Below are 52,972 nucleotides of genomic sequence, written 5' to 3' on the forward strand. Positions count from 1 at the left end.
ATGTGTGAATGTCGATGCAAAATATTCATTTAGTTTGTTAGCTACCCGAGCAGGGTCATCAACAGTTGACCCATCGATCTCAAGTGGACCAATCTGATTCATCCCCTTCCTTCTAGAGTTTACATAAGTAAAGAACTCTTTGCTGTTTTTCTTCGCATCCCTTGCCAAGGATCTCTCGTAATCTGCCTTCGCCTGCCTAACCTCCTTTGTAACTTGGTTACAGATCAACTTGTATCAATCATAGGCGTCCGTGTCACGTGTTAATTTGTATGTATCCCATGCATTTTTCTTCTCTGCCATATGCCTCATTAGTTCATCTGACAACCATTTAGGCCTAAACCTTGAACAATATTTCTTAGTTGGTATGTAAAGCCTAGTAGCTTCCACGATAAGTTCTTTGAATGCTTCCCATTTTGAATTTGCTGTTGGCAATATCATCAGTTGATCCCACTGTATAGAATTTAAATACTGTCTCAGTCCATTGTAGTCGCCTTTACGAAAGCAATACCCCTTCCCTTTACCCCTAATGGTAGTTACCTCTTTGAGTAACTCCCACTTCAGCACACTGTGATCACTGCCACCAAGTGGTTCATTTATCTGCAGATTCTTAATGCATGAAGAATCACTACTGATAATCAAATCAAGAGTATTACTCCCTCTAGTTGCCTCCCGAACATGCTGATGTAGAAAACAATCATCCAATAAATCCACAAAAGCCTTGCTACTGTGTGAGTGACCAGCCCCCAAATTCCAGTCAATATCTGGGAAATTAAAATCCCCCATTATAAGACTCTCTGATTTACTGGCCCACTCTATTTCTCCGAACAGTTTCTTATTATACTCATCAGAGTCATTAGGCCTATAGCACACTCCTACTCTCAATTTTGATCTCCCAATGCTTATGTCACACCAAACTGACTCGACACTGCACTGTCCAGCGATGTCGACTGGCTTCACTTCCTTGGATTTTATGTGTTTTTTAACTAATAGCATAACCCCTCCTCCCTTCCTATCCTGTCTATCCTTTCTGTAGACATTGTACTCCCCAAATTCCAGTTCTGCATTTCTTATATCTGTGTGACACCACGTCTCTGAAATCCCCACAATATCTGCCTTTGATGTTTTGAGCAACACCTCAAATTCATCAAATTTATTTACTAAACTCCTAGCATTGGTGTACACACAAGTATACATGCACCTGTTCTTTTTCTTAGCTACCCTAACACAACCCATGTGTTTACTTGTACCCCAATGATTCCCAGCAGTCTCTGAAATATCCTGCATCTTATTTTCCAGGCTGCGGCTCATTCCAATAGAAGCAGTGCAAGAATCACTTTCACCTCTGCCAGTGGCTACTGTTAATCTATTAGTCCTTGTATCCCCCCAATCTAGCAGTTTTCCGACCCACCTAACATTGCCTCGATAGCATCAGCAAACATTCTTGCACCCTTTCTATTTAAGTGTATCCCATCCCTGTAGAAGCAGTCTCTCCTGTTAACAAGTACAGACCAGGCTGAAAAAAATTCTACCCCTTGAGCCCTGCACAATCTTTCCAGGGCCGAATTGATTGACAGGGCTCTCATCATATACTCCCTCCTATCGTGTCTGGGCAGAATTGCAGACACTTTCAATTTCAACCCTAATTCACGGCTTTTTTTCATCAGTGACCTGTACTTGTCAAGTAATTCCGCCGGTCTCCTACTCTTAATGTCATTAGTGCCAACGTGTACAACTATATCACCTTTTGTGCCCTTAAAGGATGATATCCGCTCTACAACGTCATCAACTTTTGCCCCTGGCAGACATACCCTGGTCCTATTCCACCTATCCTTTTTACAAAGCATGTTTCCCGTTTCCCTGACAATAGAGTCACCAACAACTACTAGTTCCTTTGGGACCAGCGCATTCTGCCTTGGGGGTTGCCGCTGTGTTCCGCGATGACCAAGTGCAAGCTCTGGCATTGGTGTGGGCAGCTGAGAGCTTGATGGGCCCCTCACTTGTAATCCTTCGAGGGCATCCACCCTATCCTTCAAGCTCTCATATAGGCCCATAACAATGCTGAGTTGTCGCCTTATCTCCTTACACTCCTTGCATCGCACACACACAAAGACATCCCCCATGGCAGTATCATGTCCCATACTTGACTGCTCCGCAAACATCAAGCAAATAGTGCATCTTACAAGGCTGTGATTCAGAGGACAACTGCCCCCCTCAGTTCTCCCCTGGGCCACAGCATTCCCATTAGCTTGAGCCCTTTGCTTTGCTGCTCTGGTTTGAGTCATGATTTAGATTTACTTTCAATAAAATTTCAATTTCTGTACAAAATTAAATCCTAAACTTGTATCCAAACACAGTTATAACGCTATATTTATGTTTCAGTAACGAGTGTTATCTACGAAATATTTACGTTTCAGTAACGAGTGTTATCTGCGAAATCCCTTTATATAACTTTCGTATCAAGTTATGTATTAATTATTTGTTTTTACTAATTATTTATGTTACGTAACCTAAGTGGTTATATGTATAATTAATTATGTTAAATATAATTAATTATATTACGTTTGTAATCTAAGTCGTTATATGTATTTATTTAAACGTACAATTTAACTGCTAACGAAGTTCAACTAACGCTATCTAGTACGGTATATCGTATCACAAAGGCGGGAAAATTACGAACGGTTAGCGGAGTTGAAACACGTGGAAACCTTTACCGATACTTTTATGCAATTACAAGGCCGAGTAAAGAATAAATACACCAAATTAATCAGAAAATCACAAAATAATGTTATACTACTAAATTTAAATCAAAAGTTTTAGAAAAACAATAATTTCAAATCAATAAATAAGAAAAATCCACTTAGCGGCTTTGAAAACGACCGTGAACTTTAATCGTGAACGACCGTGAACTTAAATGAACTTTACGTATGCAATATGTACTTTCTTTTAAAATAGTAATTCAAAATAGTAATTCATAATTCAAAATATACTCTGATTTGGACTTTTAAAACTTTCTCATTAGTATTTTTAACAGTACATTAGCATAATATTAAACTTAAATATTTAGTGTATATTTTCTAATCAATAAATAAAACAAGTTTTTCATTTTTCACAGAAGTGATAAAAATAATTTACAGGAATTTAACTAACTATCCATGAAGTGGCAACCCTGTCAGTTAGCGTGGTTTATAGCCATTCAGCTGAATTTAAGCTGAAATGGCTCAAGTTAAATTTGAAACTTTTTAAAAATATTTTTAAAGTGTATGAGAATTTCGGCTCTCAATGTTGTTCACTAGATGACCTTCAAAAGTTTGATAAAAAATATAATTTTCAAAGGTGTGAGGGTTTCATTTATAATATTTTATTTTTCTGTTAAATGAACTTTACGTATGCAATATGTACTTTCTTTTAAAATAGTAATTCAAAATCGGGATTAATAGCTTTCTTTGTGCATAGTACGAAGTGCTAATAAACACTCAAAGTTAGCATGGGATGATAGCAAGATTTGAATAGTGGACATTTTTAAACGGGAAAAGAAAGGTGCGATTGTGTGTTCAGTATCTTCTAGTCTACTTGTACGTACTTGAAGCTGAAGTAATTGTTTCTAGGAATCGTTTGTATTTTTCTAATAAGAAAAAAACAACAGTTTACCTTTGTATGAAATAGAAACTACGTGAATTTTTTGAAAGATGCCAATTGGATAATCACTACACAATGGTGAGTATTTTCTCCCCTTTCATTTTCTGTTGATACAAAGCATTAATTTGAATAATGAAATATTACAGCCCTTGTTTCTTCCGAGAGCAGCACAAAACACTTCAAATGGCACCACCATAATTTTGTTATGCATGATTTATTGTTTATGATATTTTGAGCATATATACTGTATTCATTTAACTGCTTGTTGGGATTTTTCTGTAGGCTGTTCAGGGCCGCCGCAAGTGGGTAGGCGAGGTAAGCGTCGCTGACGGGCGGCAGTTCAGGAGGGCGCCAAATTTTATTTTGACTTATACAAGTCGGACCTCTGTTTAACGAACTTCTCTATAGTGAAATTTTCTATTTGACGATATTTTTTAAATTCCCCTTGGTAATTATATTTAAAATAGTTTCCGTAGAACGAAGAAAATTTCCATATAACGAACGGATAAGAGAGACTTAACTGGGACCGCATTGTTTGAACCTTTGGTATTGAGGCAATTGGTTTGGCTCTTAATTTGTGCTAATAAGCAAGAATTGGAAGAAATGAAGAAAGAGAAACGGGAAACCACATTTTTTTTAAAAACAGCTGACAAAAACTAAAACCACATACAACCACTGATTCTTCTCGCCCGTACAGTACTAGACAATTCATGTGCATTAATAACCAGAATTGCTCATGCACGTCGACAGAAATGCTCCTTTTCTTTTATTTATTTATTTATCTTTTTTTTTTTTTGTTCGTTTTGGGGGCTGTTGCCCCCACACTCTGCTAATGTAAAGAGAACCTGATACTAACAACCCATACAATTACTGCAAAAAAAAAACATCAAATCGTTAAGAAACTACTTGAAAACAAACAAACAAAAAAAAAAAAAAAAAACCTCACCTCATCAGCCCTCGCATGCCGGCTGGTACACTTCATAAACATCCACCACTGAAAACACTTGTATTCCGAAGCTATCAGATTCACACTAATACACCATTCAATTACACCCTTACATCCATCATTTTTCAAAAGGAATAACACGCAATAACCGAAGTAGTGGGGCAGCACGACGACAACAAAACAACAGCACGATAATTTCGCATTTCGCGCTAAAATCAGAAGCGAATTTGAATCCAATCAAACAATCAGAAACACAAAATGAGGTAAATTAAGCATTCCCAGTAATCATCCAATCACAGAACTCGACCGAACAATCACTGTTCTTCGACCACACACACACATACACACAACGGAGACACCATGTTCTGTAGTTCAGCCAGAATAAGATATATGATGCTATTTTAGTATGGCGTTCATTTGATCTTCAAAAGATTTATATGAAAATGACAGTGGTAACTTTCTGAAATAATTGCTAAATTTGATTCAGTTATGGCAGAACATATTCGCCGTATTCAGAAAGCTGAATGGAAAAATATCGTGCATTATTTTGGTGATCAAATACAAAATGAAATTATTGAAATAATTTCACAAAATATTGAAGATAAAATACTAGGAATGACTAGTGAAGCTAAATATTTTGCTTTTATTTTACTATAATCACTGAAGAATAATAAAGATATGGATACAAGGAATCATGCTAAATCAATAGACTTAAAATTAACATCTTATAAGTTTCTTTGTTCAATTATAATTTGGCATGGTATTTTAAATAAAATTAATCCGATAAGTAAAATACTCCAAAAAAAAAAAAAAAAAAGAGAGATTCTAATACACATGAAGCTCTTATTATTATTATTAGCCATATTTATTATTATTTTTTGTTAATTGGCGCATCGGCTTCTGTAGCCATATTGCACCTCCCAAGGTTTTTGCATTTTCCACTCTGATCCAAGCCCGAGGCGGGATTCGAACGAACCCGCGACCTTTGGGTTGCTAGGCAGGCACTTGACCCACGCGGCTAGCCCGGTTTAGCCATATAGTGCAAGGAAGCCTGAGGCTTATGCTACACCAGGCAAAAAAATTCCGATTACCCTGAGAGAAAGAGAGATATAGGAATCACCAAGAAAGAGAAGAATGATGATATCCAGCTCAGGATATCATCATTCATGCCAAGCCCATACTCACCAAATGTATACAAAATATCACGGAATATTTTAAAGAAAATAGAACAGAGGAAGCAGTCCAAAAAATTCTCGATTCGGTTAATATGTCTACTATCATTGGCATTGAAGCTTCGTTTCCAGAAGTAAGGAAAAGAGTGAAAAAAAAAACGGCTTTCGATTTCATAATCGAAGTAGAGATGAAGCTATTCAGGATCTGCAACAAAATTTCAAAATTACTTTTTTCTTTCAAATTATGGACAACAATTTTCTCATTAACTGAAAGGTTTATAAATATGAAAGAACATGTAGAAATATTTAAAATGTTTCTGAATTAAAAAAATGGTCAGATGACGATTTATTTAATCATTGCAAAGGTTTACATATTAAGTTAAGTGACATTGATATAATGAGTCCGATATTGATCGTTTAGCGTTGTCTGAAGAACTTAGTACTTCAACAAATTTATATTAAAGACAATATTACTCCATTTGAAGTTTTGCAATATATTTTTAAAAAACGATTTTACAGATACTTTTCCAAATATAGCAGTTGCATTAAGAATTTTTCTAACTTTACCAGTTTCAGTTGCCTCAAGTGAATGGAGTTTTTCAAAATTAAAATTAATCAAAAATTATTTACGATCGACGATGTCTGCACAACGAATCTCTAATTTGGCAATAATTTCAATAGAAAATGATCTTTTGGAACAAATACACATAAATGAATTAATTAATAAATTCGCACATCTTAAAGCAAGGAAACAAATTTGTATAATTTTTTAGCATTATAATTTTCCTTTTATTTTATTAGTACGATTAACGAATAGAATTTAATGATTTTGTTTGTTGTTTCATTATATTACATATGAGATATGTTGTAATTCATTTCTTTTTTCAATAAATTAATAATTACGCCTTTTTTTTATTTTTTAATCCAAATATTTTCGGGCGGCAAATTTGATTTCGCTTACTGGCAGCACATAGGGTCGCAGCGGCCCTGAGGTTGTTGGCCTGATTCTTAAGAAAATAAGACAAAGATAAACATCGAAGTAAGAACTGCAGCCATTATCAATCCACTGCAAGATGGAAGCCTCCTCAACGATTCATGTTGAGGGAAATGGAGCATAATCTGCCACGCTTGGTTTGTTTATTTGCGGGATGAAAAAACCGGGGGAACATCCTCCTCCTAAGGCTAATGAATCCGTTTCCTTTTTTTTTTCTTTTTTTTCATAAGGAAATTCCACAGTTTATCCATGGAATTTGCTACTGCATCCCGCTCCTGACCACGCGGCTGCAGATGCCCTAACATCGAAGTACAGTGCAATATTTGTGGAATGAAATTCTCTAATATTCATAGCTGTTGGTCTCGACCTACTGTTAATATTAGTAGTGACAAATGACGCCGGTACTGAAGAAAATCAGCTTATACAGCATCAGCAAAAAAAAAAAAAAAAAAAATATATATATATATATAATAAAATAATAATAATAAACCCACATCACCTGCCCAACCCCTCAAATAATTTGTTTAGTTCTTACATCAGATGGAAGTTCGTTTCAACGGTCAACTACCTGCTGGCTGAGAGCAAATTCCACACATCTCTCCTGCAGCTATCCTACCTACCGCAATTTACATTTAAGCCCCTCGTGTGAGCAAGAGGATGGAGACGCCGTCAGCATTTAACTTAAAATCCATTAAACAAAGTCTTAAACACTTAAATCAGATTTGATTTCATTCTAGATACCTAGTTTCCTGACGCTCCAATATGTAGAACAGAATTCTTTCTTGGTAAGAGTACTTGTCTTCGCATATTAGCCTTTGCCATTTTTTTAAAACCAAAAATAAAAGAAAAGTAAAAATAAAAAAATAATAAATAGCTATGCCAGTGTCTGTATATTCTGAGATTGGTTTGTTTATTTGCGGGATGAAAAACCGGGGAAACATCCCCTCCTAAGACTAACGAATCCGTTTCCTTTTTTTTTTTTTTTTTTTTCATAAGGAAATTCCACAGATTTATCCATGGAATTTCAAGCTGTTTAAATTTTTTTTTTACACAATCACCCACGAACACACAGTTAAAAAAAAAACACGCCTTTTTTTTTCTAGGGTGGCATTTCCCAAAAGAAGGTTGAAGCACGGCTTACACCCTGAATCAATTTTTATTCTAGTTATACTATACAGCCGTTTTACAGTTATCTTAATGATCTGTAACGCCCCGACCCTGCAGTTTTTTAATGAACACTGCTAAGTTTTAGATGGTCCAATTTACAAAAATTGTAAATGGGCCATTGTTGCTAACTACAGGGTTACTTGAGTGTCCAGAATCCTGAGAAGTAGACAGGCGAGGTCACAGACCGCTGTAGACTTTCAGTACGTATTCCTGTTTTAAAACAATTCTATAATTGTTATACATTACTCTGTAAACTCTATTTTAATTGTAAGGTATCCCACATGACAGATAAAAACTGATTCTGTAATAATTTGAGCACAGATTATTAATAAGTGTATTATCATTCTAGAAAGCAAATCAAAAGGAAATTATCCTCATTACGCAGGTACTAGACAAGGCTTTAATATGAAGTAATACAAATAGCCCTATATTAACACTTCACTTTATTCTAAAAACAGGTCAACAAGTCTGGCAAAATAGCAAGAAACCAGCCTGAGCGAAGAATAGCTCGTTGGCGTAGTTGTGTGCAGTGGGGGAGGGGGGGGGAGGTAGAATTTAACAGTTATAAGAATAAATCTAACCCTGGGAAATTTCATTGTTGTCACCTTATCAGCTCCCACCCCATAAATTCCTGATTATATACCTGCGCAGTAACAGGTAGTATAATCAAATGAGAGCGTTCACCTCAATGTTTGTTCATCACATCCTTTTTGAATTTGGCCCAAAGCACACGTTTTTACTAACAATCAAAGATGAAGTTAATTTTTAATGCAAATTTGGTATTTTACATATACGTTGATCGTATTCTAAGTGACTCACTTTGGGATTTACACTGATCTAGAAAAACAATGTGGTGGGGGCAATATAACGATGATGTTATTATTATTATTAGCCATATGGTGCAAGGAAGCCTGAGGCTTATGCTGAACCAGCCAAAAAAAAAAAAAATTCTGAGTTACCCTCAGAGAGAGAGAGAGAGAGAGAGAAAGAGTGAAAGAAAGAAAGAGAGTGTCAGAAGTAAAAGGAAATCACCAAGAAAGAGAAGAATGACAATAGGACCCTGGGTGTGCCAAGCCCATACTCACCAGATGTATGTTTGACTTTAACTGAAAGTTAAGTGCGAATTTGGTTTGAATTTATCTCGAATTTTTAACCAGCCGTTAAGTACAACACGATTAATCATCACACTATAGCTTAATATGTATTTTAAATTATAAAACATACTACTTGTTTCATGTTATTCGGTGTTTGGAGGGGTGGAGATCGTCCATGCTGGTCTGACTTTTCAAAGTTAATTACCATTTTCTGTTTTCACAGGAAAGATTCCAACTTTTTTTTTTTTTTTTTTTTTTTTTTGGTCACGTATTAAAAAAAAAAGAAGAAGAAAAAGTACCATGCGCAGTTTGTGACAATCCCTAGAGTGGGGTAACCTTAGCAACATTCTGTCCCGCTGTGTGTCTAATTTCGGAAATGATATTTCGGGACTACTCTTGGCACAGGTTTAGGAGGAGAGAAATTTCTCTCTATTCATCCCAAGCCTCCTTCATTACAGTGTTTACAGAAACCTCCAAATTTACATTTGAAAAATGTATAGAAATTCACATATGCTGTGGTGTGGGATAATTTCCATTTTGTGTTTTGCTTCTGTAGGTAAGAACTTCTTTTTTTAAATAATAATTTAGCTGATTTTAAAACAAAATAGTTTTGCTTCCGCTACACTTCCAATTACAGTATCTTATAAATTTACTATATGTTAACTTATCAATTTTTATCAAGTTGTAAATGCATATTGAGGTACTGTATTTTGTTTTCAGCTAGGTTTGTAATTTAGTTTCCTTGTAGTTAATCCAAATCTATTATAGCGAATCTGTTATTTTATTTTTTATTGTGTGATTTAGCAAACCTGTTGATATAGACTTACTGTAATTGATTAGCAGCGCACCTCTGCCTATGTGTATTAGTGACCTTGCTGGTTTGCGTACGCCCTGGTACGGTTCCGTATTCGAAACCATATACGATGCATCAGCTAATATAAAACGATGAAGTAGCGAACTTTTTCTGCTTGCTGGTCTTCCCGAAGTATAAAAGGAAACAGTGTTTCCAATGATTTTGACGCTGTTTCAATCTCTTGTCTTGACTTATCTAATTCCAGTAGGAAGTTAAATGGATGTATGGCAATCAGGATTGTGGGAGACGCTCTCCATTCAGGAGCGGACCGGTTTAGAAGACAAACGGAAATGGCAAAAATTTAATCGATTAAATTCTTCTTTTCCCAATGAGCAAAATCATGGAAATTTTTTGCTGCTACATGATGATCGAAGCTTAATGATTCCTAATCGTAGCCGAGTGGTCATAGGCGAGGGTGCATAAGTACATGCTTCGAGTGACCATAGTTCAAGCCCGCATGAACACTGGTGGATTCAGGGTAGGGGCACGTGCCCCCTCTGTCGTTTTTCGGAGAATATTCACCAATCGTTTAAATTCCCATTAGCTACAAAAAAAAAAAAAAAAAAAAAAAAATTCCATTGTTAACATAGGATTTTATCTATTTTTGTTTTGTGGTTCAGCTATTTTCAACTCACTACAGTTGGCAACTCTGATGCTGATGTGATCGCCTTTCTAGTTCGAGGCGTCACGCAGTTTGGTCGTGCCTAATGTTTACTTCAAAGAAATTCAGATTTTAGCTGTGTGCATGTGTTCACCAGTCACATTATGTTTGGGAGTCGTATCTGTTTTGTTTGTGCACAAATAAGGCACAAAATGGTTCCCCCCCCCCCTGTCATTTTTTTCTGGATCCGCCACTGTTCATGAATATTAAATTCGGTGGTTTTGTGTCTAGCTTATGAACTCCTCTGACCGTGTGGTCGTCCGGAATATAAATAGAAAATATAATTAATTTATTTAATTAAACACTCACTAATAAAATCTCCTGTAAAAGGTTTTGATTTGTTTGCAATTAAAGGTGAAAACAAGTAACGAGCTTTTACAGCAGCTGTATTTTCCTCAGAAGGTTTGGTAAATAAGTTTTTCTGTTTTTTAAGAATTGATTTCAATTCTAACAACTTACTTTCACGATGTTTCTCAACTTGATAGTATGAACCAGAGCTGTAATGCTCAATATATCGTATCAACGTATTTGTCATAGATTTCTTTATGATGTGTATCATAATGCAGTGTTTCTCAATCTTTTTACTCTCGTGGCACATTTTCCAAAGAAAAATTTCGCGGCACACCTACGTACTCATAGAAGAAGAAATTTCTAAATTAAATAAATAGAACGAAAAATAATATTAACAATTTTTTTATTTATACTTCTATTATATCGGTGTTAGGCAAACAATTCTTACAACCAAAATAAAATATAAAAATAATTAAATAAATAATTACAAAAAGAAAATATTTATGCCTTCAACAAAGCTTTAAATTATTCAAATATTTGATAGAGATGACAGTGTGCTACTGCAACAGGATCTAGATAATTTGGGCAGATGGGCTAAGAAGTGGCAACTGAAGTTTAACCTTGACAAATCAAAGTGCTGCATATGGGTAAAAGTAACCCGAGAGAAAAGTACCAACTGTGTGGTACTACACTTAAGGTGGTAGAAAATGCAAAAGACCTGGGAGTAATTGTGCAGTCAGATATGAAGTTTTCTGAGCAATGCAGACAGGCTGCCAGGGTAGGTCATGGGGTTTTGTCAATGATATATAGGAATTTTGCTATCAGGGAAAAGGAGGTGATTGTCCCTCTGTATAAGGCAATGGTCAGGCCACGCCTTGAGTACAGCATACAGGTCTGGAGGGCTCATTTTAGGAAGGATGTCGATTTGCTTGAGCGTGTACAGAGAAGGGCAACAAGATTGGTGAGGGGAATGAAGGGATCCTCTTACCAAGAGAGGCTTAAGTTCTGCAAATTGCAGTGGCTGGAGACTAGGCACCTGCGCGGTGATCTGACTGAGGTGTATAAGGCCTTGAATGGGTTGAGCACGCTGAATTCTGATGGGATCCTTCCACGTTCAGATTACGAACCTAAGGGGCCATAAATTCAAATTAAGAAAAGACAGATGTAGAATAGATGTGCGGAAATTTGCCTTTAGCCAGCGGATGGTTAATTGCTGGAAAAAACTTCCATCTGTCGTTGTGGAAGTTGATAGGTTGAATAAATTTAAGGAGGAACTTTTTTTTGGCTGATGCTGCATAATGTTTGTTTGTTATTTGGTTTTTAGGAGCATTAGCAACTAAGGCCATGATATGCGGTGGTCATTCCCTGACCTTTCCGCATCCTCCGTATTTGGTAGTGAGGGGCTCGAACCCCGGTCTAATCAAGAAGTGTGTGTGTGTACTATGCACTGCTGTGTCCTTCCCACCTGGCTACGGAGGCGCCATGCTGCATAAGCTCATACACTTGCTTTCTTGCATCACATGCCACTACTACTAGATCAAATGAATTTTTATTTAAAAAAGTATAGTCAATGTGAAATATGTGATTGACGATGTTTTGTTATTTCTGCTATATCAGGTCTTATTTCAGACAGAGCAACTCGCAGGTCATCTTCGACATTTGCCAATCTTGATCGTTTTTTTATTTTTCATGTTAGTGAGAGTTGAAAATCCTAACTCACATAAATACGACGTAGAAAATTGGAGTAAAATATTTATTGCTCTTTTAGATAACTTTGGATATTCATCTCTGACTAAAATCCAAAAAGTATCCAAATGAAATTCCGAATGTTTGATTTTTAATGTTCGATCGGATGAAAGGGAAATCAGTTCTTCCTCTTCTTCAAGACAAAGATTCCAGTTTGATGTATCATTAATAAAAGGATTTCGAATCCATTCATATTTTTCCGATTTAATAGATGGAAAATATGTTTTCATTGCCTTTTGAAGCAAATCCAAATGGTTTTTCACCACTGCTGCAAGAAAATTTCTCATCTGTTCAGGAATCTTAGGAAACATAGCTAAATTATTTTCATCAAGTTTATTCATCCACAAGCATAATTTTTTATCAAAGGCAATTAACTTATCTGTTGATGTTGAGATATTTTCGTTTCGCCCTTGTAAACTGGTATTTAAAATATTAAGATGTGCAAATATATGTTCTATGTAAGCCAGTTTTGCACACCACAATTCATTGTTAAAACAGTCATAACATTTTTGTATTTTCATACGATTCTTTATTTCATTTTTAAAAAATGTACAAAGTTCTGCTCGCAATTCAAATACACGGGCTAAACTTTTCCTCTAGAAAGCCAACGAATATCATTATGTAGTAATAAACAATTGTAGTTAGATTCCATGCTGTCGCATAATTCTTTGAAAATTCGTGATTTTAAAGGTCTGCCTTTTAATATAGATAACAATTTTTATTACGTCATCTAGTACAATGCTTAATTCTGTGGGGAGAGATTTGCCTACTAAAGCTTCTCGATGAATAATGCAATGTGTAGAAATAAGATTTGAATTTTTTTGTTTTGCAAACGCCAAAAAACCTTTTTCAGGTCCGATCATTGATGCAGCACCATCTGTACAAATGCCTGTACAAAAATTCCAAGATAACTTTGTCTTTTCGAAAAAGTTATCTGCACAATTAAATATTTCCCTTCCTGGCAATTCTTGACAAAATAAAAATTGGTTCATAATTAAATCTCCGTTAATGAATCGAACAAATCCCATTAATTGTGCTTTCCCGCTGATATCTGTTGACTCATCTATTTGCAGAGCAAAAATTTGACCAAGTTTTTGTTGAACATTTTCTACTATATTTTCCGACATATCGATTATTCTTCGAATTATATCGTTGGAAAGAGGAATTTTATTTATTTCAGTTTCTGCATCTTTGCCGAGCATACATTTCACCATTATACAACAAGCAGGACCGATCAACGTTTCCCCAATCGAATGAGGTTTCCCTTTTTGTGCAATAAGTTGCGCTACTTCATAGGAGGCAATTGTGTTTTCCAATTTTTGTATTTGTTTGGCACTATATGTCATTAATCGTTCAAAATACCTTTTGTCTTTAGATCAAATTTTGATGAACTTTTTCCATATGGCGTTTTAGCTTGCTAGGAACCATTGCACTGTTTGCTTATTTATGTCCTCTGTCCACGTAAAACCAAAAATTTAAGTAATCTTCATTATATTTTCTTGTACCAATTTTCGATCTTTTTGGCTGAGATTCATCGGCGCTGGTATTGTTCATATTATCACTATTTTCAATGGATATATTTGTATCTGCTGCAGAACTACTGTAGCCGACATCAATAGTTTTGTTTTTATTTAAAAATTTTCGTATATCCATTTTCAGTTTTTTCTAATGAACAAAAAACGGTTTTGTAGAATTTAATTTTTATATACATTTAAATTACCTTAAGAAATCGCCTAACCCTAAATTATTTACTTTACAACACAAACACAGTTTAATATGACAATATAAACACGTAATACGCCGCATGCCTACGCGTAAACTCCCAGAGAACTTGAGAGACTAGAGACGGGATTCCGTATTTTGACTTTCTGGGGTAATTCAGGGGCGCTGCACACTTATACAGTATCGCGTCGGTCCGATTCATGTGTTCTGCGGGCGACAGATAATTGGTCTTTATTTAAACAGTGTTTGCGCCTGAATGCAGACGCCCCTGTATTCGGATATGTCAATTTCAATTCGTCATAAAAAGATCCTTCGTGTACCTTATTCTTATTAATGGTATTGTACGTATATTCGGACAATTATGTTAAAATAAAAACGACGCTAGTTTTTTTTTTTTTTAAGATTTCGCGGCACACCCTTTGAGAAACACTGCGCTATAGTATACCTGGTAGGTAGAGTAAGGCTGACGTGAATCTGTTGTGCTATTGTTCCGTCAAGTCATACTCTACCATGCATGGTAGAGTTCCCAGTAGAACTGTGATCACGAATATGGTAGGCATTCCCAAAAGAAAGTATGTTATCTCCTTAGACCAGTTCCTTTGGAGTTGGAGTAGTAATTTCGTCTGTCCCCATGTGTTCCATGCAAGGCACTCATATGATCCAAACTGATCATCTCGAATCGAAACAATGTCCAGAGATGTAGATGTTTCTTTTGTAGTCCACATTTCAGTGTGAGTGGTCAGTAGCCCGTTCTTCAGTGGGCCTCTCCAAGATACATTTCCTAGAGGTGGGATATGTCTAAACACACTTCAGTTGTACGAAATCTCCTAGGTGAGTCAGTGGCTCTGCAGCTTCCTTCCAGCGATCCCTTTACGAAGATTAATGTTTCGCTCTGTACGATTGGATAACCTGGGATCTCGCCTGGGAACATGTGCAGTGACCCGATGTTTTATGAGACATATTCATGACAGATAAGAGTAGGAAAAATGCTACTCTGGATAAGATAGTCCTCAAAATACCATTTTATTATTGGTAAAGGATTTCCCTTCACGTCACATTGAAGTCAGACAGGGTTCCTTTTGATTGTAGCGAGGTCAGTTAGTGTGGTTTGCAATGTAGGACTGTATGAAACATTCCTTACAAAAGAGGGCTGTGCCGAACTCAATTCGTTATGCCCTAAGCATGTATAGTTGCTATTATGATCTTCACACAAAACATTTTTGATTTCTAAGGTGGTATTTCCTTCCTTCGTTAATTGTTCTCCTCTCTTTGTACCATCTGTAAATAAATACGTCCGGGTTTGCTGTAGCTTCACAATTTAATTTAAACCGATTAAATTCATGTGCATCTTTGTCGGTTGCTCTCAAGGAGACTCTTGGTCTGAATTTTACTATAGTAGTTGTAGAGATCATCATGGGATGAGGATATGATACATGATTAGCGATGCATGTGATCGCTTTCTTATTGCACTCAGGAGTTAAAGTAAATGTCCACTTCAGGTATGTATTGATTCTTATTTGGTCTGACCATAAATCTTGACTATCCTCAGTCACTCCTACTACCGATCTTCCGTCGAAGTTGATCCATCTCATGCTTGCCACGGATGTGAGATTAAAAATCTCACGTCCGTGGCAAGCATGGATCACGAAAATTTTCGGCTTTCCCCTTAGTGTTTGGGGAATATTTTCGCAAAATATTGCATATAGGCGTTCCATGCAATACTTCCGATCTCTGGCATACAGGATTCCCTGTTCCCTTTGTGTTACGGCACAGCAGACAAAGCTGTCCGCTTCCATGTGATTGCTAATTGCAGAACTGACCAGAAATTCATAATGTATATGTTACGGGCAATATGATAAATCGGAAAGTATACATAATTACCAGCTATTATGTTGTGGGGGGGGTTATAACTTTGATTTTTTGTGAGATACTTTATTATATTCTTTGGTGATTAATCAATTAATAAATCACTTTAGCCTTTAGACCCACCTCTATTAACTTTGTATTACGCAATTATCTCCCCCAATTCACTCCCTTCCTCATTAGCACAGATTACAGATTCTGGGGGGGGGGGAATAGTAGTTCGTGTATGTCTCCTCTGGACTGGATTAGTATTCAGAATGACTCATACTACACTTGGTAAACATATACATGTGAATATGTTTACAATATTCACATATATTTAATATATGTGAATATTGTTTATTCACAGTACAAATATATACATTAGAAGAATATAGCATACATCATTAATTGGGTATAATGTTAACTACTAGCATTATATGTGTGTTTAAGATGTAAAGACAATCACAACTCATATATCATGTCTCTTCGTGTCCTTCTGCCTTTTCTCCTTCTGGTTCAGGTTTACATCTCACAACATTCTCTTGCCTTCTAACAATTAAACTTCCCAACTGGGATTACAGCAGTGAGCATAACACCTATATGTGTATTTTCCTAGGTTTATAAGTCCCCGCTAAATTCTTTTTTTAATTATCCCTTCCAAAAATTACATGTGCATAGAACACTCTTTAGTCTCAACATAAAACATACCAGTCACGAGTACATATATCTATATCTACCTTGCTTATTAAACTTATCTTTATGGTGAGTTTAAATTATTCTTACGGACTTTCTCATTCCCTTTATGCTAAACAATATCAAATCATCTATAAACTAATTAAAACATTCCCAAGAGTCCTTTTCTTCTAATCTAGCTTAAAGCTATTATCTAGTACTTACATAACAGCTTAGGGGATCACTCTTTACACAACCTTTTTCTCAGCTCAGGGGCGGCCATCATCATCAGCATAGGGCATCGTCAGGCTCCTACTGGAATTAGTCATCAGCTAGGGAACTGCTGCTCATCTACAGGAATTCGCCTTCCTTCAGGAACTCACTCATTTCGCCGTACGGTACTGCGATTCCTAGTCGGGGAATTAATGAGTTGCTCCGGCCTGCTTTAAGCGTCTGACCCGCTCGGCGATACAGGAGTGCATAACAGAATTATCAAGTCTCTCATTACTGATTTACCAAGAAACCACACACTATACAGGGTTCTTCTCTATTTCTCCAGGGGTATGTCTTCTTTATTTCTCTAAACGGAAACTTTCCGATCCTTTTCACTCAGCTCCAGCATATATGTTTCCATCTTTTCATTTGGGTATCGTCTTCCCACTTTCTTGTTGCGGCTGACCTCTCCCAGGACTTGCCTAATGAATTGTCGTTGCGACAAACTGCTTCAATTCCCACTACCACATTCCAGCGATTTGCCCAACTCTCTCGTATTCAAGAACTCCCGCCTTCTTCAAAACTTTCCCACAACTCTCCCAAAAAAACTCCAAAACTCTCCTTTCCTTGTTCTGCATTTCCTTTTTGTTCTCCGCCACTCCTATTCTGGTCCAATCATAGTTCGTTCTTCATCATCCGATTCATCCTCATTCGCTGTCACCCACTTCTTCCGTTTTCTTGGCCCTTCCTTTCCTTAGGGAACTTCCGGCTTCTCGAAATTTCTAGAAGCTTCGATGAACCCATTCATGTTACTTATGGACTAATTCAATGGAAAGGTTCGGTGAAACACAAGTAGTTGCTCTTGACATCTCAAAGGCTTTCGATCGTGTTTGGCATAAAGGTTTTCTAAATAAGCTTCCATCTTATGGTTTGCCAGCTGTTTTTAGTAATTGGTTATCCAGTTTTCTCTGTGATCGCTCACTGAGGGTGATGGTAGATGGCTTTCTGTCTTCTAACTTCTCCACTAATGCCAGTGTCCCCCAAAGTTCAGTTCTTTCCCCCACTCTTTTCCTCTTGTATATCAATGACCTTCTTCCATTGACGGGGTATCCTATCCATAGTTTTGCCGATGATAGCACATTGCATTCAACTTTCCATTTTGAGAAACCTTGTCCTGCTCAATCAGCTTCAACTTCTTGAAAATCTGCTACCAATTCCTTAAATGCCGATCTTCAGGTAATTCTCCAGTGGGGCAAAGACAACTTAGTTGATTTCAACCCTTCTAAAACTCAGTCTTGTCTTATATCTCGCAAAAAGGATTCTTCTGCTCCTATGCTTATCTTTAGTGACACTCCGATTTCTAGGCAAAATGATATCTCTTTTGTGGATTACCCTGACTTCTAATCTCTCTTGGCACAAGCACATTACAAATATTGCTTCCTCTGCATCTAAAAAACTTGGTTTTCTCTTTCGCTCTCGGCGTTACTTTTCTTCCAAACAGCTGCTCACTCTGTATAAATCGCAAATCGATTTATACAGAGTGGAATATTGTTCCTGCCATGGAATATTGTTCCCACATCTGGGGTGGTGCTCCCAAAACCTCTCTCAGGCTTCTTGATTCCATTCAGAAGAGGGCAGTTAGGTTAATTAATGATACATCTCTAACAGAGTCTCTCCACTCGCTTTCTCATAGAAGTACTGTTTCTGCTGCATGCCTCTTCTACAGATACTTCCATGGGCACTGTTCTTCTGAATTGGCTTTTATAATTCCCGCTCTCTCTTTCAAAACGGTCCGAACACGTGCCGCCACCAGCCAACATCCATTTACTGTCCAACTTCAAACTCACAGAACCAACTTTTCATCTTCCTCGTTTATTCATTCAACTGCCGTTTTCTGGAGCAATCTTCCTTCATACGTATTTCCTGAAAATTACAATCTACAGAAGTTCAAGTCCACTCTCAACAAATATCTTCTTTCGTCTTCTCAACCTCCAACCCAAGCACGGTACTAAGTACTATAGGTTCTAACACCTCTCGTGTTTGAGATTTACATAAAAAAAAAAAAAAAAAAAAAGAACTTTCGGACGCCTAGAAATTTCTAGATATCTCTATGTGATCGTTCCGATGCACTTACCCCTTTTAGTCCACTCTGTTTTTTCTCTACTGCTCCTTGAAATTATTTGGTGCTCAAGGAGTTGGTCTGTTTCATCCAGCGGCTAGCCATTTCCACACGGTGTATGCCACATCAAGGGTCCCTTCTTCCTCTTATTCTTTAAAATTCTTCCTCTCCACAAGGGCAAGTCGGTTCCCTTGTGTTTTTTTCTTCCAAAGGGTTGCCCACTTTCTGTTTATCGTGACTTGAACTGCCCTTTACGGTGCTCTGTCCAGCTCCCCCTCCCCGTTGTTACGATAATCCTCCCTCTACTTAGTTCGGTACTGTACGGAACAGAGCGATCGCAATCTAGGCTGAAAATCGTCCTATGTAAATAATATTATTTAATATATATTTTCTTGTTACGTTATAAAATTTATTTCCATAGGATGAGCGTAAAAAATTGGTTCTTACAATGTATAATTCCCAGTAATATTGGAATATGCTTAATTTATCAAAACATACCGGATATTATGAATAATCTCCAATGCTTACTGGTAATATTGATTAATTGAAATTAGATGCTAACAGAATACAAAAAAAAAAAAAAAAAATCAAAGTTTAATGTTATTTATTATTACAAGATAAACTATGATGACATTTTGAATTGCACAGTTTGTTACTATTTCTACAACTACTTTATTTACTGTTGCATTTTCCTTTACAATTACATGAGGTCCTTGAGGTTGTTACACACATTCTCTCAGATATGCCAGACAAGCTGTACTTGCTACCTGGGAGTCTAAAACGCTGATGGAACTGATATTCAGGTGACACTCAAGTCAAGTGGACCCAATTTCGGCGAAGTCCGGACGGTCTGTGACAGCCAAATCCTCTGCTTGCACCTTCACGTTGGTGGGACTGTTAGTAATCCTGGGTATAACCTCCATGTACAAGTACATGGTGGGTGACCACCCAGGTGTGAACCAACGTAAGCAGGGGTCGAGGTGTGGCGCCCAAACCACATGGAGGAATGCCGCCCCTCTATGTTACCAGGCAGAACTAGGTGGTAGATGACTCATCAACCGGTGAAATACCACCACTTTGCTTATTGGAGGCTTAAAGTGGTGGAACCCATGTTTAGTCTCTAGAACTAAGTTCCGATCAACCCTTCCCTATCTCTTCCATCATGCAGTATGATTGATGACTTTTTAGGTTATGATGAACGTCGTGGCGAGATCCAATATTCTTTACATTTCGAGAGTACAGCTCTAAAACGGTGTTCGCAGGTCGGCCGCTAGTTAGTACACCGGACCGAACCTATTGGTAACTCTCTAGGAGGCTTCCGGATCAGCTAGTATATAATTTTGCTACCTCTACTCTGCCAGATAGTGACTGGAGGGAGTCCGAGTAGTGTGTATGCGGGGAGCATTGTCGAGGCCACGTTATATCAAGGATCTGGGTATATTCTTACTACGTGTTCGCCATATCCAAAAATTTCATTACTTCATACAGCATGTACCACCCACTTTTTCTTACTATTGAATACACCATGAATTGTCAAACTAATAGATGAAGCTTATCTAAACGATCTAAACCTCCCAAGCACTTCCTAATTCATTTCACAAATATACGTGGTCTCAATTCTAATCTCAACGATGTGCATTTCCACTTGCAGTCTGCCAAACCCCATGTACTTTTTCTGACAGAATCTCAGTTATCGGTTGATTCAACTACTGCTCATCTTAGATGCCCAAATTATTCGCTGTATGATTCCTTTCGCTTCATATGTCCGTTCTGATATTCCCTGTCAGAGACTTAGCAATTTGGAATCTCCTCTCTTTGATCTTCTCTGGCTGAAAATCTCTCTACCTCATTGTGTTAAATTCATCTGTTGTCTCTACCGTTATCCCAACTCCAATAATCACTTGGAGCTCTTTGACTTTCTCTCTTTGCAACTTGACTTTCTCCAGTGCAACTTTCCTAACAGTGAGGTAATTTACCTTGGTGATTTTAATGTTCACAACTCCAGCTGGCTTTCGTTTTCTAGTCACACCGACCCAGCAGATCGCGATGCTGAGGCTTTTGCAATTACTAATGACCTTGCACAGATTGTTCATTTACCTACAAGAATACCGGACAGTCCTAATCATACAGCCAATACGCTTGATCTTTTTCTCACAAACAACGCTTCTAAGTACACGGTCGAAGTGAGAGGTCCTTTAGGCACTTCAGATCACAACTTGGTGATTGTCTCTTCTCCAATGGAACCTTTATCTCATGGCTATTCCCAACCTCGTGTTGTTTGGCATTACAAGAATGCAAAATGGGATGACTTTTCTTATTTTCCTTGGTCAGATTACCGTTTCAAAACTTCTGATGTCAACGTTTGCTCAGATCGTGTCAGTGAAATTATTCTTGCAGGAATGGAATCCTTTATCCCACACTCCACTTTAAAATCTCGTCCTTTATTTAAACCTTGGTTTTCCTATAAATGAACTAAGGTTGTTCAAGAGAAGAATGTGGCATATCGTAATTGGCTTGTTTCTAATTCTTCAGTTCCATTTTCTGCCTACACCAAAGCTCGCAACAATTGTAAAGCAGTTATTAATCAGTCCAAACTAGAGTTTGAACAGGCTAAGAGTAGAAAACTTGCTTCTTGCACTAATGGTAGCCGAGCATTCTGGTCTCTTGCCAAAGCTATTGGCCCCAACTTTTGCCCATCTCTGCTCCCACCTCTGTCCAAACCAGATGGTTCTGTTGTCACTTCAGCCAAGGATAAAGCTGACCTGCTAGCATCCCATTTTTCTTCCAGCTCATGTATTAATGATCTTGGTAAAACACCTCCCACCATTCCCAACACGCTCCATTCAATGCTTCCTGTGGTCTTCCGTCAAAAGGATATCAGAAGGATTTTGATGAATCTTGATGCTAAGAAAGCTCCAGGTCCTGATGGTATTTCTCCACTTGTTCTCAAAACTTGTGCTCCTGGACTTACTCCTATTCTTTGCCGCCTTTGTTCATTTTCTTATTCCAAAGATGTTTTTCCTTCTGCTTGGAAATTTGCTCATATCCAGCCAGTTCCTAAAAAGGGTGACAAATCCCTCCTATCCAATTATCGTCCCATTGCAATTACTTCTACTCTATCTAAAGTAATGGAGAAATCGATTAACCGCCAACTCTTAAACTACCTAGAAACCTTCCGTCTGATCAACGATCGCCAGTATGGATTCCGTCAGGGTCGATCCACTGGTGATATTCTGGCTTATGTTACCCATTTATGGACTAATTCAATGGAAAGGTTCGGTGAAACACAAGTAGTTGCTCTTGACATCTCAAAGGCTTTTGATCGTGTTTGGCATAAAGGTCTTCTAAACAAGCTTCCATCTTATGGTTTGCCAACTGTTTTTAGTAATTGGTTATCCAGTTTTCTCTGTGATCGCTCACTGAGGGTAATGGTAGATGGCTTTCTGTCTTCTAACTTCTCCACTAATGCCAGTGTTCCCCAAGGTTCAGTTCTTTCCCCCACTCTTTTCCTCTTGTATATCAATGACCTTCTTCCATTGACTGGGTATCCTATCCATAGTTTTGCCGATGATAGCACATTGCATTCAACTTTCCATTTTGAGAAACCTTGTCCTGCTCAATCAGCTTCAACTTCTCGAAAATCGGCTACCAATTCCTTAAGTGCCGATCTTCAGGTAATTCTCCAGTGGGGCAAAGACAACTTAGTTGATTTCAACCCTTCTAAAACTCAGTCTTGTCTTATATCTCGCAAAAAGGATTCTTCTGCTCCTATGCTTATCTTTAGTGACACTCCGATTTCTAAATGATCCGATTTCCGATTTCTAAAGAGATGATATATCTCTTTTGGGGATTACCCTGACTTCTAATCTCTCTTGGCACAAGCATATTACAAATATTGCTTCCTCTGCATCTAAAAAACTTGGTTTTCTCTTTCACTCTTGGCGTTACTTTTCTTCCAAACAGCTGCTCACTCTGTATAAATCGCAAATCCGCCCTACCATGGAATATTGTTCCCACATCTGGGGTGGTGCCCCCAAAACCTCTCTCAGGCTTCTTGATTCCATTCAGAAGAGGACAGTTAGGTTAATTAATGATTCATCTCTAACAGAGTCTCTCCACTCGCTTTCTCATAGAAGTACTGTTTCTGCTGCATGCCTCTTCTACAGATACTTCCATGGGCACTGTTCTTCTGAATTGGCTTTTATAATTCCCGCTCTCTCTTTCAAAACGGTCCGAACACGTGCCGCCACCAGCCAACATCCATTTACTGTCCAACTTCAAACTCACAGAACCAACTTTTCATCTTCCTCATTTATTCATTCAACTGCAGTTTTCTGGAACAACCTTCCTTCATACGTATTTCCTGAAAATTACAATCTACAGAAGTTCAAGTCCAATGTCAACAAATATCTTCTTTCGTCTTCTCATCCTCCAACCCAAGCACGGTACTAAGTACTATTGGTTCTAATACCTCTCGTGTTTGGGGTTAACATAAAAAAAAAAAAAAAATTTTTTTTGTAATCTTGACCACCAAATATGGAAAACTTCTTAACACACTCCCGCAAAGATAATTCTGAGTCTGGAACTTCCGCGACACTTATAAATTTTTCATTGCATATAGAAAACTCATTTATGGTATAAATGTTGGCCAATTTCCCTTTCTTTGTACCCAATTTATATAGTCCGCTATTGTCAATATCCATAATAACTGCCAAGCAATTTCTTGGGTCGCTTCTGGCTCTGTCAACATCAGGAATTCTTATACGTACCGTATTACCTACTTTTCCTGTAGGAAACTTTTTGTTAGACACGTTTATCATTTTTTTAATCTTGTATTTTAAGATTTTCTTTTACTATTTTACGTTTTCTATATATTTGTGCTTTCCTATTTGCAACAATATTATCCAAGTCCTTGTTATTCTCTTTAATATTCTCCATATTCTGCTCAACGCTCTCCATATTCTCCTCAACTTTCTCCATATTCTACTCAACGTTCTCCATTATATTGTCATTTTCAATTTTAATACTCTTTATGCTAGTGTCTCCTGAAATCTCTCCAGAATCATAAATATTTGATTCCTTCTCTATCATATGATCATTTTTAAATTGCTTCGTTATGTTTTCTAGTTCTTCCTCTTCTTTTAAATTAACAACAACTTCTTTGGGAAGCCATGAGGTTTTGAGGCCAATTTTAATGGGAGAACCAAACATAGCTTCATAGGGACTGCATTTAATTCCTTGGTGATATGCTCTATTTTTCATTAATTTAACAAATCGTAATCCCTCATTCCAGTTGCGTGTTTTATTAGTTTCTAGCCACGTACTGAATATATTCTCTATGTCCTGGTTTGCACGTTCGACAGAACCTTGACTCTGGCTGTGCCGAGGTTTACCATGTAAGATTTTGAGTTCTGCCCAAGAAGAATATAATTCTTCGATAACTTTATTCGCGACCGTTATCGCTTTGAAGGATAGAAGGAGCTCCAAAAATAGTAAATATATCCTATTGGATATATTTACATAAGCAACTTCTTCAGCACGTTTGCTTTTTAAGGGGCGCAATTGTACAAATTTTGTTAGGTGGTCTTGATATACATGAATAAATTTGTATCCCTTGTCTTGCTGACTCTGCATGTCAATCAGGTCTAGCTGACACCTACTATTCATTTCGTTAAACACCACTAAGCCTTTTTTAGGAACTTTACTTTTCTTCTTACAAGGCTCACATAAGTTTAAATATACCATTACAGACTCAGCGGTTATATTGTTATACTTTTTTTGAATTTCGTTCATCATCCGATTTCTTCCCCCATGGCCAATAGCTTTATGTTTTGGTTATTTTCTTGAACAGGGTAAATCAATTTATTACCATCACCTACTTTAATTATATCAAAGCACTTGAGTCTTTGGTAATCTGCTGGAGTTTTCCCTGTGGTTTTAGAAGTGGCTAGTGGGCTCGACAGTGCGCAGAAGCACTTCCCTTCATTTCATTCATATAATTTCTGTCCTATTTATCAAATACACCAGCGAGCGCTGGAGAATATGTAAAATGACCGGTATACTGTATTTATTAAATTCTCCAATATTATTGGCGATTATACATATTAACCGGTAATTATTCATAATCACCGGATTAATCAAATTTACTGTAACATATAGATACATCAAATCCGAGTTTGGTAAAGCAAGTAGCTAATTTGCTGGTATCTTTCTCCAGGGAAGTAGCATCTTTCAATGGAGTACTATTTAGAAAGGTCCTGTTAGAAAAGATAATGCATACTCCTCGTCTGTGATGCGTCATAGAGTACATCACCTCCTCGACGGGCATTCAGATTGGCGTTGCTTGCTGCTTTGCCTGTTGAAGGGAGACTTCGCTTAAAACCGGGATAGTTAGTTCACATAGTTGAGTGGGTTGTGGTCAGTCAATTTCCAGCCGTGCGATCCTTTCTCCTGGATGAATACTAAGACCCACGTCTCCAGGGTTGAACATTCTAACTTATAAATTTTCTGTGACATTTGTAATTATTGTCCCTGCACTAATCTCTAGGTAATAACGTAACAGAAGAGGCTGCCATAGCCTAGTGGTCAGGCGCACGGGTGCATAAGCACGTGCCTTGAGTGACCGGGGTTCAAGTCCGTGACTGCTGAATATGGTGCTGTTTCTTGTATTCAATCTATCTTGCGAACTCCTCTGACTGTTTGGTCGTCCCGGAGTATAAACAGAAAATTGATTTTGATGTTTCAATTTATATATCCATATAAAATACTGAAATCGAAGTATCGATCGAAAGATTCTTCTACAGTTCAGAATGTGTTCTGGCTTTACTTTTATAGATATAAATTGCCATCAAAATTCGATGTCTTATTTCATACATCGTACACCCCTTTCGAAAGGACTATGTGGCGATTATAGTTCGAGGTCGCCGCCCTTACGCAGATTTCTAGGATATGCAAAGGGAAGTCAAAATTCGCTCAGGGGCTCACATCTGGTGAGTTTGGGCTTGGCACACCCAGGATCCTGAGCTGGATATCATCTCCTTTTCTTTCTTGGTGATTCCCTTCTACTTCTCTCTCTCTCTTTCTGGGTAACGCGGGAATTTTTTTTTTTTTTTTGGCTGGTGCAGCATAAGCCTCAGGCTTCCTTGCACCATATAGCTAATAATAATCTTTCTGCCAGGGGCGCGATAATAACTTAGTCCGGCCCTGTTTTCAACCACCTATTTGTGCAAACAAAGTTTCTCGTCGATGATGACTATCAAGAATTCGAAGGGGTCATCATTTGAAAAGTCTGTATCAGGAGTTGCACGTAGCCATTTCAAGAATAAACCTTATACAGGGTGTCTCAAAAATATTGGTACAAACGTTTAAGGGAGGTAGGTAACATCTAAAGCAGGGGTGGGTAACAGCTGGCCCGCAACGATGTTGAATCCGGCCCCCTCGGTAAATGCATAAATATAGAAAATCCATATCTGACTACACTCGCCGTAAACGTTCAGCTTAATTCGGTTCAATCGGGAATCTCGGCCAGTACAACAGTAACCAAGTGATTCTACACAGCGTCAAAGAGTTATTTCCTAATTATTATTGTAGCATCGATCGAACGAAGTTCCTTTGGGTTTGACTTCTTATTGAAAAAAATAATATTGGTGCGAGATATTTTATGTTTTATGCCTTTCTAATTATTACAATTTTTAATTTAATATAATTTATAGCCCATAAAATGAGCCAATTAAAAAAAAAGAAAAATTGATGCCGAATGCCGCATTTTCAATGATAATTGGACATTCAGATATTTTTTTTAAAAATACATTAATAATTTGGTAATTCAAGTAATATAACATTTTTTAGGTTCTGATTTTTTTTATTAAATCGTTCAATCTATTCCGGCCCGCATCATGATGCGAAAATTTCATTCGGCCCGCATCATGATGCGAAAATTTCATTCGGCCCGCATCATGATACGAAAATTTCATTCGGCCCGCTGACAAAAAAAGTTGCTCACCCCTGATCTAAAGGAATGTGAATCGCATAGGAACCCATAACCGGAAACGTCACCATAAGTCGGTAGACGGCGCTGTTCATCAGTTCGCGAGAGGGAAAATTTCTGGTTTACTGATTCAAGCAGTAGTCGCCGCACGAAGAGCACGCATCGATATACGAACTGTGAGCTGGCATACACGCACTTAGTGTATGGATTAGCAGGGGCAATGGACGAGCCGCTCAACGAATTTATGGAGAACGCTTCCCAGACAGACATGTACCGGACCACCGTTTGTTTACGCATATGCATCAAAATTTGGGCGATTATGGGTCATTTAGAGGTAACAGGAGTAGTGCGGGCAGACCACGTTCAACGCGAACTCGCGCCATGAAAGAAAGTGTGTTGAATGCGGTCCAGAATAATCGTACTACCAGCACACGTGCCGTTGCCTCTGCCTTAGGAGTGTCTCGTTGCAGTGTACAGCGTATCTGGCATGACGATTCCTTACACCCCTTTCATCTCCAAAGGGTTCAGTTACTGCTCCCCCAAGATCATCCTGCACGTATGGCTTTTGGCGCAGTGGTTTCTCCAAGAAAGTGTTCAAGACTTGAATTTTCCAGCCTGTTTTGTTCACGGATGAGGCTCATTTCACTCGGGAAGGCTTATTCAATCAGCACAATGCTCATGTGTGGGCTCACGACAACCCACACGGTGTGCGCCCCAACATCGCTTCGCAATAAATGTGTGTGGGCAGGTATGGTCGGTGACTGCTTAGTCGGCCCATACCTGTTACCATCCCGCATGAATTCCGCTAAATATCGGATCTTTCTTGAACAAGTTCTACCAGGGTTACTTGATGATGTTCCAGCAAATGTGAGACGCAACATTTGGTTTCAACACGCCGGGGTGCCTGCCCATTATGGAAGGTGTGTTCGTGACCATTTGAACAGGTGTTTTGGGCGTCGATGGATTGGCCGTGGTGGACCCGTTGTCTGGCCCCCACGGTCACTTCATTTATCGAGCCTTGATTTCTTTCTGTGGGGGGGGCCCCCTCAAATCTATCGTGTTTGAATCGCCTGTGGAGACGGAAATGGATCTCGTGGCGAGACCGTCTGCGCTGCTGCAACTGTCAAAGAAACTCCAGGTGTGTTCAACAGTGTCCGCCAATCCATGCTGCGTCGGTCTCACGCATGCATCACGTCTCATAGTGGAACCTTCGAGCATCTGTTGTAACATCATGAAATGCATCCCTCTCGTACTCCATTGTTAATATTATGTCAAATAAATGTTTGCCACTAATTACTGTCTTGTGTCATTTCTGCTTCTTGTGCCTCTGCTACTACTTTCCCGTGACGTTTCCGGTTATGGGTTCCTATGCGATTCACATTCCTTTAGTTGTTACCTACCTCCCCTAAACATTTGTATCAATATTTTATCAAGCTCAAGTTTCTTATAAAAAAAAAAAAAAATTGAGATTTTGAAGTTTTGTATGAATTTAGTATTAAATATTTAATATCTTCCGTAGTATTTATTTACTTTCTTATCATAATTATATATATATTATAACGCAAATGTAATAAATTTTTTCACAAAGCCCTTATAGACACCCCAAAATCTGTCCCAGTTTATCTCTGTGTGCCGTACAAAAATTATAATTTTCCAAGCCCTGGCACGAAATTGTTGGGAAGCAATGGTCTAGATGATCCCATAGAAGCTCTATTAGATTTAAGCGATTGGGGTGGCCACACCATAATTTGCAATAACCCTCCTGTTGTTTATTGTTAGCAAGTGTTTACATAGCTTAGAGCTGTGTTTCGAGTTATTGTATTATAATATAAAATTTCCACAAAGTTAAAAGTCCAATAGAGTATATTGCATTATGTTCAAGAATGTTTTTATAGCCTTCTTTTCTTAAAATTACTTCAATTTTGACAATGCCACTGACTCTAGAAAAACAGAAGCAACCCCAGTTTATGATGGGACACAGGTCCGGGGCTAGGGATGCACAAGTGAGGCACTTGCCACAGGTGCCGCCTAAAATAGCCGCTGCTAGATATGCTAATGCACACATTATGGCACCGGTGAGGTGATCTGATAGAGATGTATAAAGCCTTGAATGGTTTGAGCATGCTCAATGCCGATGGGATTCTTCCTCTTGCTCATAATAATCACCTGAGAGGGCATAAATTGAAATTGAGGAAAGACAGATGTAGGATAGATATGGGAAATTTGCCTTTAGCCAGCGGGTAGTTGGTTGGTTGGTGGAACAGACTTCCATCCCTTGTGGTGGAAGTTGGTAGCCTAAATAAATTTAAGGCTCAGCTGAACAGGTATTTCGAACAAACGGAGGGGTGAAATGGGAGTAGTTTTTTTTTGGCTGGTGCTGCATAAGCTTGCTTTCTTGCATCATATGCCTCTACTAATGCTAATGCTTCTAGCAGTCCAAAACAATAGTTGTTCCAGGCAAAATGGAAGTCTTAATGATGTCAAGGAGGACTTCTTTACTCCTATTTTCAAAAACTCTTAAAAAAACACCGTGATGTGCCTCGTTCAATCCCACCAAACACCCAGTGCCCATTTACTCGTTTTCCTCTATTATACTTCCTCTTTCCAAACTTGCTCTTATCAATTTCAACCACCACACCCTCACCGCCTATCATACTCCTTTCATTCAAGCACAGCTACACGCACACCTCTGTACAAAAACTGCGCCAGTAACTCACCGTGGTTTGACTCACACCCATCTCACTTAAAACATATTCACATGGTACCTGCCCAATAATGGGTGAGAAGGACCTCAATCATTCTTAATTTCCTTTCAGAAAACCACAATCCCTTGCGTATAAACCTTTTAACGTGGTGAGGATTGGCCCCTTTCTTTCTGCACACCCCTCTCAAATCTATCCCTAATGTTCTTTCGCTCAGCCAATCTCATCACACATCCACACTGAAAACACTTATACTCAGAAGTAATCAAATTCACACTCGTGCACCATTCAACCACAGCCTTACATCTGTCCCTTTCCAAACCATGCAACATTCTCGCACTCACTCGCTCCATTGGGACTGAACAAAGGCAAAAAAAAAAAAAAAAAAAAAAAAAATATATAGAAAGAACCAAAAAAATAAAAAAAATGTGACGGCAACACACGGCAGCAAAAAACAAGAAACCGTTTACCTGCAGGATGGAATGGGATAACAACAAAAAACCCAGGCCACGTGGCTAGTAACAAAGTAACATTAATGTCAGCAAACGAACAGAACAGAAAGTAGCATACAAATGAAAGAGCCACAACGAATTTCGCATTTAGCACTCCAGTGACGTCCGCCTGAAACGAAGAGGGGGATGCAGTCAGTGGGTGGTCACAACCTGTCAATCACTGCTTTCCCCCCTTCTGACAGCCAATTATAAGGGTGCACCGTATATTGGAGTTCAGTGAATATCTGAAGTTGTTTTAACCCACTCATTGATTTCTTAATGAAATTAATAAATTTTCTGATGAAGTTTACAGGTGGAGGTAAATCAATTTGGAGACTTCTAAAGGAGATTGATTGCTTTTCAGTGCAATATCCTGTTACAAAGAAATTTGCAGGGAAAAAGAAAAGCAAATAAAAAGGACCAAAAATCAGTTAAGAAAAATGAGCCCATAATTTCTGATTCCTTGCAGAAACAAACTTGTTACTTGTTTTTTTTTGTTTATAGCTTGTTTGGCAACTCAAGAACATTGTGGAAGAGAGGGCAAGCTGCATATGGAGTGAGGTGGGGTTGAGCCACCAAATTTTTATTTAACAATACTTTTATACCTTATTAAAAATGGCATGTGATTTCAATGAATATCTGTGATTTTTATGCACATATCAATTTTTTTGGTTAAAATTTATTGCACCCTTACCCATGGATCTTTGCAACAGAGCAATGGATAAGCTTAGCTCTTAAGTTTATCCATTGCTTAAGCATTGTCTAATGCTAAACTAGCATTAGACGATCTCTTCCTTCGCATAACATTGTTTCCCGATTTTAAAAACCAGTGGTGGGGAACCCTAAACCATTTATTAGGAAATGAGTTTCCCCCTTTGGCCGCTGGTGTAAAGTCGGGGTAACAATTATACCCCCTTACTGGTTTCAAATTGGGAAGCAAAATTACGTGATGGTATAGATCATCCAATCAGTGTGAAGCAAGGAGCGGAGCTAGATGTGCTCTTCATTTGCTGTTGCAAAGATCCATGGGTCTTGTTCTAAATTTAGCCTTTTTTCTTTTGGAATGTCTTTCGTGCAATATATGTCATGTGCAAGTCAATACAATACGAAAATTTATCAGCCGTGTTGTTCATTGTGGTTCTAAGACGAATGTAAGTTAAAAGTGCTTCATGCCTGTTTTATATTTATTTGTAAGTTAAAAGTGCTTAATGCCTGTTTTATATTTACATTCCTCCAGGGGCTCACATCTGGTGAGTATGGGCTTGGCACACCCAGAGTCCTGAGCTGGATATCATCATTCTTCTCTTTCTTGGTGATTCCTTTCTACTTCTCTCTCTCTTTCTATCAGGGTAACCTGGGAATTTTTTTTTGGCTGGTGCAGCATAAGCCTCAGGCTTCCTTGCACCATATGGCTAATAATAATAATTACCTATGCAACATGCTGCTCAAGCAACATAGGTAGTTATATTGCTTATATCAAAGGTAGTAATTATACATGAATAAACATTACATTACAAACTATTATATTGTAGTTTTAAATGTTTTTCACCAACCTTATGTAGAAATAAAACACAACGAAAACGAAAACTGGAATCTTGATAACTATGCATTTATAATAAATTATATTTGCCTGTATTTACAATAAATTATATTTAACTTTACCACTAAAATATATGAAATATACATATAAAATAAGCATTAAAATATACTAAATTAAAAGCGACAAAACCATAGCTTTCGAAGGCCACTGATGTCTCATGGTGGAACCCCCACAGAATGAAATCAAGGCTTGATAAATCAGGTGAGCTTGGGGGCCAGGCAACGGGTTCACCACAGCCAGTCCATCGACGCCCAAAATGCCTGTTCAAATGGTCTTCTTCTGCGGTGCATCTTTAAATACCAGCAGATTCACGGTACTCATCACGTGTTCTGTTCTCTTGTGGTATGGAACCGGAAGTGGCTCGGGAGTGGGTCATAGGAACTGTTCATCCCTTCTGAGGATAGTAGCCTCAAAGGGAGAATGGATCCGCAAACTCTCGAGCCACTTGTGGTCCCAGAACTTATGTGCCCAATCGGTGATGATAGCATCGTCCGGGGAGATCTGGTGCTGCTTCTCCCAAAAATGCTCGGCCACAGCGGACTTACCATACTTCGCATTTCTTATTGCCTTAGTGTGCTCCCCCAGACTATCTTTGAGACGGCGTTTTGTTTCGCCTAGATAACACTCCCCACAATCCGGGCATCTAATACTATATACGACCCCGCTTGCATTCTCTTTTTGAATGGGGTCCTTTACTTGTGACACGATTGTGTGCAGCCTCCACCCTGGAAGCTGCACACAACGCGTCTGATAATTTCTTTGTATTCTAGTTATATGATCGATCGGTTAGACCCGGATAGTAGGGAATATATGCAGTGGATATTGGCGTAAAAAAGATTCGCCTCTCCTCTAATTTCCTTAAATATATTTTTCTATAATGCTGTGGGGGTAGCCACATTTTGTAAGATCCGTCGTGACACGTTCATACATCGTGAGGAGGCGAATCTTTTACGCCAGTATCCACTGCATATATTCCCTAGTATTCTGGTCTAACCGATCATATAACTAGAATACTAAGAAATTATCAGACGCGTTGTGTGCTGCTTTCAGGGCGGAGGCTGCACACAATCGTGTCACAAGTAAAGGACCCCATTCAAAAAGAGAATGCAAGTAGGGTTGTATATAGTATTAGATGCCCGGATTGTGGGGAGTGTTATCTAGGGGAAACAAACCGCCGTTTGTTTTGTTTCCAAAAAGCAGCACCAGATCTCCCCGGACGATGCTATCATCACCGATCGGGCACATAAGTTCTGGGACCGCAAGTGGCTTGAGAGTTTGCGGATCTGGTCCACAGTGAACATTAATAGAGATAGAGGAACGCGGATCCATCCTCCTTTTGAGGCTACTATCCTCAGAAGGGATGAACGGTTCCACATGACCCACTCTCGAGCCACTTCCGGTTCCATACCACAAGAGAACGGAACACGTGATGAGTACCGTGAACCTGCTGGTATTTAAAGATGCACTACAGAACAAAGAAAATACCGCTGAAGAAGGCAGGAGCCTTCGAAAGCTATGGTTTTATCGCTTTTAATTTAGTATATTTTAATGTGTTTTATTGTTCTTAACGCAGTATTTTAGTTGTAAAGTTAAATATAATTTATTATAAATACATAGTTATCAAGATTCCAGTTTTTGTTTTCATTGTTTTATTTCTACATAAGGTTGGTGAAAAACATTTAAAACTACAATATGAATATATCCAACCTCAGAGGCCTGTTTGAAGAATTACATTACAAACTTATTGCCTCAGCATTATGATGCATCAAGACTGCATAAGTCATGTTTCAGCTTTAAATAGAACATAAAGTAAGCGTTTTATCATTAAATATTAGAAATGCCTACATGTGGATGCATGCATAGAAAACAAGTTAGTTAATTTACATAATGCATTAATAAAGCAAGCAAAATGAAACTTTTATGCACCAATCATAAGCTTTTCATTTCTACTCATTGTCCATTCATTCCTCCAATCAGCACATGGCAACAAACATAATATCCAGCTTCAATATATGGTAATGGATAGGCTGTGTGATATGTATGAAACTAATAATTGTTGAATTTCTATTGGTTCAATATTCGGGAGGCTCGATAAATTGTTCTCAAAAAGCCAAATATATATTTTCATAAAAATCCATCCATCAGAAGTTATTACATATGGATGGCCACAAGAAGACAATAGGTACTTTTTAAGTTGTAAATACTGTGTGAATGATGATTTAGCAGAAGGGGACTGAAGACAGTTGTCCAATGAGGGGGAAGGGATATGTTTCTATGTTAGTTATATGTTTCTAATGCTCCATCCCGAGGATTAGTTCCTGCTGCACACAGCTCGCATTTTGGGAACCTCTGATTTCATGGTGTGCAGACTCTTATCACCTACTAATGTGGAAAGCAGAAGCCTTCCCCTCCCCCCCAAGCAAATTTATGGGTGTGCCACTGACCCTATCCAGATCTTATTTACAATAAAATAGTCTATGCACGAAATAAGATAAAAAAATATCTTTATATTATTGCATAGAACGAATTAGATAATAATTAACATTTCTATTGAAGCATTATTTAATTTTTTTTTCCAGCTTCAGGTATTGTGTGCTACCAGTGTAAATCCATGTATAATGAATCATGTTCAGCCATCAATGAGAATAGTGCTATTTACTTAAAGGAGTGTGATCCTTCAAGAGCCGAAATTAAAAACTCAAAGAATTATACCATATGCAGGAAGATGACATTCACAGGTAAATGAAAAAAATAATTTTTAAAGCATTTTGGCGAATATAATCAGATGGATAAAATGTGTGTGTGTTAAGCACAAAAGCAACTATGAGGCATCAGTATACTGTGTCTGTAAATGGCATGTATCCCGTAGCCTATTTTCCTCTTTAACTAGATGAAAAACCCACATTTCCAGGTTTGAATTTCATTTGGATTTTTTTTATTGGTGCATCGGAAACAGTGTCTATAATGCACCAAAACAGTAAAAGAATAAAAACAAAAGAAAAGACAAATTTCAGTGACCTATGAAAATGGATCTTTATGTTAAAGTTATATTATGTATTAAGAGGATATTTTAATATATTTCAGTGAGTTTAACAATTTTAAATACAGCAAAGTGTCAGTTATCCGGAATAATTGATGTCAGACCTCTTCTGGATAGCCAAATTTTTCGGATAATCGAACCGAATAAATTTTCTGGTAAGATTAAATAAATTTAACCTTATCCTACGATTAAATTAAATAAAAAAAAAAATTATGAATGAATCTCGGAAAACAGAAACATTCATCCAGGCATTTCTATGATTTTTATACAAAACAGGAAAATTAGAAAGATTTTTAAATGCGCTCGGTTTTTTGGACTTACCGATAACGAGCACGGACAATCTGTGCATCCCAGGGACATTTGCACACATATCAATTGTAACTCGCTCTTTTCTCATCTTAAAACTTGGTGCAGGCATTTCTCTTTTAGTGGCTATGGTTTTTCTCAGTAATGCTTTTGATAATAAGCACGTCTCATCAACATTATAAACGTTTTCTTTCTCATAATTTGCTATAACTGAAGCAAACTTACTTTTCAAAGGACAGTGCTGCCGATTCGTCTGCAGAAAGTTTCTCACCTTGAATATCTAGTTCATGTATACCGTGCGTGTCTCAGTTTAAAGTTTTTCAGCCAACCTGTGCTTGCCCTAAAATCTTCATTACCTATTAGTTTTCGATTAAAATCCAATGCTTTTTCACACAATTGGGCCAAACACTGGTTCACTTGAACTTCGCTCTGAAGAAAACAAAAAATAAATAAAGTGAGTGCACTCTCTCCAAAGTGGCATTTTCAGGTATTGACAGTCTTTTTTTTTTTTTTTTTTTTTTTTTCTACTAGATCCTCCTTCACTATCCACAATCTACACAAATTTTGTTATAGCATTGGAATTTTTCTTGATGTTGTAAATTGTTGAAGTCCCCACATTAAACTCTATGGAGAGATTTCCTAAATTTTCACCTTTTCTAATTCTGTTAATAATTTCAGTTTTTCATTGCAATGTTAAAACTGCATTTTCTTTTTGTTCACATTTTACCATGAAAAATAATAAATTGCACAGTTTCGGGCAGATATTATTCTTACTGAATCTGGAGCTAAACTAATCTGAAATTCACTCATGGTTTCCGAGAAACAATAGTAATCACTGTGATATTTTTCCAAAGCACATTTCTGAAGGTCACACCATAAAACAATTTGCAGTTTTCAGTTTATTGGGTTTGTACAATCTGTTATAAACAAGTAGTAAACTCGATCTTTTGCTTATTATAATCAAAATTCAGTTTGCAAATGTGACCACTAACAGGAGCTTACTGTATTACCGTTGATTAAAAAAAAAGAATCAGCCTTTCAAATTATTCTGGATAATTGACGTTCTATTGTAGTTTAAAACAGCTGACATGGACCATTGTCAGATGGTATCTGACTGAGTGATGGGGTCCAATCACTTGACTAAGTGATAAAAGATACAAGATATTCATTTCTAAACACAGATATTCAGATAAAACATGATGGATATTTAGAACAGTGTTGCACTTCTCACACATGGTGTGTGTGTGAGAACTGCAACACCATTCATCAACTTGCCCTCAGCAAAAAAAGGAATGCGTAAGATCTGTTCTATGCTGAAGCAAGCAGGGATAACTTCCTCTCTACGATTCCTGTGCAGACTAGACTAACGTTACAGGCTTAATCTGATACTTGTTTGCCACCTGTCTATTCTGCAAATGGCATGTGTTATATTAAAGTGTAACTCTTAAGTATTATGCCTTGTGCATTTAGTTATTTTAAAATATTATCACTTAAACCTTTTGGCATCTCTCATATGGAGAAATCAATTAACCGCCAACTCTTAAACTACCTAGAAACCTTCCGTCTGATCAACGATCACCAGTATGGATTCCGTCAGTGTCGATCCACTGGTGATATTCTGGCTTTGTTACCCATTTATGGACTAATTTAATGGAAAAGTTCGGTGAAACACAAGTAGTTGCTCTTGACATCTCAAAGGCTTTTGATCGTGTTTGGCATAAAGGTCTTCTAAACAAGCTTCCATCTTATGGTTTGCCAACTGTTTTCAGTAATTGGTTATCCAGTTTTCTCTCTGATCGCTCACTGAGGGTGATGGTAGATGGCTCTCTGTCTTCTAACTTCTCCACTAATGCCGGTGTCCCCCAAGGCTCAGTTCTTTCCCCCACTCTTTTCCTCTTGTATATCAATGACCTTCTTCCATTGACTGGAAATCCTATCCATAGTTTTGCCGATGATAGCACATTGCAGTCAACTTTTCATTTTGAGAAATCTTGTCCTGCTCAATCAGCTTCAACTTCTCGAAAATCTGCTACCAATTCCTTAAGTGCCGATCTTCAGGTAATTCTCCAGTGGGGCAAAGACAACTTAGTTGATTTCAACCCTTCTAAAACTCAGTCTTGTCTTATATCTCGCAAAAAGGATTCTTCTGCTCCTATGCTTATCTTTAGTGACACTCCGATTTCTAGGCAAAATGATATATCTCTTTTGGGGATTACCCTGACTTCTAATCTCTCTTGGCACAAGCACATTACAAATATTGCTTCCTCTGCATCTAAAAAACTTGGTTTTCTCTTTCACTCTTGGCGTTACATTTCTTCCAAACAGCTGCTCACTCTGTATAAATCGCAAATCCGCCCTGCCATGGAATATTGTTCCCACATCTGGGGGTGGTGCCCCCAAAACCTCTCTCAGGCTTCTTGATTCCATTCAGAAGAGGGCAGTTAGGTTAATTAATGATTCAATTCATTTCTAACAGAGTCTCTCCACTCGCTTTCTCATAGATGCACTGTTTCTGCTGCATGCCTCTTCTACAGATACTTCCATGGGCACTGTTCTTCTGAATTGGCTTCTATAATTCCCACTCTCTCTCTTTCAAAACAGTCCGAACACGTGCCGCCACCAGCCAACATCCATTTACTGTCCAACTTCAAACCCACAGAACCAACTTTTCATCTTCCTCATTTATTCATTCAACTGCCGTTTTCTGGAACAACCTTCCTTCATATGTATTTCCTGAAAATTACAATCTACAGAAGTTCAAGTCCAATGTCAACAAATATCTTCTTTTGTCTTCTCAACCTCCAACCCAAGCACGGTACTAAGTACTATAGGTTCTAATACCTCTCGTGTTTGGGGTCCACATAAAAAAAAAAAAAAAAATTGTGTGATTATCTTCATAACTGGGTTTTCGTGTCTGCAATACCAGCGTACCTGCCCACCCACCAATGATAGGCCAACAGCTTTTAAACGGTGCTGGCACTCACTGAGAATAAGTAACAATAGTCTTCTCTATTAGTGAAGTGTTACTTACTTGAGGTAGTGCAATACCATAGCAACTCATTGTGCACAATGAGATACAGAGCAAATTATGCCTCCCACACTACCACCGTAGTTTCTTAAGAGTTATCTATGGTGTATCTACACAGATATTATCCTATAGGTAAAAAAGAAATCTGCCTAGGGTGCTGACCAGGGGGGATCCCAAATCACTGTTTGAAAAACTCATTGCTGTCTTTTTACTAATGTCTGTGCGAGTAGCACAGTGGTATCATCACCATCCTCCCCACACTGGGTGAAAGGGGCCTTGGTTCGAATCCCATTGAGGAAACTTTAATGGGCTTTTTTTTTTCACTATGTGGCTGAGTTGGTTTGTCTTGGGCATAGATAGCAAGGTTTTTTTTCGTCCAGCAAAAATGGACAAATCAACCAGAGAACGCATGCAATTTACAGACACAAATACGGGTATATATAAGAAATTACTGGGTGACTCTAATATAATTTTTTTTTTGTTTGTATTTTAGTCATATTTTTAAGTGATTTTTATTGGAAACTGAACTTTCTTACCTGAAAGGTAATTGAACTTTACTTTAAGATTAATTTGAAAATTACGTTTTTTTCAAAAATGGTATTACTGATTTTGATGAAATTTTATATTTAGTTCTTATGTCATATAATTTGTTTTTGTTGTGACAACAAAATGAAATTGAAAATGTTCATTAGTTTTTTCTTTAGATGGGGGTACCCACATTCCATTTTGCCCTTGGCTCCATGTTATTCACAGGTATGTACAGGTAGGCAGTGGGATTAACAGGTTGTGACTGTTCTGAGGGTGTGTTAATCTGGCTGCAGCATCTGCCAGATCATTACCCCTGATCTCAATATGGTTTTTGATCCAGAAGAAGCAGATATCAAATTCAGCTTCATAAAGATTGTATCTTTATGAACTGAACTTGGGATAGAACTGAGTGAACTGAATATCTCATTGCTGATAAACACCTGTAGCACATTTGGAGAGTCTATATATAATACACCAGTTGGTAAGTACTTATATGATCAAAGGCTAACTCTATGGAATACAATTCTGCAGTGTATATGTTACATTTGAGGGGAATCTGCTCAGATATAGCAGTGGCTGGAAAGATGGGAGCAGATCCCACAGATAATTCTGACTTTGAGCCATCTGTATAAACTGTCAAGAAGTCAGTGTGTTCTGCTGTCTGCTAAACAGTTTCAAGGTGGATGAAGGCAGAATACCCAGTACCTGAGTGGAAGAAGAGATTGCTATGAGGAAAGGGCAACCTTTTCAACTGTAAATTCTCCTGATAGATCTTGGGTGTGAATACTGAATGGGTGGTTGGCAGCATGATGGTATTTATACAAGTTTTCCCACTGTGGCTCAAAAACATGTCTGTGTTGAGTTTTGGCAGGGATTTCCACTTGAATGCGTAATGAAAGACTGCTGGTACCTACCATCAGAGAAATAAAGATGGCTGGCTTATCTGATTGCACATACATACTTTGGACAGATATTTGAAATGCTCCATTAGTAATACAGATAGCTTGATGGATGGAATGCAGCCATTGAAGTACACTGTTTCTAGCAGATGCACAAGTGCTTGATAGAAGGCAATTAAGGGAAATCAGTCTCCACACTCCATGGAATAGAGGAAAGAGCATGGGGTATATTCAAATTCCATATTTAAAAATGAAGGAAGTCAGTTTTTTTAAATGCTGCTGGCAAGAATGTGCTCTCCTTGAGCCTATGTTATTTGAGATAAATGAAGGGTTTGGTATGTTAATATACATGCAGTGATCACAACTTCATATGCTAAAGCAGTGGTAATTTGCATCTGATTGTGCCAGTCAGTGATAAAATTGCAGTCAGAGAATGTAGTAAAGATAGTGTGAAGTTTCAAAAGAGCATGATTATTGGAAGCTTGTGCTCCCATATCAGAAACAGCATGCCTTCTCAGTTGCTCACAGCCCACTGTGGTTAAGATGTACAATGGTGTCAAATGAATCAAATCGCCTCCCACTGACAAAACTGTAAAGGATTATGCAAGGTGGATGTTCATGGTGAGCGAAGGGTGCAACGTGTTATATGGGCTCAATGGCAGGTCACCATGTGACAGTTAACATTGCAATACAATATGGGGAATGCAAGAATAATATCTCAAATGATGATGCACCACTCACACTCAGATGTATGGGGTTTGACAGCAGCCAAGAGACATTCTCTCCTCATCACTGACGGCAAATGCTGTGGTGTCAACATACTGGTTGGACATGAGAGGACTGGAAACGAGTGTGCTGGTTGGACGAGTCCAAATATCTGGTGCAAAATGCTGACAGAGAGATGCTTAAATTTGCAAAATTCCTTATGTGTGGCATAAGCAAAGTAAGTCCATGGAACTATCATTGCATGGTGCCCATTATCCAGTCAGGTGGCAGTGGTTTCTTAATATGGGGTATGTTTTGCTGGCAAGAAGTAAGACTTGTGGTGTGTATGAACCAATTTTTCACTGGTGATGTCTACTGGCAGCTCTTAGGAAACTATGTGCACTGTCATGCTGCACTTTTCTGAACAGAAATGAGATCTTCCAAGGTAATAATATACCGTGTCATGAGGCCTGCACTGTGCATAAGTGGCTTGAGGAACAAAGCGAAGGTAATGACTCTTCTTGATTGGCCTCCAAATTTGCCTGACTTCAATCGAATTAGCACCTGTGGAATGTTTTGCATATAGACACATAACCATCATCTATTCCAACACTATGAAAGCCTTGCAGGCAGCATGGCTGCCTACAAGGCACTATAGGTCTTTGGATATCTAGTAGATTCAATGGCTAGGTGAATAGCAGCTATCAGTGCAAACAGTGGCTCAAAACAGTAAGTCTTGAGCCACCGTTTAGTCTCAGTAAGTCTATGGGCTCTACAAGATTTGCAAATCAGGAATCAATACAACAGAAACATGGAGTAACCTTCAGTTTTCCACCAAACTGCTTGTTTTTTTTTGTCAGTCCTTAGAGAGCCCCCTACAACATATTCTACTGAAATACCGGCAGCCATGATGTTACCTAAGCGGTCATAATTCAGTGATCACTGAGTGTATTAACAGGTTTAGTACAGGTAGTTTTGTTTACTCGCTTTGATCTCCCATTCATAGAGTGATGTAGCCGATTGGTTAATACGGGTTTCAATAGTGCATGTTTTCATCCAGATTAATCATGGTTCAAGCCCACATGACAGTTAAATATGATGAGTTCTTTTATTCTTTATTTTATAAACTTGCGTGGTAGTTCCAGATTATTAAAAAAAATTTTTACAATGGTTTTACCATTTGTAAAAATAATTTGTCACCTATGGGCTCTACAAGATTTGCAAATCAGGAATCAATACAACAGAAACATGGAGTAACCTTCAGTTTTCCACCAAATTGCTTGCTTTTTTTTTTTTTTTGGTCAGTCCTTAGAGAGCTCCTCACAACATATTCCACTGTTCATATTGCATAGAAATACCGGTACCCATGATGTTGCTTCTTTTGAAGTTCATGAAATCATGGTTCTTGCCCATGGCTGCTGCATTTCACAAAAATGTGGCTCGATTGAGTCTGTCTCCTACTGATTGCTGCTCATGTAGGGTATTTTTATATTTTATGATAATTCAGTTCAGCCACCAAGTTTGTTGCAGCTGCTCAAAGAAAGTTATGCAGAAGTCACACCTCATTTTAATCACAACTTGTACCATAGTACAATTGAAAATAACAGTGCAGTGTGTTAAAATGAATAGATTATATAGGTATTGGTGCCTTACTTTCATCAAAATGTAGTAAATATTATGATACTTTTATAATGCGAAAAGGATTTATTCTTTGAAGTTATAATGAATATTGAAATGGAAGATGTAATACCTGTACTGATTATGCATTGTACAAGTTTTCGGTTATACATTGTAAATTGACTCTTTTTTACCACAGTGAATGTAAATAAGCATGAATTGCATCACTGGATGTAATTTGAGCAATGAAATTTGAGAAATCCCACAAATTACTGTTTGCCGATTAGAAAAAAATTTTTCCATCAGTTATTTTATTACAGTGGTATGCATTTTTTTTTTTGCAGATAAAATGTTCATTAAACATTTCATCAGTATGTGTCTGCATATTCTTATTAATTTACCATTCAAAACTCTGGTCATTTATAGAAACTCCATAACAGTTCAGAATCGGATATGTGTTATTTTGGCATTTTTTTCCTTGTTTGGAACCATAGAATACATCCCAGGACTTTTTGCACACTTTTTTGAAACACCTTTATATATTACAAACAAATGACAACATTATACAGGTACCCAGTTATTTTACTAAATTATTAAGCAAATGCTTCAATCCTATCACATTATATGAATTGCAAAATGTAGTAACACAATGTCATAACAGCCCATAACAAAGTCGCACAACTTCGTAACTGGTGGCTGTAATGGGCCATTTTATAGCACTAGCAGTGCACTGTTCAGAGCAGCATGGATACCCATCTGTAATGGACTGTTGCATAGTTTGCAGTATAAAAACTGAACAGCTTCCTACGATAAAGCAAGGTAATTTGTATCTGGTCATGCAAGTCAAAGTGATAAAGCAGGAGTTATGGGATGTAATAAAGATATCGCAGAGTTCAAAGGAGACATGATTTTGGAACTTTTGCATTGGGTTCTTCTATATTAGAAACAACATATCTTGTCAGTTGCTCACAGCCCACTGTAATTAAGTGTACCAAAGAATTTTTGAGCAGTCTCCTGCCAACAGAACTGTAAAGGATTATGCAAGGTGGATGTTCGTGGTATGCGAAGGGTGCAGCACATTGTACAGGCTGAACAGCAGGTCACTATGTAACAGTTGATATCACAATACAATATGGGGAATGCATGAACAATAATCATATATCAAATGATGTACCCCCATACCTAGATGGATGGGGTTCCACAACAGATACCCTCTCCTCACTGTTGACAAGTGTTCTGGTTGGATGAATCCAAATACCTGGTGCAACACACCAACAGATATTTTTTTTTGTGTGTGGGTGGGGGGGGGGTGCAAGCAACATGAGTCTATGGACCGACTGTGCATGGTATCCACCATTCAGGCAAATGGTGGCAGTTGCCTAATATGGGGCATGTTTTGCTGTCAAGCACTAGGACTCCTGGTGTGTATGGACCAATGTTTCACTAATGAGGCCTACCAGCAGTTCTTAGGAGCCCACGTGCATCCTGCCATGTTGCATTTTTTTTTCCTGGACAGAAGTGGGATCTTCCAAGACGATAATGCACAGTGCCATTGGGCTTACACTGTGCACAAGTGGTTTGAAGAATACACTAAAGAAATCATCCATCTTGATTGGCCTTAAAATTCACCTGACCTCAATCATTACACCTGTGGGATGTTTGGAATGAGAAGTGATGCATATGGACACACAACTATCATCTATTCCGACACTGAGGAAAGCTTAGTAGGTAACATGCTGATGCCTACAGACATCTTCAAAAATCTAGATGGAGTCAATGCCTGGATGACGAAAGCATTCTACACATTTCCATCTATACTTGCTGCACTGCTGTCCATAATTCCGTTGCATTCCTGGGTGGAGGATTCAAAGTTCGAACAGACTTTTCCACAGCATCCCAAAGATGCTCTACAGGGTTCATGTCCATTCTATGGTGGTAAAATCTGAATAATGCTCTTCAAACCATGTTCTAGTCACTACGGCTCTGTGGGGAGGCATATAGTCCAAAGAATCCATTGCCCTGTGGGTGCACAATGACCATGAAAGGATGCAGATGATCTGCAAGGATGGAAATATAACCTGGACCATTCAGAGATGCATCTAGATGTAGATCCAATGTGTGCAAGTTGAACATGCCCCAGACCATTACCGACCACTCACCTGCCTGAACAGTTCCTTGAAGCACATAGCTTCATGCAGTTTTGGCCAGATATGCACCCTCCAGCCAACTTGAAATAACTGGAAAAGTGGACTCATCAGACCAGGAAACCCGTCTCCAATAATTGAAGGTCCAGTGCTGATGTTCTTTTGCCCAGTTGAGGCATAGTCCCGTGTTGTGGTGTTAGCAATGGGACTCTTGTGAGTTGGTGGCTCCCATAACCTATTGCAGCTAATGATCGCCTGATGGTCTTGGTGGAGAAATTTCTGGCACCTCCTTTGTTGAAGTTGGCGGTGATTTGTGCATTCATTCACTACCTTTCTCTGCCAACAGTACTGTCCACAATGAGATGTTATTCCGGAAATGGTGTATTCCCAATACATTCTTGATACTGTCAAAAGGGGATAGTGCAATTTCTGTACCACCTCCATGATAGTGACATTCATTGGGCACCCACAATCATCCCTCTTTCAAAGTCTGTTCACTCAATGTTTATCCATACTGACACTGAATTACCGTCTGTGAATGCAGTGTACCTATATACCTGCTAAGTGGTGGGTGATTGGTTCGTCCACTAGTGAGAGGGGTAACAGCGTCATGTTGCCCAGGAACCAGGTGTCCCATGAATTCTGTCCTTTCAGTGTACTGTAGTGATATGTGAAAATATATTTTAATTTCAATCTGTTCTGACTAGAAAAAATGTAGTCCACAAACTAACTGATTAAATTAACAAATTTTGCTGGTAAGAACTAGGACTCCTGGTGTGAATGGACCAACGTTTCACTGGTGAGATCTATGAGCAGTTCTTAGGAGACCATGTGCACCCTGCCATGTTGCATTTTTTTTTTCCTGGACAGAAACAGGATCTACCAAGATGATAATGCACAGTGTCATCAGGCCCACACTGTGCACAAATGGTTTGTGGAACACAGTGAAGATATCACCCATCTTGATTGGTCTTAAAATTCACCTGACCTCAATCATTATACCTGTGGAATGTTTGGAATGAGAAGTGAGGCATATGGACACATAACCATCATCTATTCAGACACCGAGGAAAGCCTTGTAAGTAGCATGGCTGTAGATGTCTACAGACATCTTCAAGCATCTAGGTGGAGTCAGTACCTAGGTGTCACTCAAGTGTACATACTGTAGTGATATGTGGAAATATATTGTAACTTCAATCTGTTCTAATTAGAAAAAATGTAGTCCACAAATTAATTAACTGATTAAATTAACAAATTTTGTTGGTACGAACTAGGATTCCTGGTGTGTATGGACCAACGTTTCACTGGCGAGGTCTACCAGCAGTTCTTAGGAGACCATGTGCACCCTTCCATGTTGCATTTTTTGTAACTTCAATTTTTAATTGTAACTTAAATCTGTTCTAATTAGAAAAAAATATAGTCCACAAACTAATTAACTGATTAAATTAGCAAATTTAAATTAAAAACTCAGTTTGGCATTTTTAGATAAAGTGTATAATATAACTCCTAAAAAATTTACATTTTGATGCCTATGCTTTAAATTAATCTGTGAACTCCATTCTTGGTGATAAACTTTTTTTCCAAATTAAAAAAAATCCCTATCAACATTCATAATGAGTTTTGGTCCTGCATATCAACTTATGACACACTAGTGCTAAATTCATTCATCCATGCAATGCTTACATAGTTTCTTAATAAACTGGCTAACGAAGTCAGATCTACTACCGCACCAAGGAAGTCAAGCAATCAACTTCCAAAACTCTTGGAAAGAACCACTTGTACATCTCATTCAATAACATAAATACCACGTGGGAGAGTGACATTGATGTTACTCTTGTCACCAATTCAATAGCTTATTAAATCATAGAGCCATCACCTTCAAACTAAACAGGCAATTACAAACAACCCAACGTTCTTTGTTGGATATCAAAAGGTATAATCTTAAAAAGGCAAACTGGCAGATTTTTTCCAAACATACAGCAGCTGAGCTACAAAAACAGAAAAATGAGTGGTCTAGATCAGGCAACTGTAGCCCTGACGAGCAAGCACTGACTACGACAAACATTTTAATAAAAACAGCAAACCTGTCTATCCCCATGGAAAAAACCGAGGAAGCAGGTAGTTCCCTGGTGGTGCCTTGAACTGATCATACTCGGGAGAAGGGTGCACCAGGTGAGGAGAAATTTCCAAAGAGCCATATTCTTGGCCACAAAATGAGGTGGATGCACTGAGAGATTCTTATAGAACTCTCAGGAATCAGTATACAGGCCTCATAAGAGACAAGAAAAAGGAACTCTGGAGGCACTTGGTGGGAACTACTGAAAACAATAACCCTTGGGGAGTTGTCTACAGAATAGTGACCAATAAGATGCCAAGAGGAGGTCTTAGAAACTACTGTCAAACCAGATGGAACCCCAACCCTGTGTTGGGTGGATTCTGTAAATAACATCCTAGACAGTATTATTCAGACTGAAACTGTAGATCATTCCTCCACCCGGATAGACATAAAAGAAAACACTGAATATGACAATGCCAATATTCAACCTCTGTTTACTGTACAAGACCTAGAAATAGCACTGTCAAAAACAATAAACGAGTTTATTGTTTTTGACAGTGTTCTGACCTCTTAGAAGTTGAGATTATCAAAAAATTAGCAGAAACAGCACCAGACAAATTAATAACACTATATAATAACTGTATGACAGAAGGTATATTTTCAAAGATATGGAAAAAAAGCTGTGTTAAGACTAATTCTCAAAAACCCTGAGAAACTCCCTCCTACCGATCCCAAATCAGATAGACCAATAGCCCTACTCCCTGTCCTAGGGAAAATATGCGAAAGACTAATACATAGCAGATTAGCTCAATACTACACAGAAGCAGGTTTATATTCCAACAATCAGTATGGATTTAAGCAGGGCAACTCTACAGAGGATGCCATGCACCACCTACTGACAACAGTTAAAAACTCAGAGGAGAAATATATGCTGGCAATCTCTATTGACTTTGCTGGGGCATTTGACTCACTCTGGTGGTCTAGTGTCCTTAGGAGGCTTTGCCAGGCAAATGTCCCACAAAACCTCTATAAGGTGATAAACAGCTACCTTACAGACAGAAGTGTCTCAGTAAGCACAAGGTTTCAGGAATTGACACACCCTGTGAATAAAGGCTGCCCGCAGGGTTCAATCCTTGGCCCTTTCTTCTGGAATATCATTCTGGATGAATTTCTCGCCTTGGATCACGGCCCAGCGGAAAGCCTGGCCTTTGCAGACAACATGATTTTCCTTGTAAAAGGTAACACGCAAGTGGTTGTAGAGCAAAGATCAAATGCTGCCCTCTTGCAGCTGCAGGAATGGGCGCAAATGCACATACTCAAAATATTGCCTGACAAAACCAAATACTTCTAAAAGGCAATTTGGATATAAGAAGACGACCACAAATCAAAATTAACATAACCACTATAAAAATGGTAACAGAACTAAAATATCTTGGAGTAGTCTTCGATTCAAAATTAACTTTTTATCCACATTTGACCTACTTGACGAAGAAAGTGAGAAATTATGCAGGTATGAATGCCACGCTCAGTCGGGCGGACTGGGGGCTCAAAAGAAAAACCCTGGCAATCATATACCATGCAATGTAGGAACATTAATCCTACCCGTTATCACCTATGGAGCAGGTGTGTGTGGTTCACCGGCTCAGCCATAGTAACAAGAATAAATTAGAATCGATACAAAGGACAATACTTCTCACCATTACGAGAGCATGTCGCACAGTGAGCACACCTGCACTACAGTTGCTGGCTGGAGCTTTCCCACTTTACCTGGACATAGCCAAAAGAGGCTTGTATTATAGACTTAATATTTGTAAATAATAAGAGTTTACCTCAATTTAGTATGTAGAACACTTCCGTATGATACACTCCAGAAATTAAAACGAAAAAAATCTAAAAACTTACATTAGAGTAATAAGTAATTAAAAATCAGAAAATTAATTAAAAGAATTTAACGAAAAAATTGCAAAACGATTTTCCTTCCTGAAGCTGACAACACTTTTCGACCATATGTCGAGATCACAGGAATTTTCATTCCTGTGATCACGACATATGGTCATGTTTGTCCCCCCCCCTCACCTGGTAGGTTCCGCACTGCCAGCTAACATATCCCATCCCCAGAGTGGGATTGGCATTTTGACCTTCTTACTGGATTCGACAAAACATGGACCTTACAACTATAACCGACGAAGACATACTGCGACTTCGCTGCCAATACACTGAACTAGGTACTCTAACCCAGTTCCCTTTAAAATCTCATCCCCAGGCAAGGGAGGGAGGAGACAAGTCCCTGTCTCCTTCTCCCTCAATGACCAAAGATGGGACAAACCCCCACAAGAAAAAGACACTGGACTGACACCATAAATCCATGTTACGAAGGAGGAGACAAACCACACTTGGAGGGGACCTGGACCTGTGCGTGTTCTTGTGGTAAGCCAGACCCAACAAGTCAGCAGACACTGCAGTCATGTAACAAGACTTGTCACATCCACCGGACTGAGCTCTACTCCAAGAATGAAGCCATCAAGAAACAGACAACTACATCAGACTAGACAAATGCAGCAACGCTGCTGCAAAGGCACTCTATGATGACCTGTACCACACCCTAGGGCAGTGCCTTTCCTTCCACACTTCCTGGCGGGGGAGGGGAAGACCCCCCTCATTTCCTTTTGGGGGGCACGGGCATGCCCTACTGCCAACTCTGGGGTCGCCTTCCCTATTGATCCCATATTTCTGTCTTTTCCCCCCAGCCATCAACCTCTCTTTCCTACTCTGCCTAAACAGCATACGCCCCACACTGCTATCAAAATTCATAAGTACAAATCTAACTGCGTTAATATTAACCTTTCGGATTTCATTTTATTCAGTGATTTTCCAAAAATTTTATTTTATTTTATTTATTTATTTTATTATTTTTTTTTTTTTTTAGCTCCTAGCCACTGAAATCTCAGGAAATTAGGTGGCAGGACCACCTGCCAGAGTGAAACTAAAACTACTGGGTTCGTGGTCTGCCTCCACGGGGGCAACGTTGGGCCTCAGCAGGGGTCCAGCGGCTAAACAATTAGATGAACAATGGTACACGACACTACACATGTACAATATCCATACACTTTAAATCTCTGGCATTTCCAGCGAACTGGTACACCCACAATGAAAACTATGTGGAGATGGGGGAACCCCTGGTGCCGTCTGACACTAAATACACCTATTCCTCCCTGCCTCCCCCATACTTCGCGTGGTGGGGCTCGTCACCACTGAAATCTTTGGGGATGCCTACTCTATCGTCCCCACCCTTCTACTTGTTCCCCCCATCTCTAGTCTACCCCCCCCCCCAACTCTAACTAAACCAACTGAGTATGCCCCTAACAATGCCGCCAATTTCTAATCAATGTCTAAAAATTCAACCTCTTGCGGCCTTTCCAAATTCTAGTGTCTCCCCACCCAATTTTTTTTTTTTTTTTTAATAGGTCTTGCCACTGAAATCCTCGGAAAATAGGTGGTGAGGCCTGCCAGAGTATTTAAATCTACTGGGTGTCTGACCTGCCTCCTCGTGGCAAAGTGTGGGCAACGGTGGGTTCCAAAGGCTAAATGGTCAGAGAAACAACAGAACATAACACTACAACCAACAAACTACTCCCCACATACTTTTTCTCTGGCCTCCACAGAGTTCTGTGTCACTTGCAAAGAATACAAAGCAGAGATGGGGAAACCGTCAGACAACTAACACATTTGTCCAATTATCAATAACATAATTTTGTAATTATCTGAGAACTTCGTTCTCAGATATTTTCAATTTTTAACACTTTTATAATAATATACTATACAAAATTTATAAAATTTTGTACAGTATATTATTATACTATACAAGCAGTCACCCTGCACCACAGGATGACTTACCTGATTTTAAGCATAGTACAGCAAAACCCTGTGTTTATATTTTTCTGGAGCTGGAAAAAACAGGTTGCAAGAACTTAATAACTAAGTAGAATCTTACCTTAAGAGGTGAATTAATTAACAACAACAACAAAAAAAAAAAGTATTACTATACACAAATAGATTCAAATCATTCCATAACAATTTTAACTATTAATTTATTAATAATTAACTTTTACCTCATCAGGTTATATAGGTTCCTCATTGAATTTTGGTTTTATCTAAATTTAGTAAAAAAAAACTTGTTTAGCCAGCGTAATGTGTATTCCAATGTGGATATGTAAAAGTGCACAACCTGTAAGGTGCACAATTTTTCTTAAATTAAAAGTATCACTGATTTTTCTTTTTCTTGTAGTTTTTCCATATCCTCCTTCCAGGGCATGTAAATTTCTGAACAACATGCATACAATATCATGTTTCAGTATCTTATAAAATTCAAAACTTCTTTCTTTCATTTATAAAATGACAAGAGCATTTATGATGGAAAACAGAACAAATTATAGTGTACTTGCAGGCTACAGTATGACAAAAATAGGCTGCATATTGGAATTTGCCTGAAAGTATTGTTCAGTTATCAACTCAAAATACTCCCTTACCATCATGAGAGAGCTAGGTCATACTGTGGCACAGTCCATATTCTTATGAGTAAATAATAGGAAAATTCTAACAAATGAAGTGTAATTCCAAAAACTGAAGAGGTTTCAACATATTTAATATATTACGATTTTTAGTAAAGATGAGCAATTTTTTAGTTACTGTTCAATATTCCATTTAAATTCTTGTTAATTTTTTCTCCCCCTCAGTGAGGAAGGAAAAGGAAAGGACAATTCGAAGCTGTGGATTTGAAAAACATCCCCGGCTGGACTGTTATTACAGTACCAATGCTGACACCAAATCTACTGTGTGTGAATGTACTAAAGATAAATGTAATAGAGCAGACAGTATGCAAAGTGGTATAATTCCAGTACTGATTAGTTTCCTAGTGTCTCTGTTGTTGATAACATAAATTATGCTAAAAATTGGGTGGGGTGGGGAGATAGAGTAACATCATTTCTGGAAAAAAGTAAGCAATTTCTATGTTTAAAATTACACTTCTTAAAGTCTGATTTCAAATTAAGTTAAGGTCCAGATGTGGTGGATGTTCATTTACTAACTGGTAATATTTTGGAAATGGAATGATTCTCATAAAAGCAATTCCTTTAATGTGAACATACATCTTCAAAACTATGTAAAATGCTAATAAAATATTAATAAGAAGTTAAGATTACCTAGAGAATTCAGAATGATTTTGAAATTTATTTATTAATCATAATAAATGTGATTTATGTAGCAGGTGATGTATAAATGAACATTAATCTATAAAGGGTTATCCAAAAACTGCTTCTATGCCCATGCTATTTTTTCCATTGGGTTTAGAGGAAATTGGAATGTTCAGGGATTCTGGGCAATCTTTGGATAGTGATAATAAAAGAACATCCATCCAACTTTTGGATTGGAAATGGTTAAATATTTTAGCAGTGGTGATGCTGCTCTAAAAGGACCACAAGTAAAATTGTGCATTTGACAAATATATAGTTAGAACTTAGATTTTTGTAAAGAAACGTTTGTTGTATTTTAGAACAGAGAAATATTATAAACCTCATTCATAACTGTATCTTATTGAGGAATAAAGTAATATTTTTCTTTTTTATATGGATTAATTATCAAAATTTCACAATGCATTCTGTGTATTTTCTTTACTCCATATTCTTCAGAAATGTGGTAAGACAACAATATCAAAAGTACACTTTCACAACCTTGGACAAAATATTCATTATTTTATGCTAGCAATGGAGGGAGATCCAAATTGGATGCTTTCACTACATTCTGGGATAGACAGCACCATAATGTGGCACTGTATGCCACCAGTAACATCACTTGGTGGCAGCAGCCAAGAGATGATGCTGGTCTCTTTGTGGACAACTTCCTTTGTATTCATTCTTTTATAACTTTCATCCATTTTGTCTTTTTTTGCCATCGTGAGTCTTTTGCAATTTTAGTTTCCTCTTCCACAGCTATTTTTAAGTATTTTTTACGTAATTAATATTAGTCATGTTGTACAAGTAACCCTATGCCTTTGCTGCACCAGTCCTTCCCTCCCCCTAAAATAATAAAAATAAACTACCTATCTGACTCCATCTTTATGTAGGTGTTGATCCAGCTGACCTTTGAATTTCCCTAAGCTGTCTTCCTCCTCCACCCATGACAAAAATCATTTCCACATCGTAAGCTGCCTCAAGATCATCGATAAAGCCTGGGATGGGGTCACCAAGAGAACCCTCAATTCTGCTTGGAGAAAACTGTGGTCTGATTGCGTTGAGGGATTTGCTCATGAACAGGAGCTGCCAGTTGTCAATGAAATTGTGTCCTTGGGGGAAGACCATGGGACTGGAGGTGAATAAGAATGACATTCAAGGGCTGGTGGAGGAACATGGCCAGAAGTTTACCACCGGCGAACTGATGGATCTGCATCGCGAGCAAGAGGTTATGGAGGAGATCTCGTCAGAGGAGGAGGAGCAGGAGTTAAAAAAACGGAGACATCCCTCTCTTCGAATGAGATTAGGGAGGTGTGTAAAATGTGGGAAACAGAGCAAAATTTTTTTGAAAAGCACCACCCGAGTAAGGCTGTGGCAGTGCGAGCGATGAATCTGTTTAACGACAATGTAATGTCATATTTCAGTGAAATCCTCAAAAGGAGGCAAAAGCAAGTGTTATTGGATAGGTTCCTTGTTAAAGTCACACAAAAAGAAAAAGTCAACAGACAGCAGT

The 52,972-nt window shown here is 38.2% G+C and overlaps 1 protein-coding gene across 1 annotated transcript; it reads left to right on the top strand.

Moving 5' to 3' along the window:
* The first annotated feature begins 9,416 nt into the window (after window positions 1-9,416).
* LOC150081490 (uncharacterized) lies at window positions 9,417-51,812 on the top strand. Its single transcript, XM_090379325.1, has 3 exons — window positions 9,417-9,565; window positions 34,491-34,649; window positions 50,968-51,812. The coding sequence occupies exons 1-3, from the start codon at window positions 9,502-9,504 to the stop codon at window positions 51,168-51,170; spliced, it is 426 nt and encodes a 141-aa protein (XP_090235451.1). The 5' UTR covers window positions 9,417-9,501; the 3' UTR covers window positions 51,171-51,812.
* The last annotated feature ends 1,160 nt before the right edge of the window (window positions 51,813-52,972 follow it).

This window comes from Mastigoproctus giganteus, chromosome 8 (assembly GCF_048544385.1).
Source record: "Mastigoproctus giganteus isolate SK-2022 chromosome 8, ASM4854438v1, whole genome shotgun sequence".
Taxonomy (NCBI): domain Eukaryota; kingdom Metazoa; phylum Arthropoda; class Arachnida; order Uropygi; family Thelyphonidae; genus Mastigoproctus; species Mastigoproctus giganteus.

Coding starts and splice junctions, on each gene's coding strand:
- LOC150081490 (XM_090379325.1), top strand. CDS start 9,502: ATGTATAGAAATTCACATATGCTGTGGTGTGGGATAATTTCCATTTTG. Junction 9,566..34,490: donor TTTGTGTTTTGCTTCTGTAG/GTAAGAACTTCT, acceptor TTTTTTTTCCAG/CTTCAGGTATTGTGTGCTAC. Junction 34,650..50,967: donor CAGGAAGATGACATTCACAG/GTAAATGAAAAA, acceptor TCTCCCCCTCAG/TGAGGAAGGAAAAGGAAAGG.